The following is a 72,089-nucleotide window of genomic DNA, read 5'->3' on the forward strand; positions in this document are numbered from 1 at the left end:
TATTGTGGTTTGTTGATTGCCGGTTTCAGCAGTTGGATCTGGAACAACTCCTGCCATTTTGCTGAATTTTGCCAATTTTTGCTGATTATGAGATGTTTGCGGAAGCTTTCTTTTGGATCAGACCTTGCTCTGATACCATGTTAAGTTTAACACTTGAGATCAGAGAACTTTTTATATGATGAAATATTGTATATATTATGTTTTCTTTCTCTATGTACAAGGCTTATATAGCCAAAGCTATAACGGTAAAAAATCATAACAATACAGTCCCTAAAAAAGAAATAAATAAATTGAAACTCCTTATATGTGAGCTCTTTATTTTTTTTAAAAGTGCCTATGACGAAAATACCCTCACGGGTCTGAGGCCTTTATTTCTCAACATTTCTACTTTAAAAAAATACAATATAATCATCAAACAATGTCAAAAATCTTGTAATCAACTTTTCTTTGAGGTCTTAAAGTGTGATTAAAAAAAGATGAAAAATAAAAAGTCCCGAGTGGTTAAAGACGTCAAACTCAAGTTTTGATCATCGTGAGAGGGTGTCGCTTCAAATAGTTTTTTATTCTTTCTTTCTTTCTTTTTTTTGAAAGAAAGATGGAGGTCAAGTTTATAAATTTGATACTATGTTATTACAACAAAGAATTTTGCCTATCTGGATTTTAAAATCAAACAGTTTTATATTTTTATATGAAAAAGAAGACGAAAAGCAAAAAATATCCACTAGCAACACATAATTCATCAAAAGAAATTAATCAAAAAAAATCTAAATAAAAATGGCTAGCAAAAAATATCTCCTCAAACTTAGAAAAAAGTAGAAGAAGATATTATTTCTTCACTTTCGGTAGTAAACTAGAATGAGTCTCGGTCTAGTCTCCAGAAGGGCGAAAGAGAACGAGGTAGATTTAGAAAGGTATATCAACAATGAACTACAATATTAATTACAAAATATTGGTTTGTTATTTCTTTGTAATTATACTATTTCAGCAATGTAATGGGCTTTTATTATCTCTTAAAAAAAAAAATCAGAGAGAGCAGGGGGTGATTTTAGTCCTTTAGTAACAGGAGCCTCAGTCTATTCTTTGCCAGAACCACGTACGATGAAAGCATGTAATCTCAACCGTTCAATGTGGGTCCTACATTTTCCTCCTTTAGTATTTTTATTTATATCTGGTTTGATTTACTTTCACATCTAATAATACTAGATAACGCAATATCTATTTATAAAAACTTGACACTATTAAAAATTTTGGTTCATGAGTATTATCTTAATAAATTGTCTCAAATTTATCATTTTCTTTGTAATATTTAAAATAGTTGTAGCTAATTAATATTTGATAGGATTTAAAGAACTAGCATTTTTATCTAGTGACAAAAGTACAAGGTCTCCATATGAAAAGTCATGAGTTTGAAATTTGGATAAAAAAAATCATTTGTTGTAATAACAAAGGAATGAAATTTGAATACTTGATATTCATCTTTCTTTGAAAAAAAAAATATTTGATAGGGTTTAGAATTTTGAGTTTATGAAAATATTTGATATGAAAAATTGCACGAATTAGCACCTAGATTATGTTATTTTAAAAGAAAAATGATATTGCACGATTTTTTTGAAGGTGCTTCTTCTAATTATTGAGAAGAATTATTTTTTACTCTAATTTAATTTCCATGTGATGCAAAATTTGTTGTATAAACCGAAAAGGGATTTTCATAAGTACCGACTTTCACTTCCACCAAAAATTTTATCTGTAACATAAAAAAAAAAAAATTCAAAACCTACATCAAATTTTAGAAATCATTCCAAATAATTATAATACCGGGCCTGTTGGATAATTTAGTGGGCCACATCTGATTTGACTCGTTAATTATCCAACAAATAATGACTAAAAGTCGAATATACGAAATAAAAGTTTGTCACAACATAACAATTAAATAATGAATAATTATAAGGAATCCCCCACTCTCATCCCCCATTTTTCTAAAAATTTTCTTTTATCCCCGCATTAAATTAGACTGTCATTTAATACCAATCCCCGCATTAATTATGCATTCCTCTAATAACAATTCTCGCATTAATTATTCATTTAAAAACAATCTCTACATTAATTATACTGTTATCTAATAACAATTCCAGTTAATAAATGTTTATCTGTTAATTGATGTTCAAAAAAGTATTTATCATTATTTCTGAGAAGTATTTACTCTTGTAACATAGAGTATTTATCATTATGTCTGAGAGTATTTATCATTGATGTTTTACTGTAAGTTGCAATTATATCTGAGAAGTATTTATCTATGTAATACAAAGTATTTATCCATGTAACATAAAGTATTTATCATTATGCATGAGAGTATTTATCATTTATGTTTTACTGAAAGTTGCAAGTATGCATGAGAAGTATTTATCCATATAATGTAAAGTATTTATCCATGTAACATAAAGTATTTATCATTATGTCTCAGAGTATTTATCATTGGGTGAGGGGATTATTTATTTAATGGTCTCCAGTTGTGCGGGGACGATTCAAAAAAAAAGAAAATTTTGTCCGGGGACAATTAATGGATTGATTTATTCTTTCATAAATAAAGATCACTGCAGAGGATTTAATACCTGACAAATTCAAGGTAAATACTTTGATGTTTCAAGTTAAATACCCGTAATTTTTTAAACGCTCATTAATGATTGAGTGGTCCCCCCATGTTTTTTTTGGCAATATCTGCAGGGATAAATGCAGGGATAGACCTGCGGGAATTGTTATCATGATCCTTAAATAATAGTTTCAATAAACATAACAATTAACAACTAAATAACAGTCTTGAAAGACATAACAACTAACTAAATAACAAGCAAAATATCTCCAATTAATGTTTCGGTGATGCATATGACACCCTCTCTTATTAAACATTCATACATCAATAAATTATGTGGACCCGGATTAAGATTAACACAGTATTATTATTTATTAATAAACAAATAAAAACTACGTACCAAAAAGTTTAACTAAACTTACAAAACATGCACTTAATTATAAGTTATAATTAATAGCAAAGTGCAAACTCTTTAAAAACAAAAAACAAAACACTACAGACTCTATTGGAATAAAATGATTCACCTTAATTTCCAATGGAAAAATAAAAAGACCACAACATACTCCATTATATTACTTCCTAATTATAAGCAAATATGAAACGCTTTATGCCTTGAGTCTAGAGCCGTTCATTAACAGCATTCTGTGCCATGTCAGCCAAATCAAAATGACTCAAGAGTCAAGAGCAGCTTGACCATTTGGCACCTCACTGATCGGAGTCAGGTCCTTTTGGTGAGCCCGCTTATGCCCGCCAAGCTGCTGCCCCGTAGTATAACTCTTATTGCAAATCTCACACACGTGGGACCCGCTTTCGCTTTTCACCTTCCTCTTCCTCTTCCTCCTGGGACTCTTCTGTACTTCACCAATCTTTTTGTGACTGGAGTGATGCTCGACTAAAGCCTGGTCCGAAGGGAAGTTCCTGTTGTAATTTTCACAGGCATTCTTCTTCTCATCCAATGGATAGGATTCCATTGTCTTTGAGCGTGACATTTCCATCAAAATAAGAGCGGCCGTGACTGCTTTCGGGCAGTTCTTGTCTATCACTTGTTTCCATACACGTTTTCTTTTCATGCTGCCCCAACTATTAGAGGGGACGCAATCAGCATAGGATTTAAAATCAGCTGTTGTATCGAGCCTTTTATTAGTACCCTTCAAGCCTCTGTCCCCGTGAATTCTCTTGTGGCCATGCATGGCCTTGATAGTTTTGAAACCCTTGCCACAAAAGGGACACTTAGATTTCAATTCAGAATTCAGTTGGTACAATTCTGGTATGGGTTCATGATCTCTGCTTGAGATAGAAGGAGACCCATGGAGGCAAGGCACTGGAGCAGACGATGGTCGAGATTGAGCTTGGTCCGGTACGTCAAAGAGAGGTGTGAGACGTGGGAGGTCAAGCTCCTCCTTCAGTTCTATAGCAAACAATGGTTGATTTCTAACACCATCAAAGTTGGGTTTCTCTGATAGCTCCATTTGTCAAAGATTGCACGGGTTCCTGCTCGAGAACAGAGAATTGAATTTAGATTAAGAAAATTCTTAAAAAAATAATAATAAATAACTCCTTACTCAAAATTTAACTTTAAAAAGGAGACGGAAACAAGATTAAAAATAGATTTTAAAACTAGATTAATATTTTTAATACTCTAAAATTGATGTTCAATTTAACATTGTAGTTTCTATGTTTAAAAAATACAATATAATCATTAATTAAATTAAACAATGAAAAATCCCGAAGATCTATGAAAAGAGAAGATGAAAAACAAAAGTCACAAATGATTTAAGAATTAAGACGCTAAAGTTCTTATCGTCGTGAAAGATCACTGATATATATATATTAACATATATATATAGAGAGAGAGATGAAAACGAAGACGAAGCCTTCAAATTTTATACTGTATGTTATTACAATAAAAGGTTTCATCATTCGGATTTGGAACTCACGGTCAGCGCCCTAGCCCCAAATTCCAAAAGGGACTCAAAAAAATAAAATAAAAATTTATATATGTTGAAAACGCAAAATGCAGAAAGAATAGAACTGTTGGATAGATTATAGAAGAGTAAATAACTTAGTTTAACGGACAGCTCAAAAATGTATTCGTTTCTTTAATCTTCGCCCAAAATTAAGAAAGGTTTGAATAACTTAACGGACAGCTGACAGGCGACAGCCGACAATCATTTCATTATTTCCTCTCTTTTTTCATTTCTTCGTTTCTTCACCCAAAATATTTCTTGTTTTGAATAACTTACCAAATCAAAAACAACGCAACAGCTGACAGCAAAATATTTAAGAAGAAAAATCAATTCTTGAAAACATAGTTCTGGTCTGCCGTAGAAGAAAAACAATTAAAAATCTAGTTCCATCATTCTTCTCTGTAAATTAATAAACGAGGGAAAAAGAAATTAAGACAGCAACGGCAGCAACTAGACTGGGTGAGGCAAGGCGGCGGACCGCGGCCTCTAAATTGGACTGCCTCCGCTTAATTACCTACATTATATCATTCTATTACTTTGTGTTATTTTTAATTTAAAACAATACTTCCTATAAAATAGGCATCAGGTAGCGGAAAAAGAAACAAAAAAAGAGAGAAGAAAAAATAAAACCCCAAAAAGGTTCTATTAAAAAACTTTGGAAGAATATTAAACCACATAATGAGTCTTTGAAAAACCAAATTGAAAGTGAGGTGCACGAAGAAACAAGAAATGCATCTGAAAACCAAAATCAAAATGAGATAAATGAAGATGAGGTAAATCAAGAAACAACAAATGTGTCTGAAAATGATAATAAGGTAAATGAAGAAATAACAAATGTGTTTGAAAATGAGACTAGTGAAAAAAAATTAATCATGTGTCTGAGTGCTTAGATTCTTCGTTATCTATAAATATATATGATTCTAGAGTGTGTGATATATGGTTTAACTTCTAAACTGAGAGATTTGTTTGTTGAGAATGGTCCTATTAGAGATTCTAATATTAATTTTTCTAAGGATAATTACAATAGAGAGTTCTTCACGTATTATTTTGATCAAAAATTAAGAAATGAAGAACTTATTGATAAAAAATGATTGATTTACTCAAAAGATTTAAATAAAGTGTTTGATTTTATGTTCCTCCTATTTTGTATGATCTATTGACATATTAATAAAAAAAATATTTATATTAAGATCTCAAAATTTTCTCTCGCCCCGGGCCCTGAAATGTTCAGGACCGGCCCTGCTCACGGTCTTTCATCAGAGACAAGATAGTTTTATATTCTTATATGAAAAAATATATATATGCATGCACTAACGACACATAATTCACAAAAAAAAAATATTAAGAAAATTCTAAACAAAGATAGCAAGTAAGAAATACCGCTAGTAATTAACTTGAAGAAGTAGAAGAAGATGAAAGAAAGTTGAACAAGAGATTGTTTCTTCACTTTTGGTAGTAATCTGGAACGAGTCTCAGTCAATTCTCCTGATGGGTTAAAAAGAGAGATTCAGAAAGGTGTATCGAAGGAAATAGATATTAACACCTGATAAGAAATTCTTGGGCTGTTATTAAAAAGAGAGAGAGAGTAGGGGAGAGAGAGATGAGTCCGCATGCGTCTGTATTAACTCAAAAGAGAATCTTTTCAGTTAATGCAGAGGATACGAATTCGACTATTCGAGAGAGATGGAAGTTGATTTGAGTCTGCTTTAACGTACGATTAAATCACGATGTAATCTCAACCGTTCAACGTGATCCAACATTTTCCTCTTTTAATTTAATTCTATTTATATTTCATTTGATTTTCTTTCACATCTAATACTAGATAACGCAATAACTATTTATAACAATCTTGACACTGTTAAAAGTTCCGTTCATGAGTATTTTCTAAAAAAAAGTATTTTACATTTTCGTTTTTTTATTTTTCTCAAAGCTCTGGCAATAGCTATTTGTTCATTTTTTGTTTCGAAAAAATTTAATTTATCTTATTCAACTCTCAACTCTTAGAATATTTTCTTATTTTAATCTCATGTAATTAGTTTCTTGTTTAATGTAATTATTAAAAATCTTAATTTATGTCTGATTAAGAATTATAAGTGAAAACTAACCTTGATTGTCTTCTATCTTCCGACTAACTTTGTATTTCTTTTTTTTTTTCTTTTATGTTTTACTTAACGGCAGATGGTGCATCGAATAGTATGAAATTTTGAATTGTTCCTGTTCACTTTGATTTTTGAGCCAGAAAAATTGTGGACTCATACGGTCATACCAAACATAAAAACACAAAAAATTTAACAATACAAGATTTATCAAAAAAAATATTGAAATTCAGTGTATATACATCAGGTTAAGACGTAGAATTAATTAGACGTCCATATTAAATTACACAGTCAATGCTAAAATTTCCTTTACTAATGATGGGTGCACGTCCGATTTTCAGTTGAGAAGGAATCAATGATCATAAGATATAATTTTACAGTTGAGCTTCAAGGGTAATTTTGACTTTATAATTTTTAATCGGAGGTAAATTAACTAAGGTTTTTTAATAATTTAACTAGAGTTAACGTAAGACTAATCATATGAGAAATAAGTAAGAACAAGTTGTAGAACCGCTGGCTTAGTCAAGTGGTACGAGTTTAGGGGTGGACCCAGCATGTAACGAGGACGGGGTGGGGGGGTGGCGCCTTGAGTTTTAATGGTAATCTATCGGTACTGATCAACTTTGCTTTCTTTGGATGTTTGATTTGTAATTCGGATTAAATTTAGTGTTACAATTAAAATATATTTCTTGAATTATGATTAGCCTACGGGCTTTCAACCGAACGAGGAGGGGTGGGGGAGAGCGGGGCGCGGCGGGGAGGGGGGGGGGGGGGGGGGGGGGGGGGGGCTTGAGTTTTAATGGTAATCTATCGGTACTAATCGACTTTGCTTCCTTTGGATGTTTGATTTGTAATTCGGATTAAATTTAGTGTTACAATCAAAATATATTTCTTGAATTATGATTAGCAATTATAATTAAGTTAAAGCATCAGAAATTGCAAGTCAGGACATTGCAAAATATAAGTCAAGGCATTGTTTTTTTTTATCGAGTACCCAATTAGTTAATGGGTTTAAATCCTATTAACTATTTAAACCCGATTCGATATTTTTTTGCCCTCCCCTAACGAAAATCCTGGATCCACCCCTGCACGAGTCCTGATCATCTTTCTCTTCGAAGAGACACATGTTCAATTTTCGAGAATAACATCTAAAAGATACTGCATAGCTCTCCCACAGGAGAGCAGGGGCTCGATCCCTGCAGTGGGGCAGGATTGAGATATGGGGTGTGTGTGAGTACCTAAGGGCTGTGATCAAAAAAAAAAAACATCTAAAAGATACTGAGATGTACCGGAGCTCTTTAATATAAATAAATAAAAACATATTGCAAGAATAGGTGATAAATATGATAAAATTAAGTCTGTGAAAAAATATAAAATTACATAGATAATTAAAGATACATAAAAAATATTCATTTAATTTCTCATGCTTCAAATCATTTAAATTCTTAATTTCTTAATTAACTTATGGGTTCACGTCATTTTGATTCAGGGGGGCTGGGTTTCGACTTTCAAATCTGGTCAGAATTGAATTAAGACCGAATTGGCCATTTTAGTGATGAGTGTCTCGGATTCTTAGTTACCGGATCGAGTTCGGTTCATTCCTCAGATTTTGGGATCAAGCTATACGTTGTATGAAATAATATTGGTATATGAACAACATTCTTATTATGTTATTCATATCTTTATTCGATAGGAAGCAGCTAACAGTCCTCCAACTCCAGTTTCTCAAAAATTTCCGGAAATTTTCAACTAATTCTGTAAATATCAATACTAAATCGTGTAAACATCAATACTAAATCCTGTAAATTAATTCAACAAATCCTGTAAACATAAAAACGTGTGAAAGCTGTTAAAAACACGTGAAAGCTGTTAAAAACGCTTGACAGCTGTTGGGAACCACCTTCTGTGAACATACACATAATATCCTGTAAACATACACATATTATCCTATAAACATGCACATATAATTATGTAAACATACATAGTGTATTTGAAATTATAGCAGTTGAAATTATGACTAATATCCTATAAACATACACATATTATCCTATAAATATACACATATAATTATGCAAATATACATAGTGTACTTGAAATTATAGCAGTTGAAATTATGGCAGTTGTGGCAGTTAAAAACGCGTCAGAACTAAACTAAAAAGGGAAGACTTTTATATACGGGGATTTTTGAAAGACTGTAGTCCGAGGGACATTACATTTTTTCTATTTAATAAGCTAAGAAAAAGATGATCTTTATTCATACTCAATAAATTAATAAAAATATATAATTATATCTACCTTATGAAATACAGTGCGAGTCAAGTGAAAGATTAAAAGAGTATATTTGACACCACTAGTCCGTCCAAGTAACTAATAAAAACATTTCAATCAAATACCGTTCCTATATTAGAGCAGGAGAAATATGGGATTTGGTGACTAAAACCAATTCAGAATAAATGTTCACAGTTAACTCTATTATAAGTTTCTTGAGAAGTAATATTAAGAGGCAAGTTTTCTTCCAATTATTTCTTCTCATTTGCTTTCAATAAAATAACAAAATTTGCAATAATTAAGCAATGATGTGTGGACATGCATATATATACAGTACCAAACCTCCTAAAATCAGTAGGATTACATTAAAAAATGAAACTAAAGGAGGGGTTGAAAATATAAGCACCAAACAACATTTCGGGTAGCAATAGCCAATAGTGCCCCGGATCATTTCAACACAAATTTTGATTGTAAACCAAAAATATATAACACCCAGGATTAGAAAATTATTAATAGTGCTTCTCCGCTTCGCATAATAATAAATAACACTCAGGATTAGAAAATTGTTTAAGACAATTAGAAATCACTTGATTTAAATATTCTGGACTATCCGAAAGTAGTGATTTTTCTATCTAAAATAAATAGTAAAAAAAATTCAAAAAATATAAAAATTGGTCTCCAAGTATAATTTCATATGGTAATAATGTTGAGCAGCTCAGATCGATTATTTAAACTTTGAAGACGAAGATATGAATTCAATGCACAGAACGATCCGCGCATTGCAAAGTACCATAGCCTCACTCCTAATGAGTATTTTTTAGATTTTCTGTAGAGTATTTTTTTTATTCATATAATATGACCCTCTTTTTATGCAATAATTCAATTGTCATAATGCTAGTGCCAAAGTATATTCTCGGGTTTTATGTACAGTATTTCATGGATAAATCTGCAAATGTCTACTGTCGTCGTAGAAAAATAATAATAGAATGATAATAAGGAATGCTTAATATGAAAAAAAAAATATTGTTAAATTTTTGCATATCAATTTTGCATAAATGGATGAAATCATTAAAGCCACAAAAATTCGCCTCTCTCATTTTTCGCATGAGTAAAAGTAAACGAAACAAGCCATTTATATCTTTAATGCATTACATGATTTCTTTAAAAATAGAACAATCAATATTAAAATAAAAGAATAAAGTATTTATTAATAGTAAGATTGAAACAAATAAAAGAAAATTTCTCACGGCACTGAAAAATAGAATTTGTGATCTCAAATTAGTTCCACCCTTCAAATAATAGATTGTTAGAGCATTATTGCTCAGAAATCTAACTTGCGCGTTAAAATACTAAATGAAAAAAAAATGCTAGACGCCTTGAATATGTAATAATGCACCTTAATTCCAACCGAAGCTGTCAAATGCTTAATTCTAAATTTGTTTCAGTTTTACTTGATTGCAAACTATATATAATTACAATTTTTTTTCAGATTAGTACAAAATCACTCTTTTTTATGGTCTAAAATCTTCTGAAAAAATTGATTTTATATATATTTAAAATATAGTAGAAAAATTTTTTAAAAAAAAATATATATATATATAAAATTTGGTCGCTAAATACATTTTAATATGAAAATTATGTTGAACGATTTGAATCAATTGTTTGAACTTTAAAAACAAAAATAAAGATGAAGAACATGATTGAGACTCTAAACCAATGAAGCATTCCTATATGAGAGGTCATGAATTTAAAACTCGGATGAAAAAAATTATTTCTTATAATAATTAAGGTATTAAATAGTTTAGTGACTTAACTTTTAACTTTTAGTAAAAAAAATATCAACGAAGTATTCGAAGACTTGCATCGGCGAAAATAGTTATAGAGAATGGGTGTCCATGCCCTTCAATTTTTAATTTAATCATAGTTGTACGTATGATATTTTAGGTTCTATATATGTACATTTCTTAAAAATATTATATATGACCACATAATTATGTGAGAATTGATCCATTTTGACTCCCATTGTTACAATTTATATATATTTTTATGTGATCGTTATACTGACAACAACATATATATATATGCAATGGGAGTTGAATTTCATTCAAAAAATTTATGGCTCCTCCCACGTTGAGTGAACTTAGAGGCGAAATTGACATGACGAAATGGCGAAAATTTAATATTCGCAAAACAAAATACTTCAACATTTCTTTCTTATTAACCATAGACAACAATATTATCATAATTAGAGCGGTCACCAATCCGACGAGAACATGGATTACCGATTCATCGGTCAACGGACCCCTAGATTAATTATATTAACATAAGATATAAACATTAAATAATAAAAATATAAGAGGGAGGCTAGTGCAAATTGGTCCGTACTATGAATTAATAATTTTATTTTCAAACATTCAAACATTCAATTTACGATTAAATGTTGATATTTATATAAAAAAGTTATTTGTTGATCAAATTTTACATTTTTTTAGAATTATTTTATTATGCTTTAACATAGAAAATTTACTTGATCTAAAGATTATGTGTTATTTTTTTACTTTTCTAAAAAATAGTTCAAAAAATTCAAAAAAATATAAAAAATGTATATAGAGATCATGTTAAACGATTCAGATTATAAAAAAAAAAATATTAATTCATAGTACGAATCAGTATTGTAAATAACAGTATGTGCTCATTGGACGAACAGAGTACTGCCAAGCAATTAAACGAAAATAATCAGAAATAATCAACTGATTAGAAAAAAAAAATTTATAACGATTTAATCACCGTTAACGATTAATAAATCGATTTTTACTACGCTAGTACGAACCAATCTTCTAATGCATGGTACCATGTCTCACTAAGAATCGGAGTATGAAAGTAGGAAACCCTGATAACTTTTTCAAAAGTATAAATTAAAGTATTTAGTTGTAAATTGTTGTGAAGCAAACTAGAATGAGATACAGCTTCCTTTGCTTTTTCGGCTCTTCAGAATTTCGAATTTAATTCGAAATCTTTTGATGTCTTTTAAATTAGCTATGATTTTCTTCTTAATATGATGTCTATTTAAGTAATTTCCCATACGAGGAGGATATGTAGTGGAGACAAAACTAACTAGCAGTTGCATCAGGTCAACCGACTAAAAATCACAAAAACAACAACAATCCGAATTTATTTTGGGTTTATCCAGAAGGTTTTGAAATGAACCGGCCTGTTTTTCATTAATTTATTCCGGGTCTTACTTATCTGGTATATTTTAGCTAAACTGAATCGAGTTGGATCCGGTTTTTCTCGGTCCGGTTTTATATGGGTTTTAAGTAAATTCATTTCACATAATATAAGCGTTTTGGCGCATTCCCCTATTATTTGACGCGCCTATCTAAGGTCGCTGCTTCTCTTCCCTCTTCTCTCTCTCTTCGTCTCCGATCCGCTTCTAATCCAAAAAAGAGGAAGAGAATCTGGAAGGAATCAAAAGTATCGAAAAAGTAGAGAGAAAAGTCTGATCCGCTGGATTTTTTTCCTCAATGGCAGAGTCAAACATGTCGTCATACGTCAAGCTGACGAAGGATCAGGACGCGCCGGCCGAGGAGATCCGCCCCGGCGAACTCAACCAGCCCATGCGTGTCCCTGAGGTATTGATCCGAACTAATTCTCAATTTTTACATAAAAATGAGAGCATTGTCAATGTATTGGTACGGTTTGTTCAAGTCATTTTGTTTAATTCGGGAGATCTGTGTGTGGGTAACTGTTTTCGTGAGTGATTGTATTAATTTCATTTCCTGTACTTTATATGTGCTGAATGAGTAATGTGTGTGCATTTTTCACTATAATCTCTACTTTGTGATATTTACTTAGAATTAGGAAATTTGACTGGAACTAGAGAATTAGTGGTAATTAGATGGAGTTCTTCAATTTTATGCCTAATATTTAGGTGATTCAATGTGATCTACTTGTATGTGACATTAACCGCCAAACTCAGATCAAGTAATCATTGCATATGAACTTCTCTTTTCTTTGTTATGTTTCTTACATAATGCAAATTAATCAGTACACCTCAATTTTTAATATGTAAATAATATTACACAGCTTTCATGTGCTCCTGATAGCTGAGGAAAGTACTGTGTAACTGTGTAAGTATCATTGTTAAATGGATCACTGAAATATACCTTAATTTTGTAGCATAATAAAGCACTTCTGCATATGAGATGAAAAAAAGAAAAATACATTACAACTAAAATGGCTAGCTGGACAGAAAGGTTTATTGAATAGAAAAGGAACCCTGTAGTTTCATGTTATTCTTTTTTTTTTTTTTACGGGATTGGAAATGCCTATTACAACATGGTATAAATCTTGGGATCTTTTTGGTTTCAGTTGGAGGTGAGGAAATGTGCGGAGTGTGGCCAGGTGCTGCCTGATAGCTACGAGCCCCCATCAGATGAGCCTTGGACCACCGGTATCTTTAGTTGTGCTGAGGATCCTGAAAGCTGTAAGTTTATCTGCTATTCAGTAAAACAAATTTCTCCTTTTGATTGTTTTAGGGGTATCCTGCTTGAGGTTGTGTTGAAAAATTGAAATCATGAATTTGCAAAATTCGGAAAGTGTGTTTCCTCTTTATTAGAATATGGTGACCAGCCTGGCAGAAATTTCCTTTGCAAGCCTGTATGTAGGTATAGTACAAAACAATGCTTACTGTTTTGCTGCCCCTTTATACACAGCTTGCCTCATGTGTCTCTGTATGCGTGTTTTTTTTTTGCTTCATTCTTGTGGCATTTGGGGGGAGGGGGGTAGGAAACTTCTCCTAGGGAAAGGGGAGGGAAGTCTGGGAAATCGGGAGTCTTGTTTACCCTGTTACATACCAAATTAAGGGGTGCATGAAACTTGGAAAACAAATAGAAGAATTTTCCCCCATTTTCCACCATCAGACCCCTCAAATTTAAATTTGGAAGCAAGGTTAAGTGAGATATTTATCTCCATTTCCATCCTTGGGCCTCTTTTGACCCCCTTTAACTCAATTGGGCATTGGGGCACATCCTAGTGATTTTGTCGCTTTGCAAGCTGATTTTGATCTAAACCGAAGTGAAATTTTTTTACAGATCCCAAAAGGCTGGTTATTTTTCAGAAAGTTCCATTTATTGTGGGATATTTAAACATCCTCCCATTGCTTGTTTCGAAAGAGATTTTCAGAGATCACGTTTCTTGCTCTATAATTAGATCCACACATCCATTGTAATTTCTATTAGTTCGGCTTGGCAGGCTGGACTGGACTGTTTTGCCCCTGTGTCCTTTTTGGGCGCAACATTGAGGCACTTAATGAGGATGTCCACTGGAAACAGCCATGCTTGTGCCATGCAATATGCGTTGAGGGTGGGATTGCTTTGGCTGTTGCAACAGCTGCTTTTCATGGCATCGATCCAAGAACTTCTTTCTTGATTGGAGAAGGTTTGCTTTTTGGGTGGTGGATGTGTGGCATCTACACTGGCCTCCATCGTCAGTCTCTCCAGAAGAAATACCACCTCAAGGTTGGTGCAACTGTAAATGTTTACCACTATTAATAAGTTGTTAAAGTGAGTCTTACATGAGTGTGGTGGTGGTTATGGATAATAGGGATATTGTTGGAAACAGAAAACTGTGGGTTCAATTATTAAAAAATGGATAAATATGTGAATACTTTCTTTTAATATATTTTTTCATTCTTTCAGTTGCTTTCTATAGCATATTGATTTTGAGCTTAACTTTGCAACCTTGTATCTGGTGATGCTATCTGCTTATGATATCTCTTCTGTTTTTGTTGACCAAATTATTAGTTTGAGATTATGCTATATTAGTACTTCACAATAATGAGTTAATACTAGGTTTCCTATAACATCGTTAAATGTAAGATTAAACAAGTTGATTACAAGTACTAAAACTAAAATGGGAAGTTGCATGCAGTCTTCTTTTGACTGAAAAGTTAAAAAAATTCATGCAGTGTTTGCAACAGGTGTTCCTTCTCTTTTGTTATTATTTGTCCTCATCTTTCTTGTAAACTAACCACCTTATTTTATTTGTAGAATTCACCATGTGACCCTTGTGCAGTGCACTGTTGTATGCACTGGTGCGCCATATGCCAGGAGCACAGAGAAATGAAAAGTCGTCTCTCCGACAACACCATTATGCCAATGACTGTTATCAACCCACCAGCTGTCCAAGAAATGAACGCAAACGAGAGCAAAGAGTCCACAACTAACGAAAGAAATGGTGATCATAACCATGACAGTGACTTGGAAATTGAACCTCTATAGGGGAATGAATCCTATATAATTTTTATTCAAAGGTTAGTTGTTAATTTTTTTTGGTACTGCCGTCTTTTGAATAGAGGATGAAATGTCTTTTGAGAGGAAGGTTGCACAACTTGCACTGCATTATAATTAAATTGCTGACTTGAGCAATTCCTTTTGGAATGATATTTACTCCTGTTATTAGCTGGATCTTAATTGATGTTATCATTTTACTTCAATCTTCGCTGCCAATAGGAGAAGATACAATACCCATGCCAAAGATAAAATAATAGTTGGTAATTATCAGTCTACTTGCTTACTTCCAAAGCACATTAATTTAAAAACAGTAGAGATAAATTGGTTCGGTTATTTCAATTCAGATCATATTTGTCATTTGGTTGGGGTAGCTTTATGTATTGATAAGTGTACAAATGATGCTCAGACTAATTTATGGGGGGGACCTAAAAATACCTCATTTCTTAGTAAAAGATCAACTTTAAACAACTAAAAGGTAATCAATCACTAGTCACTACAGTTAATGGTAGTGCAGGTTTCCATCTTTCTTTGTTCATTGATTATTACTGCAGCTGGCAGCTTCTTGATTTATCTTGTGCTGTGATGCTGATGCAGGGTTAAACTTGATGCAAGCAAAGGCCAGTTGAAATAATTGTTTGTTATTTGATAGAAAGGTAGTTTGTTTTCTGAAAAATCGATATGAATATATATTCATACTACATATTGGGAGTTGTAAATTGAGAAAGCCTGTGATTTGGCCAAGTTAGTTGACGTTGGTTTTATATTTTTTGTTATCTCGAGGAGACTTAAACATAGTTGCTCCTTTTATTTCGTATCACTTTGTGGTTCGTGTTTTTTGTAAGAGATTTAGCTAGATTATTTGCAAGGATTTGGATGGAATATTATAAAATTACCGATTACAGATTACATTTTTGGGATATAACTTATTGGTTCCAGACTTGTGGCAAGTTGGATTTGGTTTTCCTGTTGGGGCGAACCCTGCCTAAACATTGCCTGACAGGCTGACACAACTATGACTCTTTGAAGGTTTTCTCTGCTCGTTCCAATCGTATCATATGGTCTTACCTCTGGCAAAATTTCAAAAAAAATATAGCAAATCTGTATCATCCAATAGTTTCAAGTTTCAACATAAATCATGGTTTTTTTTTTTTCTTTTTCTTGCGGAAGTTGACTTCATAAATAAGAATGCATCGTATTAATTAAAGATGCTACAATAATAAAAAGACCGAAATTGTTGGTAAAATGAAAACACAATGCTAAACAAGTTATATAAGAATTAATATACTTTGAAGTAGTAAGAAGGGGAAAAATTTATGAAAAGAACATCGAAAATAGCCAATCAACACAAAACTACGAGACATGATTGTGAAATCTACTATTTTACTACATACAGACAATCTATTTCAGTACCAACTGATGTTTTATATGCTTTTGAAATGTTTATACGCCTAAAGAAAAATAAGCAACTAAAAAGTTCAATAAAAAAAACAAAATATATGAAAATTTTATTATAAAAAAAAAATTCTACTTGTATGATATGCTTTATGGTATTCCATAAATATCTAACAAAGATACTAGTTTATTATCTTTTAAAACAGGTCCAACATAGTGAAGAATATTAAAATATTGAATGATTAAGAACTGAACCGATTCGAACCAACCGATTCAAAGTTTCCACACCAGGTCGTACTATGGCTCCATATTTTTATTTTCAAAATTTAAACAACGATTCGAACCACTCAATATAATTTATGTATTAAAATATACTTGGAGACCAAATTTTATATTTTTTTTAAAAAAAAATACTATTTTCTAAATTTTTTGAACCATTGGAAATATATTTATGTTTATGTTTATGTTTATGTTTATGTTTATGTTTATGTTTATGTTTAGGGCACACAGTGCTAGGAGCACTAGATTCCGACTTGATTTCTATCCGATATTGTATTTTGACTTTGAGTTTATTTTGCATGTTGGCATAATAGATTAATTGCATCATGGCATAAATTTAAAAGTATTATAAATTATATTAGATGTTGATAGATTCACACTTGTGCATATTTTAAATTATATTCATAATTATGGGTCACATACTGGGCGATTAGTCGCTCACTCACAAGTTGTTTCGTGGGTTTTAGGTACAGGGTTTGGCGATCCGCGGCAGGAGATGCCAGGAGCTGTCCCTGAGGGCCATGCCACTTGATTAGCTGGGTTAGGTTTTGTTTAGGTTTACGAGTCCCGTATTTCTTGTATTATATATACGGACTCGATAGATCATGTATCTCCTTTCATTAGTTAATGTTATTTTGGATCCGAGATGGATAGTATTGTCTGTATGATATACATGTTTATTATTGGTTATGTGACTGATGCTGGATACGTTTATTTTTTATGCTTCCGCTGTGGTTTGATTTATTATTATGTTGTTTTATGATTAGCCTTGTGTGTTTAATGATTAATTAAGCACGAGGCGAGATTGATCACACCTTAAATCCAGAATTCCTGGTTTGGAGTGTGACAAAATCAAATGAAAATATAACAAAAGAGAGGCTTTTTTTTCTTTGTGAAATTGATTTGAGAGAAGCAAAGATAGAGAATATATTTAGGATTAATTTTAAAATTCATTTGTTTCTTTCTTGTATGCCAGACCTTAAAATTTCTTAATTCATACAATTTACTTAAAGTGTGTACTCCATGTGAGCTGGTGCTTTTGTGAACTGGATCCGTTCTCATTTTGACAGAACAAAATGCTTGTAATTTCACAATTTTAGGTATGTAATAGCATCAGCGTGGGTTTGAATGCAACAATTATGCGTGTTGTTGTTTACTCCTGGTTCAATTTAGTACAATTACATACTCGCATTAAAAAAAAAAGATCCAAATTAGTGACATGTTGCTTTAGAATGTGTACCAGTAGTCTGCGAACATGCCCAAATCACTTTTTTTTTTTTATAATAATTGCAAACTGGAGCACAAATTGTTTTCTTTTTGCACAAAAATTAAAAATTACATAACCTTATGTACAGTAAGTAATTAAATGAAGAATTTTAAAAATTGCAAAAAAAAATGGTAATTGCATGCAAAATCTGATATATTGGGCTTGATACAGGCTCAAAATTTACCACAAAGGAACATTACAAAGGAGATCATAATCATCTCATTTGATCAATACTTCTCCACTATTTTGGGTGAGCTTATGAGAGAGCTTATAAGTGAGCCTTGCCATATATTACCAATGCCAAGTGTAATATGGATGGTAAAGGAAAGAGAAATAGACAATGGAGTTAGATATTTCACCGATTATTTTTCAATATTTTGTCTTGTTAGTTGAAATTGGCTACTGTTAATATTAAGCATTTTTTTGTATTTTTTTTGTGCAACATTCTAAAATTTTGTCGATTTGACTGCTTTGATGCTTGGCATAATGTATGATGAAGAACTAAATACTGACCTAGTCAAACAAAAATGGTCCTCCAATAAGGTACTTAATTAGGAGCCTGGTATGATGGTAAAAAAAAATGGTCAGCTGTAACTCGTGACCAAATGATAAAGTTAAAATTGTTTAGAGTATATATTTGGAGACAAGATGATGCCTATTGTAACTGTTGATCATAATGACCCACTGTGAATCATTAATAAAGACAACTAATTTGATGAGATAAAGTTCTAACATAATTTTGTAAGAATACATTTCTCAGAAAAAAGTATACGAGAAAAAATCAGGAAATGCACCATTTAATATGAAATAAATCATACCTAATATGAAATAATGGTAATGCACCATTTAATGAAAAATTAATGAACTTTTTTTATGGTTGAAAATTCTAAAACTTAAATAAAAATTAACTTTATAAAATTGCATTGTCGTGAACAAATATTTTCATAAAACAAACAACTTTAAAATCAATAAGAATGCTAAAAATATAGAGGTTTACAAGTTACATTTATATTTTTTGATTCTCGAAATATGATAGTTTGCTTATCTGATCCAATTACAACATTGCTTATGAGAAGAATAAATTAAAGGAGTAAATTTTTAATAAGGAATAACACTTCTATGTTTTAGTTCTCAAAATATGACATATTTTTACTATTTTTAGTGAAATGGCATATTAAATTTGAAATTATTTTACTTCGCTCAATATCCACTCCAATCACGGTCCATTGCAGTCTATGAGAAGAATGTACATTTTGACAATATTTTCAACATTATTTGGTATAAACCAATAGGTCAGCATGCAAATAGAATGGTGTCCACAAGGATTGCAAAATAGAGTGCTATTGTCGTAATTATGCCGGAGGTACCTTGTTTTAAAGAATAATTTAGGGTAAATTTCGCTGTAGGTCACTAAATTTTGTTATTTGTCACGAATTGGTCACTCAAGTTTGATTTGTTCATTTTGAGTCACTCAACTTTGTTATTTGTCACAATTAAGTCCCTCTATACTTTTCCATCCAAAATTTTAACGGAATATTCCTATTCCGTCCAAAAAATTAACGGAATATACTAATTACATCCAAAATATTAACGGAATGAACATATTCCATCCAAAATACTAACGGAATTAGCATATTCCGTTAAAATTTTGGATGAAAAAGTATAGAGGAACTTGATTGTGACAAATAACAAAGTTGAGTGACTCAAAAGAGACAAATCAAACTTAAGTGATCAATTCGTGACAAATAACAAAGTATAGTGACCTACAGCGAAATTTACCCAATAATTTACATCTCAACTAAATATGGATATCTACATAATTTGGCTGACGACCCTCAAATTCAGGTCATTTCTTGCTTCTTTTTGTGTATTTGAAATTAAAAGGTAACCCATACCAGTATATAAATGCATGAATATTTATTGAACTTCTAGCATACTTGATAACACATATTAGCTTAGAATTTATAGTAATTGGCCCATTATTATGTTAAAATCATTGGTTTAATGTGTTTTCCAGGCTATGGATTTGAATTTACTGCAAACTATCTACTCTATGATTTGAATTTTGTTGTACCGGTTATAATTGCGCATATAATTTGTTATTTCTGTCTAAATAATCATACTTTTGTTAGATGAGCAATTTCCTATTTTTTTCTAGTTTTTCCCTAATTATTGTATGAAAATTTGGTATGTTGTAATTTGTATTGGTACCGGGTTTTTTACTTTGATCCATGTACAGTCCATAAATAGAAAAGTGGCACAAATTTTCTTTGATCCAGCTACTTGAACAAACGATCTATTCAACCTTTTTTTTTCTTTGAGAAAGTGACACCAAATTTCTTTAATGAAATAGGAATTGAATAAGTTTAATTTTAAAATGAAATTTCACTAATTTCTGATTATGATGTATCTTTTTGTTGCAAATTGTCATCGGAGGTTATAGTAGTAATCTTCATGCGCATTATTTTCTTCTCACAATAGATGTCATGAAATATTTATTTGAAAAAGAAGAAGAAAATATCTGGAAGGTTTACTTCAGTCGACAGCTACAAAATTTTCAACTCTCCATAATTGCACTTAAGCACCTTTGTTTAAGAAAATATTACAAAGGCATTTAACTTAACATATCATGCCCTTTAATTAAAAATATTTGCAAATTCATCCCTGTCAGTTCTAATAGTTTGTACGGAATCATTTCTTCACACTCCTAAAGAAATAATAAATCACACATGTGTTTCCTAGATAGTTTGTCCCAAGGATGTTTAGTCTCGGTGGCAGTGGCATTTTCTGTATTCACAACAAGCAAACTCGATTTAGCATACAATTTCAATGAATTATTTGAAATAATCAATTCACCACACAAAAATTCAAGGAATTCAGTAGCGCGTTTCAACATATCATATCATAATCAAAGAACTCCATTGCAGTCACAACACACAAGCATATAACAGTCACATTTCATAGCACTCTCCAGTCTCGCTCTTTCAAGAGCTTTTACTGTCTAATGATTTTTAAAGAACAATTATTTGAAATAAAAAAAATAGTAATATATCTGTAATGTCAGAACAACATCAAATTGGCTTGAACCCAAAAAAGGAAATTTTCAAATTCAAATATTCAATTTCCATAGAGGGAAAACTGGTTAGATATATATTACATTCCAGGTATTGTAAATGCAACTACTGAAACTGTTCATGGATTCATATCAAAATCAATAAAATGACAATATTAACCCTACTTCTTTTCTCATACTTCAACAGCTCAACTTCATTGTGTGTCCTGATTACATCTGCTACTTCATCACAATTCTTTCTAATTGGCTGATGTAATTGGTTGATGCTGGTACTTGGCTATTCTACATTTCAGTGGTGATGCACTGGATTGGTACAGGAGTAATATGGTCAATTTAGACTCAACCACATGGGATAAGTTAGGATTTGTCTTCTTGGGATAAGGAGAAAAAATAAATACAATGAAAGTAAAGACCAAATACAAAAATTTTAGACATCTACATATTGTTGAAGACAAGTGCTTCAGACCACTACGACAATTCGTGAAATTTTTTGATATTACTAGCAGCATCATTTTCCTATACACAATTGATAAGATTAATACAAATATAGTGGGGTGATAAAATATAATTTAACACTACATAATCGTTCTTCACGTACCGCTTGGAGAAGTTGACATCTTTGTCGATTATGGCCTAGCATACCGCTATGCCCACATTTGTTCTTCCTCCGTCAAGTGAAGACTTCATCCTCTCGTACTTCTTCTTTTTTGGTACGCCTTTCGTTACAACAGGTTTCGAGTTCCCGATCTTTTGGGGTGATTTCTTATCACTTGAAACAATACCATTTTCCACCTTAGGCTTCTCGATTCCTTAGGCAATTTCATTAAGCCGTCGTTGCTCTTCTTTTAACAATTCTTTTGTTTTCACAAATTATGCCCTCGACTTAGAAGCTTGGTAGCATATTTGTTTGCATAGCTCTGTCAGCTCATGGCACATTTGGACTTGCCCGGAAACCTGAAAATCTCCACCCTTTCTATTCGAAGAAAAACATCGACTTAGCAGTTTTGGTCCATCTTTCATCAATGCAACAATGAGGAATGAACGGGACATCCAAGTGTATCAATAAAGCAAACACATGACTACTACATGGTATTTTCTCACATTCCAATTTGTAACATGTACATGTAATTTTTTCTATATTTCCCTCAGACACAAAGCAGTCCACATTCACCCGACTCTCCAGTTTACCTTTTGGAGCAATGATGTACATTGAGGATGCATTGCTCTCATATTCTTGAATAACCACAAATTTGTTTGACTTTTCAATTTTCTCACGAACAATAGCAAAGACTTTTCATGTGTAGTTGTTTGCTGCAGATTTCTTGAGATTGTAGAAATGAGTTGTTAAAATTGGAAATGTCTAAGATGATCTGCAATCTAACTCTGCCTCTTTTGTGCGCATGCTCGTAACACACCGCTCAAGCTGCTGTACAGCCTTACACAAAAACAACCTACTATTCATGTACTTGTGGCTCTTAGAATTGAGGCTCTCGCTTCTCTGATTAGTGGACATTCCTAAGAACATCTTATTATTTACAAAAGCCCCGGCCCATAATTGTTTTAACGCATAAAACTTCAGCAACCACTTTCTACTTTTTGACCTTTTACTGACATTATCATCAAACTCCTGCCACTTGTTCTCAAATTCTTCAGGACTGTATGCCTTACTCATCAGCTTGTGGAACATTCGCATGACTTCTAAATCACAAATATACTTTTTCGCATTCTTCCCCATATGTCATGTGCATATCCGGTGTGTTGTGCCTGGTAATACTGATTTAATGGCCTTGTGCATAGCAAGGTCACCATCCGTAATTACAGCCTCAGGTCATACTTGATACATGGCCTCCATAAAAGTATCAAGAAGTCATTCGTATGATTTCTTATTCTCACGAGAAAAGCATGCAAAAATAATTGTGCTTCAATGATGATTGATGCCTAGAAAAGGAACGACTATCATTTTATACCGGTTCAGCTGGTATGTGCTATCAAAGACAACTATATCTCTGAAGCTAGAATAATTGAGCACTGACTGAGCATCAGCCCAAAAGGGACTTGTCAAATGACCTTCTTCCGTGTCATATTTGAAAAAGAAATCTGCATATGCTTTTGTCCTCTCCTTGAAGTACTTTATCACTGAATCCGCATCATCTGCAAGCATATCAGCCCGCTCGTGCATAGAGGTAAAGTTATACAAATTCTTCAATAAATAACCACGGTGCTCATATCCACTACTCCTTCAATCTGTGTAATCTAATAGTTGACAGTTGCGGATACCTGAGCTTCCAAGAGTGACTGTCTCGGCCTTCTCAGCTTCATTAATAGAACAGTGAGATCGAAGGAAAGGAGTAGTATCAGTAGATGCTAAACTGTGATTGTGAACATCTACATAGTTTGTCACCCACCATCTATCAATTTTCGGATCAAGTTTGATACAGAGCACAACGGGGGCAGCCACAATGAGAGAGCGCCGAGGCTGCTCTTTTTCGATCGGGCTTATCCAAAATTTTCTTATCTCGAAAACCAGATTTGCTGCAGCAAAACCAACATAATGTAATGGTGTCATTCTGTGGGTGTCTTCTAATTATGCTATTCCTTATGCTAAACCCCTTTTTTTGCATAATAGTTGTAAAATTCATAAGCTTCTTCTTGGCTTGAAAATGTCATAGTAACAATCCTTTTATACTCTCTCAATGATGCTACATCGACTTCATTAGTTTACAAAAATTGGTGGAATGAAACCATAATAAGTAAAAATAATTTTCAACATTTCGTGGATATTTCAATGTATGGTATTATCCCCTCCATAAATAATCTAGGGTATAATCAAAATTAAACTAGATTATTTGGTAAATAAACTTATTGATACTGCCATGTGAATAGTTTTTATGTCTTATTATTTTGGTGTCATTATGCCAACTTGCTTTCGGGTCAAGTAAAAGCAATCGTGGTTTTTATATTATTAGGTACCAAGATTAAAACTTACACTCTCAAGATTACAAAATTCCACTTGTGGTCCGTGATAGGTTATACAAAATCTTAATTTATAAAACAAGTACGAGACTGCACTATCACTGATCGCTACAACCATTAATAGTTGGTAGGTAAGTGCATTTATGATATATTAGTGTTTTTCTAACAAGCAGTTTGGAATAGTAAGATATGAAAATTCAGTTGAAAACGAACCATGAGATCTTCTTCAGCAGTAGACTACCGAGGCGAAGGGCGCATCACCTGTCGGCTCTCCTCTATAAACACTGTCATAATAAGAGAGAATGACAAAATCTTAACAAAAAGAATTAATGACACACCATAAGACATCATACGTGTCTAATTGAACTTGAAATTAAGCACTAAAATTATTTAGGGTTCCTATGCGTTGAAATTAATCTTAAGTTATGAATTACTCTGATTAAACTAGCAATAGTGATGTTTAATCAGGTTCAAATTTTAATCGGGTTGGAAAGATAAAAAATGTATTTGGAGAGACTGAGAGAGAGAGCTCCGTTAATCAAGTAATCAAAACGATTGATGTAATCGAACATGCTCATCGGACCGTGTTTGGTCCAAAGGGCATCGGACCAAACCTCCTCCCTTTTACATCACGGGAACGTCGGGAACAAACTGTAGAATCTCTTTTTATTTCAACAACTGGAGAGGGTCAAGCTTTCTTCCCGCTCTAAAACCTTATCCCCTTCTCGCTCACCGTAGTGTTCTCTCTCGCCATGGCTTTTTACCACCCTTTCCCCTTCACCGGAGCCACCATTACCTCACCTCGCCAAGCTATTCTCTCCCGTCCTTTTTTCTCAACCTTTAGACAAGCGTACGCCGTTCGCCGGAGAATTGCCAGAGCTGCGGGAGACGGCGGTGGCGCCGCCTCTCCCTCTTCATCCTCCGTCGAAGCCTCGGGAATCTCACCCCAGGCGAAGCTCTTAGAAGGACATGGAGAGGGTTCTTCTGCTCTGACATTTCAACAAGCAATCCAGCGTCTCCAGGTTAGCTGAATAGAGGATTGACTAGAAAGTGCCGTTTATTTCTGGAATTATTCTGAAATAAGACCTGGACTTCTACTTCACGTCTTTCGTATGAGGTTCATATGATACCATCGAAGTAATATGTCCGATGTCTTGTTGAACTAGAATGCTGCATTGAAGTAAAATTTGAAAAGTAAATAAAATAAATGAGGGAAAGGAAACAGTTACCTTGGAAAAAAAAATGCAAGGAAGCTTGAGGGAGTTAATAAATAAATTGGAATACTACCGGCTGACAAAGTACTCAGGAAGGGAACTAAGGTTGTTGTTCTAGTTTCTGCATATTTGTTTGGTCACTAATAAATTGAAATCGAGGGCTTATATAAATATAAACAAAATCCAAAATAGTAAACCAATTTTAATAAAATTAAATTAACAATTGCCAAAATTTTCAGGAATACTGGGCTTCGGTAGGATGTGCCATAATGCAGTGCAGCAACACGGAAGTAATTATGTTTCTTATTTCTATTGTCTCAATGTCTCGTAGTAATCTATATGATCTTAATTTTGGCATGATATAGATATGCTACAATCGTAAATCATAAATTTCATTTTCGTGTATCCGGCCTATGATTAATTAGGTTGGAGCTGGCACGATGAATCCTTTAACATTCTTGAGAGTACTGGGTCCTGAACCATGGAATGTCGCGTAAGTACACGTTGTTGGCTTAATTTTTTTCATTGTTACACAAATTATAATCGAAGATCTGTTCAGTAATAAAGGTTAAATTTGTTTTATTTTAGCAAATACGAGAATTACTAGGATTAAAAGGTCTAGGATGAAGCGGGGTGAATGAATGATTCATTTCACCAATAGCACTTTACTGACTGATATTGTGAACTAAAAACAAATTGTTTGAAGCAAGCTGCAGTACATGTGTCCTATCACCCAGTAGACATAGATTCTCACACTTCATATAATGCTTTTTTTGACTTGAAGGTACGTAGAGCCTAGTATAAGGCCTGATGACAGTCGGTATGGTGATAACCCTAATAGGCTTCAACGGCACACTCAGTTTCAGGTTTTATTAAGTTAAATTTGTCAATATCTATAACAGAAACAGCTTCCGGTCATAATTGTTGATTTTTTTTTTTTTTAATTAGGTCATCTTAAAGCCTGATCCTGGGAATTCACAAGATCTCTTTCTTCACAGCCTCTCCGCCCTCGGTTAGTTTGATCCTTTTTTTTTAATCATATATGTTTATTTTACTCGGTTTCCTTATAAGTATGACTCATCTTTCTGTTTCTGCATCTTATATCATTTCTATATTTATCTCAGGAATAAATATTATTGAGCATGATATTCGCTTTGTGGAAGATAATTGGGAAAGCCCGGTAAAAGATCTTCTGTATTTTGTGCTTGCATGATCCCTTCTATTTGTATCACTTCTTCATAAACCATGAGTGAAAAGATGTTTAATGTTTTTACATAAATTGACATGAATTTAGCATAGCAGGATGATAGGTATGGTTGATAGCAATATGAACTGGAGTGCCTCTTTGAAATTTCTAATCCAAAAGGTTTATTTACTCATTGAATCTCCCAAAAATGCATTGCAAGTAATTAAAATAAAGTGGCTAAGAACTATTTCTCTGCTCCAACTGACCCAATGGTACCATTATCCAAGATTTTGGTATCTAAGTTTCTTACTTATCTGTTATTCATTTATTTATCTTTAACACAAAAATGACAGGTTCTTGGTGCTTGGGGTTTAGGATGGGAGGTATGGATGGATGGCATGGAAATAACTCAATTCACATATTTCCAACAGGTTTTGCATGTTTTTCATTGATTTTGTTTTACTTTGTTGTTTTTTGATTTTTTTTTGTTTTCAGATGAATATCTAGTGTAAAGGTGATTGTGCAAGTTGTTTTCCTTTCTATAACCTAATAGTAGATCCTGCTTTAGGCAGGAAGTCTTCAACTGGCACCAATATCTGTTGAGATAACATATGGGCTGGAACGAATTCTCATGCTACTTCAGGTATTATTGGTTTCTTTTCTTTTAGTACTTGAATAATTGAATTAAATTTTTATGAAGTCTATTTGTAAGAGCTGACTTTACTTTGAATTAGGTTTGGTTCATAGGGGGTGAATCATTTCAAAAAGATACTATATTCTGATGGAATCACATATGGCGAACTATTCTTGGAAAATGAGTAAGTTTATGTTGCACATACAATCTCTTGAATTTGAAATTGCGACAAATTAATTAGGGAAAACAAGAGAATAATGAGAGCTTTGTGTCCCAAGGAATTCCAAAAGGTGGAGTTTTTGTTATATCACTTGTACAACTTGTCAGAAGAAATAGATTTTGTAAATCAGTCATCATTTTTTTTCATATTGCAGCCCTTTAATGTAGATGATATATAAATTGATTTCCTGATCTGTTTACTTTTCAGGAAGGAGATGAGTGCATATTATCTTGAGCATGCCAATGTTGATGACATACAAAAGCATTTTGATAACTTTGAGAAAGAGGCTCTTTCATTGCTCTCACTTGGACTTCCAATACCAGCGTAGGGTTCCAAATCATTTTAATATGTTTCCCTGAAGTTTTTGACGTCTGTAAAATTATAATTTTGTTTCATTTTTAGGTATGATCAAGTTCTGAAGGCTTCTCATGTATTTAATATTTTAGACTCCAGAGGCTTCGTTGGTGTCACTGAACGTGCTAGATATTTTGGCCGTATGCGTAGGTAATGTTCTTATTATTTTCCTAAAAATAACAATGTAATATATTTGTGTGGAGCATGTTGTCATTTTCTTTGAATCGAGGTGGTTGGTTTCATTGTTCTGAGGTTCAATGGACTTGTTGCTCTCTGTACCGTTTGGAATACCTCTGTTTCCATGCAAGTAATGTTAATAAATTGTGTTTAATTGATATATCTGTATGTTTCTCATTTTGTAACAGTCTGGCTCGGCAGTGTGCTCAGCTTTGGGTTATGACACGTACGAATCTAGGTCATCCCTTAGGCACTGTGTGTTTTGATTTAAATGGTCATATTGTCTCTGGTTTAGGTGACACCAATCTCAGCAAGGTAGCAATTAATTAGACAGAATTTTCAAGTATACAGAAGTAATTATTATAATTCTATAATTTCCTTTGGAAAATATATTTTCAACTTCGATAGGTGATGGATCAACCCCGACTATTTGTTCTGGAAATTGGAACAGAAGAACTGCCCCCTAATGATGTTGTAGAAGCAAGCAAGCAAGTATGTTTAATTGAAAATTTAAAATGCTATTCTTTCATATCTTTTAGGTAATACATTCTTGTCTGTCCTTTCTGCCTTTATATTGATTATAATCTATATCAGCTTAAGGCATCTATATTGGAAATGTTGAAGAAAAGGATATTATACCATGGGGAAGTTCATGCTTATGGTACACCACGCCGGCTAGTGGTATAACTTTCATTCAAATTATTCTAAATATAATCATATCCTTCTTAGGAGTAGTAGGAGGTTTTGCAAGTATATACTGTTCTTTTTACTTTATAATGAGACTGTACTATATACCTATTTTGTGAACTTTTCATTCAGTAATACAATTTGTCAGTGGGCATTTTGCCCGCTGACCTTCAAAAAAAAAAAAAAATCATATTGTTCTAAGAAAAATATTATTTGCCCTGTATTTTTTGTTGCTTTTTTTTCACCCCTATTATGTTGTTTGTAATCTTTTTCTTCAGCTCACTGTTATTTGTTAATACCTTCACTATTCCAATTACTAAATGAATCATTGTATCTTCAACCTTAGCTTTTTCTCAGAAATAGTTTTAATTGCAGATTTGTGTTGACAACCTTGATCCCAAACAAACAGAGGTAGAGATTGAAGTGCGTGGACCCCCTGTATCAAAGGCTTTTGACTCAGAAGGGAAGCCTACTAAGGTCAATAATTTGTAAGATCTCCTAGATAGAAATTTTAAGATGATTTAATTATCTTCATTGGCTTATGATCTCTTTATACTATGTATCAGGCTGCTGAGGGATTTTGTCGTAAGAATAACATCTCCATTAAATCTCTGTTTAAGAAAACAGAAGGTGCGTAACGTCATACTTCCATTTTTCGACAATTGAGAACTTAACAAAAATTATATTTTTAAAATCTATGTTTGTAATATTCCATTATCATACAGGTAAAACAGAATATATCTATGCTCAAGTCAAACAGTCTGCACGGTCAGCCATAGAGGTTTTGGCCGAGGACCTACCAAACATAATTTCTGGCTTATCTTTTCCCAAGTCGATGCGCTGGAATTCTCAGGTAATGTTTTACTCAACGGATAGGTTCTTGACAGACAACTTATATTACAACCGTGACAACCAGCATGATGCTTATCAAACTCAATATTAAACTTCAGCTATGTTCTCGGTGATTTAGATAGGACATGTATCAAATTTGGGGCAACTTGAATGTTAGTTGTCCGTCAAACATAAAAAATTAACAGTTTAGCTGTATCAACATTATGATCAGTGACCTATCTGATTGCACAAACATTGATACAGTCTATCTAAATGATAAACATCACATGTATAATTTTACTTTTCGATTTCAAATTTTTTTGACATTAGTTGTCATGGCTGTCAAAGTTAATTGTCCATATAACATTACCCTTTACTTAACCGGGGGCATTTCATTCATGGCTCTCTGTAGTTTAGAATATTGTGTGCATCTTATTCATAAGATAAACTATCATCTACTCCGCTGCAAGTAAGAGTTTCATATTTCTCTGTATAGAACATGCATTATATCCCTCTTCTTTTTTCTTCAAAATGCAAGTACCTGTTTTTTTGGTTTCGGTCGTGTAAGGAGAAACAATGAGAAAGTTGAGGTAGTTTTGGCATGTTTTGAAGATTAGGCAAAGACAATGTAGTTATTTCCACAGTTTTTAGGGAGGGGGGTTGATCTATTTTTTGATTTTTTGTGTTCGTGCTTGCAGTCTTTTCCTTTATTTTTAATTTTGCTTCTCAGGGAAAACTTCTATATTTGGAGATTGCAAGGTTACACATGAAACTGCTGCCTGATTTTGAAGCACTTCTGCGGTTGCATTACATGTTATATTGTTATGCCAATTGCAGATTTTATTCAGCAGACCAGTTCGTTGGATTTTGGCATTGCATGGCGACTTAGTTGTTCCATTTTCTTTTGCTGGAGTTTCTAGGTATACTTTACAAATGTAAATATATTTTATTTAATTAACTTCTACTAGCACTTGTCTCTCGTGGTTCTGTCTTAGCAACTCATATAATGTTTGAATACTGTCTATAGTACATAAAGAGAGATATCTCAAGGTATGTTAGTGTGGGTTCAGATCTGGTCGGGTACCGAATGGGGTAGAATGATATCTGAACTGATCTTTTTAATCTGGCACGAATATTAAAGTGGACCCCCCCCCCCCTCCCCATATAATCCAAAAGGTTTGAATTTCCAATTGCTCATTCTATCCCCTGCGGTATCGCAGGGGATATGCACCCTGTTAGTGTTAATGTGGCATATCAATATTTACCTTCGAGAGATATACTTGTATGTGCATCTGTCTGTATCTTGAGGGTTATTTTGGTAAAATTCCTTAAAAGTTCAATATTCTATCTGGTGACAATGGTTCATGCACTTCTTCCAGTGGGAAGCAGTCTTGTGGTCTTCGTAACTCTTCTTTGGCTACTTTCCAGGTATGTTGTTTTCCTTTTCTTTTTCTGTATGTATGCATGCTTTGTGTGAATTAAATTACTGAGTTCAGGAAATAATAAGTAAGTTCAATAACTATTCAGGTGGAAGCTGCAGAGAACTATCTGGATGGCATTAAAAATACTGGAATCTTGATTGATATACAGGTATATTAGGGATATTAATGTTTTTGTTTCCTTTTGTCTTAAGAGACCTTTTTTCGTACTATTTTTTTTATCTTTTCACTTTTCTGACTTTAATTAATTACATATCACAGAAACGAAAAGAAAAGATATTACAACAGTCTACTTCTTTGGCTGAAAGTGTTGGAGGGGTCCTTAACATAGCAGATAGCTTAATTCAAGAGGTACAGGTCCCTTTTTTTCAAATCCTCAATATTTAGAAATATTGAATGCAATATCATTCTTTGTAAACTCTGCTGCATTTAATTATAGGTTGTTAATCTTGTGGAGGCCCCTCTTCCCATTCTTGGAACATTTGATAATTCCTTTTTGGAGCTCCCAAAAGAAATACTAACCACTGTATGTCAGATTTTATCTCAATGTTAGTGCTATTATTCCTGTTATGGTCTGTACCAGTATGATACTGGACAATGATGAAGATGAATGTGTAATCTAGGTTATGCACAAGCACCAAAAATATTTTCCTCTGACATGCGCATCTAGTGGGAATCTACTGCCATTTTTCATTGCTGTAAGACTTTCCTGATTTTCCTAATTATTAAGTATATGCTTTTAGTATTTTTCCCTATAGTTTCTTACCTCTTATGTTATCCTTTTTAGGTGGCTAACGGGGCTGTTAAGGAAGAAATTGTTCGCAAAGGGAATGAAGCAGTGCTGAGGTCTGACTTAGTACCTTATTGTATTTGTAAAATTTAACTAATTGAATTCATCTGCAATTACATTATAGTAATTGTAATCTAATTCCTTTTTTTTTTCTCCTGCCATTGACAGAGCGCGTTATGAAGATGCGAGATTTTTCTATAAGATGGATACACAAAAGAAGTTCTCTGAATTTCGGCCTCATCTAAATGGAATCCTTTTTCATGTAAGTGGTGATCAAGTCGACCATAGTATGTATGTTACATAACTAGAATTTGATGTGAGCATTAGAGTATCAGATCTTGATACCTTAGCAATCAGGTTGATTCCGATACCTAACTCTATTCTTAAATTGTTTTAATTATTGTTCTGGTTTATAAGTAAGGCTTGATTGTTAAGTTTTCCTCAAATTAATGTGTTTTGAAATGCATTCTATTGATGCAAAACTCAACAGGAGAAGCTGGGAACCATGCTTGACAAAACAATGAGAATTGAGAAAACAGTTCATGGTTTAGCCAAAGCGCTACAAATAGAACAAAACAAAATGCCAATTCTTGAAAAGTCGGCTTCTTATGTAATGTCAGATCTTTCAAGTGCGGTTGTAACAGAATTCACTTCTCTTGCTGGGATCATGGCTCGACATTACGCTTTAAGAGATGGCCTCACAGAAGAGGTGCTCTTCTGTCTCTATTGTATGACAATAGTATTACATATTTCAAAGGTCTTCTGTCGGTTTTTCTCAGCAATTTGGAGCTTTAATTTAGGGCATAGTCTTTATAGTGCATCCTTAAATGAATAATTAGAAGATATACAGGAGACCTTATTCTGCCTTGGTTGTTATGGTTCTGGTAAAAAAGATGGCATGTGTAGACAACGATGTTCTTAGTTGGTACTGAAATGTCTAAAGCTATCTTGGAGACTTGACAAGTCTCTAGTTATAGGTTCAGATCTTGGTTTTTTCTCTGTTCTTTTCTTGTCTTTCAAGAAAATTACTGAGGTAAAAAATGATTTCTCTTTTATTTTTTTTTTGTAAAATAAGTTTGGTTAACTGACTAACATTTACAGGTTGCAGAGGCTTTATTTGAGATTAATCTGCCGAGGTTCTCGGGAGACATTCTTCCCAAGTCTGATGTTGGTATACTTTTGGCTGTTGCTGACAGGTTTAAGTTTCATCCCGTTTCTTTATTTTTGTAGTCATTGGCAATTTCCTGCACATCATGGATTGTGGTCCCAAAACTACCCTCCTTACTTTTTTAAGTCCACATAAGATTTTCAAATGATTACCTATAGCTTGAGCAATCAAATTCGTCTGATTGCATGTTGTTGGGTGGATGCGTGTCCGCAATTCATATTTCCTATGTTTTTGTTGGGGTGCATAAGATATTTCACATCTTGTAAGGCTATTTCCAGTTATGTTATCTTACTAGAATCTTTTTCCTTGCTGATAAAAAATTTGTTCTTTTTAAAATAGACTGGATAGCCTTGTTGGTTTATTTGGAGCTGGGTGTGAACCGAGCTCCACAAGTGATCCATTTGGATTAAGAAGAATCTCCTATGGACTTGTTAGTAATTTTCACATACTCTAATCATTCAAAAAAAATTTAAGGTCTTTTGATATGTTATTTTTATACTTCCCCCGTTTTATCTATCTTTTAGGTCCAGATTCTGGTGGAAAACAATAAAAGATTGGATCTAAGAAATGCTTTACAAATAGTCGCAGATGTGCAACCAATAGAAATTGATGATAGTGTCATAGATAATGTAAGCATGTATCTGCAGAAATCATATTATTTTAATATGGTTCAGGAAAATTACTGAATTCATTATCTTTTCTGTGACCAGGTTCTGCAATTTGTTGCACGGAGGCTAGAACAACTTTTGGTATGTATTGTCTTAGGAACAGATTATATTGATGACAAACTTCTTTGCCAACTACAAAACTGACACAACACTTGTCAAAATAAAAAATGAAAATTTGAAATTGTAAATAGTTTCTCTATGATTTAAATGGCCATGCAGATTTTGTTGCATTTTGAACACTGATTGGAAAATTCACAGTTCAGTTTGATTCCGATTTGATAGATGACTGAACAATTCTTATATTGTTGTGAATTTAAGTGGGTTGCTCTTCAGGTTGAGTGAGGCCAAATTTGATACATGGTCTAAATGAATGATGTACATGTGTGAGCAATTTAAATTTTGGATTCTAATCAACTTTTGATGTCAGTTGATATGGTTGTCGATATATGGTGGTCAATGTATCCCTTCCCTTGTCCTAGATGTTTTAATTTAGGGAATGTGATTCTTAGTTAACTTTGTTGCCGACCAATGTTTTATTTTATTTTTTATATATTTTCAATTAAACTTATTACTGGCTTTAACCTTATTTTTCATCTTATGATAGGTGGACAAGGGCATTACTTCTGAGATTGTCAGATCAGTTCTTCTAGAACGTTCTAATTGTCCTTTTCTTGCATCGCAGTCAGCCACCGAAGTACGTTTTAAATTCATTCAGCGTTACAATTTTATTTAGAACTATTGTTTATGTATATTTTCTCTTTTTATTCAGATGGATGCCTTGTCTAGAAAAGAGAACTTTGCCAAAGTAGTGGAAGCATACTCCAGGCCAACTCGAATCATCCGGGGAAAGGATGTCGGTGCAGATCTTGAGGTACTTACAAAATACTGATCGTACGAGTGAAGTTCTAAATTAGCTTTTAATTATTTTGGAGTGAGGATTTTAGTACACATGCACCTGGCCTGCTCTAAACTGTGAGTCATAGGTCAATGAAGCTTTGTTTGAGAAAAGCGAAGAGAGAGCTTTATGGAGTGCTTATTTGGAAGTAGCTGCTAAAATCCATCCTGGTACTCTCTCTCTCTCTCTCTCTCTCTCAGCACGCTCATTCAGTCACTCTCTTTGTCCCTCCCTCTGCTGATGGTTGACCCTTTTTGTCTGTTTTGTAGGAGTTGATATTGGAACTTTTGTCCAAGAGTCCTTGTTATTGCTAAAACCCCTAGAAGATTTCTTTGAAAATGTATTTGTGATGGCGGTATGCCTCTCTCTCATTTATTCTTTTTAATTTGCAGCTAAATAGGTGATTTATTAAAATTGTAGTTTTTTCACCATCAATTAATGCATTAGTTGTGCGTGTTTTTTATATTTTTCAGGAGGATGAAAAGATCAGAAATAATAGGCTGACACTTCTAAAGAAAATCGCTGGTCTACCAAAAGGCGTAGCCGACCTCTCAGTCTTGCCTGGTTTTTAACTGTTCAGTCTTTATATCATTTTATTAACATTTCTTTATCATAACAGTGTATTCACATATACTGAGCTTGAGAAGCTCCCATTTTAGTAGGGGAGATGCTTAGCAATTCTTGGACTAGATTGCAATAACCTCTTGTCATTTAGCCAGGCAGAGAAGAACATGTAAATGTCATTGGTCTGTATTTTATGTATCAAGGTATTCTTTTTTTTATCCCAACACCCCGAGCAAAAGTTTTCTTCATAGTTTCTGATACTTGTAAAGATATATGCACTAAGCATTGATGTATTAAACGATGAACTTGGCATGGAAAGGTACAAAGAATTGTACACACTGCTTGATTATCTGCTTTTGCTGTGCCTTGCCTAACTTTGGTTTCATGTACATTCCAGAAGATCAATATATCATGCGTCGATTCAAAATAATAAATTAATAAGTAAATAGCCCTCTACTCCATAATAACAGACTATTGAATTGTGCTAATCTAGTCATCGTACTAAAGTTCTGGTTTCATGCTTGGTAAAAAGAAAAAATTATATGTTCCCTGGTAAAAGATGAAATTCACTTTCGGGCCAGGTGAATACTCAATCCCGAAGAAGCTGGTCTACAAGTGGGGCGGGCGCTTTTCCCCCTGGAAAAATATTTTTTTCAATTATATTTTTTAAACTATACTTCAACTATGAAGTTGTGTTTCATTGTATCAAAAAATTGTAAAATATTCTTCTTTAATTTTTGTTCATAAAAAATTATGCAAATATACTAAATTTATAAAATTATGCTCCATACTAAATTTTTGTTCCTCACTGTTCCGCGTCATGTCTCCGCCCGTGCTTCATAAATGAATAGTTGGAAACTATCTATGAGTAATTGAGTATTTTTTTTTTAAAATAGTGGTATTACCACCGATTTCATAGAAATCAAGCATATTTGATATGGTACCTAAAATAGGTATCAAAATCAAATATGAAAAGTCATACATCAAATCACCATCATAAAACATAAAAACATACACGTAGAGATAGTACAGAGCAAAGCTAAATTTGGAAATAAAATGAATACTAAGCAAAAGAACAAGTCTCAAAAAACAATCATATCATAGGAGACTAGTAATCCAATAAATCCTCATCCGACATCTCTTCTCCAGACATAGGATCTGGGGGGTTGCCGGCTCCAGGAGCTTGAGAGGGGTCCCCTTCCGCCTCCAGGAGCTTGAGAGGGGTCCCCTTCCGCCTCCAGGAGCTGATCTGGAAGGTCCTTAACATCACATGGAAGCATTATACTTAATTTTAAGTATGAATTGTTTGAACTAGACTTACACCAAAAAGTAGCTAACGAGATTATCTTAAACCCTAATGATTTAGCTGAGATGGGAGTAGTATTAGCATTAAAAATAACTCGATTTCGTTCTAACCATACATTTCATAAGATAGCTCATCTTAACAATTCTACAAGTAGTCTATCTTTTAAGGAGATAGAAGCATCAAGTAACCATAAATCATTTAAAGAATTACATGTAAAAGGGAATGAATTGTATATTGCAATCCAATTCCATATCAAGCGTATATATGAACAATGTATAAATAAATGGTCAGCACTCTCATGTTGGTCACAAAATGCACAAGTAAGATCTCCTGACCATCCTTTTTTTGCCAAGTTAATCTTAGTAAGAATTTTATCACGTCGGACAAGCCAAAGAAATATTTTGACTTTTAAAGGGATGAGTAATTGAGTATTAAGTATGAACACGCGAAGACAAATTAAAAAGGTTCGCACAGTGGACGAAAACGGAAGTTGTAGCGGTAGAATGGATAAATAAGGTAGAGTGAGTCTATGGTACTATGCATATTACGATTTGTTACTGTGCTACGGCTCTATATTTGAGTTTTCAAATACTAACGGTCGATCCGAACCGTTCATCTTGTTCTCCATATTAATATGTGTTTGGAGACCAAATTTTATATTTTTTGAAATCTTTTTACTATTTTTTTAGATTTATTGAAAATCACTATTTTTGGATGGTCCAGAATTTTTAGATCAAGTGATTTTCTAAATATCTAAAAAAATAGTAAAAAATTTTCAAAAAATGTAAAATTTGGTCTCCAAATACATATTAATATGGAGAACAAGATGAATGGTTTGGATCGACCGTTAGAATTTGAAAACTCGAATATAGAGCCGTAACACGGTAACAACCCGTGTGATATGCATAGTACCATAGACTCACTCAATAAGGTATATTACTTTCGAAACAGGAATAGAACAAAATATGGGGTCTGTCAGTGTAGGGGTGAAAACGGAGGTGTCGATTTTAACAGATCCCTTTTTAATCGGCGCAAAAAAATGGACTATATTATCCTTTCGTCAAAAGAAAACAATGTAATCCAAATCTTATCAAATCTTTTATAGTAATTGTCAGATCAGCTCCGTAGAGCGATGAAAGCCTTTTCAAATTCAGTGCCATTTCAACTTTGAGAGAAACTATCTTTGTAGGATCGCCAACACTTATTAAAAAAAATGTATTCCAAATAAATAAAGTAATAGTATTGTTTAAGTAATAATAATTACATAATGTACTCCAAAAAGCTAGATTGAGAAATAAAAAAAAAATCAATTGTATAATTGTATTTATAAAGACAAAAAATTTGCGTGTACCATTATGAAATAAAAAAATTGTGTTTTTCAATATTCTCCAGATAACTTGGTTTTTTTTTTTTGTGACATTGTCAATTCGTAAATAATTTGAATTATTGTCAATTCCAATAGCCGTTAATAGAAAGTTTTGAAAATTTGGATGTAAAAATAATATTTCATATAAATAGATTGAAACAATAAATATTACCTTTGTTATGTAACCGAGTGTATTTTTTTTTTATAAAGTGATTGAAGTTCCAATCAATTTTGATCAAATTTTGTTTCAGTCAAAGAATAACTAACTTGTTTCAGATAGATAGAAAAATATTGTACTCCTCTTTGGAATCAAAGTCTTTTCGACAATTCATCATCAAGTTCTTTTTTATATGCCACATAAAAAGAAAATGTGTAGTAGCTGGAAATATCACATTTACATAATTTATAAATGTTTGTTGCCTATCTGACGTTATAACCGAAGGTTGAGTCTATTTTGAAAGAACTTTATTAAACATGCTTAGTGTCCATATGAAATCTTCTTCTCGTTCATTCTTTAAAAATGCACAACTAGCATAAATGAGGTGTTAAAGTATGAGACCCCAACAAGAAGTCAAATCTTATACTTATTTATTTTGTAGGTACAATCCATGACGAAAACACTCAAGAAATTCTTAACCAGAATAATTGACATGAGATGTATAAAGAAAAGATGTGTAAGAGCATCACATTCATTTTGTAAAATATCATACTTAAACTCACCTTCTTCTGTTTCTTCAAATAAAGCTTGAATCATTGCTCTACGAATTTTTGTCTTCACATTATACATTGCTGTAGAAACAGCTTTAAGCTTTGGATTCTTTTGGTGTAAAGAAGAGAGAATATGTCTAGGTGGTATTCCAGATCGAGTCATGTGATCAACACTCTCGATATTTGCTTGTGATAGTTGTTGAAGAGAATGATAGTTGGAGATATCGGTTGATACTTCATGGTTGTGCGATAAGTTAGGTATTTCAACTATCCAAACTCTTTCATCTGTCTTTTTACTCTTAATTTAAAAAGGACAATTGATTTGATATGTTCCCGTTGTCTTTTCACTTTCATCAAAAGGCATATCATGTATATCACGATATCGACCACCTCTATCACATTGTATAACCACATATTTTTCTGACTTTAAACTACAAATAGATAATGTGTATCATTTAGCTGATTTAAACACTGTAATACCATTAAATATATCATCACGAGTTTCGTACTTGAAATTGAGTAACTCAAGTTTTTTTTTTCTCATGTTCAAATGTAATTGTCGACTATAATCAAAAGAATATATAAATTAGTTTTTTTTTATTATTTGAATCAATCCAGTACACAATTAATAAAAAAAGCAATAATTTGAAATTGTTTGAAGAAGTAATTAAATAGTCTGCCTTACCTTTGTTGAGATAGAACTTGAAAATTAATTTGATAATCTAATTGTTTCTGGATGAAGTGAAAATAGAGCATGAAAGAAGAAAACAAAAGTTCTGATTCAGCCCGCATTAAAGCAAAGAGATAACAAAAGTTATGTCCAAGTAATAAATGTTGATGGATTCACGAAAATAACTTCTCTAATTAATAATTATTATGAAAGATTTGAAATACTGTTCTTTTATTTTTCAACTGGATCACGATAATTTTTTTATTCAGATTCATAGCATTTTTTTTAGTAACACGCTAAAAAATAGATTATTTTTTTTTACATTCGAGAAAAACCCTGTATGAAAAATATTTCGGAGTCCTTTTAATACATCTATATTATATTTGTATTTGATGTTCATTCTAACATATTCAAATTATTAATTGTTCTTTATATTTTTGAAAATCATTAAAGAAAGTAATTAAAACAACAAAAGTTTATGTTTTTTTTTTTTTTTTGCAAGGCCGCAACGAAAAATGACGGCCCCAGTCTTGGAGAGACACTATTTATTGTTACAGCCTGGATAGTTTTTGAATTCTCCAAAATTAGAGGGTTTTTTTGTTTATTTTTTTAGAAGGGTATTAATAAAAATTTCGGCTGATACTGACACTAAAAATATTGTTATCAACCCAATACAATTTAAAAGATCTAACTAATAGTACCTCCATCAATCTTCCCTAGTTCGATTTATTTTGCTTCTTTAATTAGCAAGTCTATTTGAGAATATTTAAAAGAAGAAACAGGTCGTAAGAAAATACAAATTTGTCCGCATTTGTATATAAGACATAAATGCAAACTTATTTATGTTTCGTTTTAGCTTGTTCTCCCATGAAGTTAGTTATATAAACCTAAATCAACAACTACAGTAGAAATTAAAGATTGTTTTATTAATTTCCTTGAAATTAAATGAAAGAAAATTTTAAACAGAATATTTTGTTATTTGATTATGAAAAAACTTTTGTTTTACAGATGGCTTAATTTGTTTCTTTTAGCTTAATTTAATTAGTGGATTGTCTTGTTCTGGAAAAACTTTTAATATATGCTTAGTGCATTGTTTTGATGTTTGTGTTATACTAAATGCACCGCTAATCGCTTAAAATTAAAAAATATTTGCGATTAAAAATAAATAGATGAGTTTAGAAAAATTTGACACGCGAAATGATAATGGAGTTTAGCAAAACAAAGGCCTACATTTCCGGGGCGTCGTAACCTCTTCTAGGTGCGCTTTTCTATACCCAACGAGAAAGAATTACAACTTGTGAACCAGTGATCCCTTACAATCAACGGGAAGTCACACGGCCAACTCAAGGCGAAAACAAAGTCTCAAAGTTTAAATCCTCAAGAAGAATACTCAAGATCTCACTCTAACTTAATCGAACTTAAGATTAGTGAAGTAGATTTGAGATTGTTTGAGAGATATTGAAGTTTTAAGCTCAATGAACAATGGTGAAACTCAAGCTCAAAAAAAAACGCTTTTGAAAAAATTAGGGTTGGTTAGGTTAAGTGGGGAAGAAATCCCACAGGTCTATTTATAGAGACCTCCAGAATGAGCATTTTGGCTTAAAACATTACCAACGTTTTAGTTTAAAATTTGAATTTATGTTTTTTTTTCTACGAGATTGATCAAAACGTTACCAACGATTTCACTCTGTGAAAACTTGATCAAAAACAAGAATTTTGAAAGTTTGAAATTTAATTAAAACATTACAAAAGTTTTAAAACGTTATGGTAACGTTTTCAATTCTTTTGTATTTGATTAAGCTGTTCCTTAGTGTTTTCTTATAGGTTAAATAGTTATAATATTTTACAAACGTTACCAACATTTGTATTCTGTTGAAACAACATCAAACACACTTTACCAAATTTAAAATATTACAAATTAAATCTTTGATAAATGTATTCATAATTTCTTTAGTTCAAGCAATCTACATTGCAATTCCAATTGATTTGAATCTGCATAATTCTAAAATAAAAGAAATCATAAAATTCAATAATTATATATTTTGCAAATTAGTCAAATAGACAAAAAAAAAATTATTGCTAGAAACAACAGTTTGTAATTATCATATATAATGAATTTGTAAATAAAAAAACGTGTTCATCATGATATAAAAAAGAAGCTTGATATACTTTAAATTTCCAATAAAATAACAGAAAGTAAAAAAGATATACTAATTGCTTCTCATCTAAACTCAAATAGTTATGGAAATATTTGTCCCTATTAAAAAAATTAACTTATCTACTACTTACACGGGATGGTTTATACCATCCATTTTTTTTTCACTTAATTAGCGATGTGAATGTGATATTTTTTAGTTAATTATCGATGTGAGTGTGATTATAATTACAAATTAACTAGACGGTAATATTTAATTTTTTTTTAAAATCGTTATTTTATAGAAATCCAACTCTTTTATCGCTTTATTAGATCTCTGGTAGTATTTACTATTTAGGAAACTAAGAACTAAAATAAATGACTAATTTCATCAAAAAATAACTAAATAAATGACTCGGATTCCAATTTATTTAGGCCGTCAGGTGTGGTCCGAAACCGGACGGCCTGAAACTAAATTCAAATGGTGTGTTAATGCAAAGGAAGTAGACTCCGGATTCCATTCTTTTTTTTTAGAAAAAGAAATATGTGACACGTGGTGATGTGATACGATAAATACGTTATGATTTATTTATGTAATGTAACGTGGCGTGATTAATTTTTTTTTTTACATGATACAACATGACGTGATCAAAATAGTGAGAGACAGTCAGGTCATGTGTAGTCACGCCATAATGTGATATGACGTAAATCAGTCGTGTCAAACTCTTTTTTACATCGTTGAAAGTTTAGAAAAAAAATATAAAAAATATGAATAATTCAAAATTAAGTAAATAATATTGCAAAAAATATTTTTAAAAAAAATCCATTAAACATCTAACATTACATTAAAAATTCAAATTATAAATATTCATTAAACTAAAGCAAGAAAATAAAAATTAGTACTATGAGAAATAATACAGTACTATGAACACTCAAAAAATATGAATATTTATTTAAAAATATGAATATTTATTTAAAAATATGAGTACTAATACCATTGAACACTCAAAAAATATGAATATTTATTTAAAAAAAATGAATTATTTATATTTCATGACGTAATGTGACGTACTAATTTGTATAATGTGACATGATGCCTAATTTTCACTTCAATACAGTCATGTCACGTCGCACGTTAATCACATCACTTAAATTTAACGACGTGACGTGCCTTTTCCGTGGCGTGACAGATCAGTACTAATTTCCTTGTCTCTTTCTTTCCACCTTGCGTTTTCCCGCCTCTTCGAATCCCCAATAAATTCTCAAATCTAACCCTACAAAACTACAAACCCATTTACATTTCCTCCTCCGATTTTACCTGTCCAAACAAGAAAGGTGCGAACAAAAAGAATACCCAGCTGCATTGGCTTCTCTTTGTTACCTTTTTTTTGTTAGGAGGTTGATCGGGCATTTTCATCTGGAAGCCAATTCGTCTACCGTGGTGTTGCGACTTGCGAGAGCGTCCTAGCATAGAGAGGTCTGCGAAAGACGACTAAATTGAGGTTTTTAAGGTCTGATTTCGCCTTATCTTCTTAATTAATATTTGGGGTATTTTCTAAGTCAGTTTCGGACTTCTAATTATATCACCTTGGGCTATTTTTTTTTGTTTTTTTAGTGTCTCGAAGTAGAAGTATTAGTATTGATTCAGCCAATATCTTCATTCAATCATTATTGTAGGAAAACTTTTAGTGCGATTTCTAAGAGTTGTTCTGGATTCTAGGAATTCAACTGAAAGAATGGTGCTTTTCTCCATTAAAAACTGATCTTACCTTCTTCCCTCTATTATCTGATTTTTTTTTTTTTGTACTTTTATGGTGTTTTCTCACACAAGAATTTTGCAACTACATCCTCAGAACCTTTTTTCTGGGGATGATTTATCCATAAATAGCCAAATTTTTGGCAAAGTCTCACTTCGGTGGATGTACAAGGATGGTCCCACAATCCTAGAGAAAGGCGTCGCTTTGCTCTGTCAAAGGCCAAAGCTATAAAATGATAAGACTCAAGAGTTCATGTTCCTTTCTAATGATAGGACTCAAGTATCAGCCTGAAGTGCTATATGATGACATAGTGCATTAATTACCATCTAGGCTTGTAAACACCTTGATTTTTTTTTTTTTATTGTTGCTATGGAAATCACTGTTTGCATGTATACATATGAGCACAAATTTAGTTAAACCTCATAAATAATCCCAAAAAGAAGCTGAACAAGAGGGCTAATTAATAGGTTTAAGTTTTGCTTGGAAAGTTTAACGAAGTTTGTTGGGATTTATGTATGTTTATCGTTTATTGTATTATAATAGTTTTGGGGGGTTTATTGGTAAATAGGCCATTATGAAATAGTCTAGGGGTTATTTGTAATAGTGCTTTGTAAGGCTCTATATAAGTCCAATTCATTAATCAATAAAGTAACTTTTGGCTGAAATCTTCATGGTATCAAAGCCTTAAAAAAAACTTAAACCTAACTCTAGCTGCTACAGTAATCGAGTCGTTACAGTACTGTCTCGCTCCTATCTTCTCTTCTTCTAGAGTTGGTCGGCCACCAAAGGTAATCTCTTTGTGTTGATTGGCCGGCGTGGGGGGCCTCTACCCCACGATACTCGAGAAGCGGGTTTGGATCGAGGTTTGATTGGGTTTTTTAAACTCAAATCTTGATGAGATAGATCAAGATCGGGTCAAGAAGAAGAAGAAGAGGGGGAGATAAGGAGATGAGGTGGATCCAGGTCTTGAGGGAGCACGATCGGGTCTTTACGAGAGATACGAGTGATCGGATCAAGAAAGGAAAGGAATCGCGTGTGATCTGTCTCGACCAATACCTTGGCACCTCATGATGATGTCATTGCTGAGATGATGCAGGAGGAGAGTCGCATGAGGATGCATGCTGAGCCAAGTGGACCTCCAGGTGCGCGATCAGCTTTGGCTGCTTCGAGATCAGGTATGACAGGTGCCCAGGGGGAGACTCGCAGGTGTTACAACTGCGGGGAAACAGATCATCTGATCAAGGTTTGCCCTAAGTCACCAAATGAGAGATGCAGGTGGTAGGGGGCAGTCTGGGAACTGTGAACTCGGCCGTGAGGGCCGAAGAAGTGGAACAGGAGGCAACCGGGCAAATCTGATGGTTGTAAAGGAAGAGAAAGAAGCTATTGTGGGATTATCTGAGGAGGATCTGATCATGGAGATAGTCAGGAGGAGGCAGAAAGGAGCAAGTAAGGGGAAGAGTATGGTCGCTGACACACTTACTCTTGCCTCTAAATTCACTACTAGATCACTAGATTGGATAGTAGACTTCAGACAGCCGATGGTACTGTCCAGTCCGTGGTTGGTAAGGGTACTGTGAGATGTACCGATTCAGTGACTCTGACCAATGTGTTGCATGTTCCTTCATTTCTCGTAAACTTGGTGTCCATTAGTGTTATTATTCGTGAGCAGAAATGCATTGTAACCTTTGATATTCCGAAGATGGTCTTTCAGGAGAAGGGGACAGGTCGAATACTTGGAACTGGTACATGGCGTGATGGGTTATGGTACATGGATAGAAAAGGTATGGACACAGCACTGGCATCTATGGTCGATAGAGTGGAGGCAGGAGGATCTGGAGTGAGTGTGGAGGATGAGTTGCTTTTTATTCATCAGCGGATGGGACACTCTTCCTTCAGCCTATTGGAACGTTTATTTCCATCAAAGTATGAGAAAGCTGACAAACAGAAACTTGTGTGTGATGGATGTGAGTTTGGAAAGTATGCAAGGAGTTCGTATGTAAGCTCAGGAAGTAGGAGTTCTCATGCCTTTGATCTGGTACACTCGGATGTATGAGGGTCTTGCTCAACAACTTCGATGAATGGGTATAGATTTTTTGTGACTTTCATTGATTGTTATTCTCATGTCACATGGTTGTACTTGATGAAGAACAAGAATGATGTACTTGCTTGCTTCAATGATTTTCATAAGGCGGTTCAGACTCAGTTTGGTGCTGTGGTGAAGGCACTGAGATCTGATAACGGAATCGAATATACAAACAAGGCATTCAATGAGTATTTGTCAGTTTATGGGATACATCATCAGACCACGTGCCCTTACACACCAGCACAAAATGGAGTGGCAGAGAGGAAGAATAGACACTTGTTGGAGGTAGCCCGGTGCATGATGATCTCAATGAATGTTCCGAAACATTTGTGGAGACAAGTAGTAATGATAGCCGCACAATTGATCAATAGAATGCTATCTAGAGTGTTATACTGGCAGACTCCGTGTGTGATGTTGAAAAGAGATAATGGGGGTATTCTTTCTCCAAAGATATTTGGCTGTGTGTGCTTTGTGAAAGACAACAGACCAATAGTAGGAAAGTTGGATCCCAGAGCGGTTAAATGCATCTTTATGGGTTATTCTGGTACTCAAAAGAGTTATGTGTGCTGGAGTCCAGTAGAGAGGATATTGTTTGTGAGTATGGATGTTACATTTCGTGAGCTCGAACCTTACTGCTCCTCAGAAACTACATCACCCTTTGGAGACTCGCTCGATACAGGAGGTATGACGCGAGAGGGGGAGAGTAGTAGTGATGGTGAGAGGAGGATGGTGAGTGTGAGTGGTATTCCTTGCCCACTGATGGATTCGACTAGGATTGAGCCGAAAAATGAGGATTCGGTTAGGATTGAGCCGGAAAAGGAGGATTCGGCCAGGGTTGAGCTGCAAAAGGAGGATTCGGCTGTGGATGAGCCGGAAGTTGAGAGAAATAGGCCCGAAGGTGGTAGAACTCAGGCTCAAGGGGAGTCGAGATATCGTGAGGTGTATGTGAGAAGAAATAAACAGAGTGAGGGAGCCGTGCCTACAGTGCCACCTGTGCCAAGTCCCTTGTCCCTGTCTAATCTGACTCCTGAGACACACCATCCATCTCAGACTCAGAATACACAGGTGCTATGATTCCTCTTTTTACTCCTCCCACTCCTCTTTCAGTAAGGACTCGCGAGAATGCAGGCATTCCTCCTGACTGATATGGTTTTTCGCATGAGATTGCTCAATTTGTCTCTTATTCACACATATCACCAGTATATAGAGCATTCATTGTATCATTAGACACTGTCTCTATCCCTAAATGTTGGCAGGTTGCTAAAGGAGATTTGAAGTGGAAAGCAATCATGCTAGAAGAGCTCAGTGCCATTTGCAAGAACAAAATCTTGGAACTTGTGTCACTACCACCAGGCAAGAAGGCTGTTGGATGCAAGTGGGTCTTCACAGTAAAGCAGAATTCAGAGGGTCTGGTTGAGCGCTACAAGGCTCGGCTGGTAGCGAAGGGGTACAGTCAGACCTATGGCATTAACTATGATGAGACTTTTGCACCCGCGGCGAAGATGAGCACAATGAGGACACTAGTTTCCATGACAATGAATGAGGGATGGCAGTTACACCAACTCGATGTGAAGAATACATTTCTTCATGGTGATTTGTTGGAGGAGGTGTACATAGAGGTTCCACCAGGGTTTGGCACAAACCAGACAGTGGGTAAAGTGTGCAGGCTCAAGAAGTCGCTCTATGAGTTGAAGCAATCTCCTCGGGCCTGATTTGATAGGTTTAGGAAGGCTATGGTAGGCATGGGCTATCAGCAAATCAATGCTGACCACACGGTGTTTTCTCGACAACATGATGGTCACATTACTATGCTGGCTATGTATGTTGATGATATGATCATTACCGGGGATGATGAGGGGGAAATTGCACAGTTGAAAGCAAAATTGGAAAATGAATTCGAGGTGAAGGATTTGAGACAGCTTAGGTACTTCCTTGGGATTGAGGTGGCTCGCGAAGTAGAGGGGATTGTTCTATCCCAAAGGAAGTATGTCCTAGACTTGCTTACAGAGACAATCATCTTGGGGTACAAGCATGCAGTTTCTCTAATTTATGTGAAGGCCAAGATAAGTGCAGAGGCAGGAGAACAGGTTGATCGTGAGAGATACCAGAGACTGGTAGGCAGATTGATCTATTTGACACATACTCGTTCCGATATCTCATTTGCAGTGAGCGTAGTGAGCCGCTACATGCATGACCCTAGGAAGGGCCATATGGACGCAGTGTATCACATTCTGAGGTACCTGAAGAGTGCACCGGGGAAGGGCTTGATTTTCAGGCAGAATAGGCACATGAACATTGAGGGCTATTGTGACTCTGACTGGGCCAGTTGCCAAGATGACAGGAGGTCCACAGCTGGTTATTGCATGTTCGTAGGGGGCAACTTGGTTTCTTGGAAGAGCAAGAAGCAGCCAGTTGTTGCGAGATCGATAGCAAAAGCCGAGTACAGGGCTATGGTATTGGGAGTTGCGGAGATGGTGTGGCTGAAGAGGTTGTTGGAAGAGCTCAAGGTGAATCATGGAGCTAAAATGAAATTGTGGTGTGATAGCAAGTCAGCGATCAGCATTGTCAACAATCCTATGCAGCATGACAGAACTAAGCATGTGGAGATCGATAGGTTCTTTATAAAGGAAAAACTAGAAAGTGAACTATTGGAGCTGAGTCATGTAGTTACTGGAGATCAAGTAACTGATTGCCTCACCAAAGGACTTAGTTTAATAAATCTAAATAGGTTTTGTGACAAGATGGGCTTGATGGATATCTTTTGCCCATCTTGAGAGGGAGTGTTGAGATTTATGTATGTTTATCGTTTATTGTATTAAAATAGTTTTGGGGGGTCTATCGGTAAATAGGTCATTATGAAATAGTCTAGGGGTTATTTGTAATAGTGCTTTGTAAGGCTCTATATAAGCCTAATTCATTAATTAATAAAGTAACTTTTGGCTGAAATCTTCAAAGTTTATATTTTTTATTTGTTTATAGATGGAGAAGAGAAAGTTAATTAAAGGAAAGGATTCTTTAATGTGTCACCAGTGCCAAAGAAACGACAAAGGAAGAGTGGTGCACTGCACTGTTTGTAAAACTAAACGATTCTGTGTCCCTTGCATGACGCGCTGGTATTTCATCATTGCAAATTTGTAGTTCATCAATTCAATTTTACATAAGTTTTTGTTTAACATTACAGATGTCTTGTTATGCTAAAGTGCCAAAGGGGAATTTCAATACCAATTTTAACTGAATATTTTGACCAGGTACCACCTCTTGTCAGAACAAGAAATTGCTGAGAAGTGCCCGGTTTGTCGCGGAAATTGTAACTGCAAAGGTTGCCTTAGAAAAATAAATCTGGTACTGTAAAGATTCTTCCTTCTTGCTAGTACTTAGTTGAAATGTAGATCCTGTTGTCCTATTAGTTTTAATCGTTTTTCCCTTTGTCCTTCTCATTTCAGAATTGCGAGAAGAAAGGAACTCCTGAGACAAAGTTATCAAGAGAAGATGAAGTTACGTATGCAAGGCGGATTGTGAAATATTTATACCCTTGGTTAAAGGAATTTCATGATGAGCAAATTGGAGAGAAAGAAATTGAGGCCAGAATCAAAGGTAGTTAAACCTTTTGCCTTTGCATTTGTAATGCTATGTGGTAATATTTATACTTCTTGCTATGTTTTTTCTCATCCACTTTTACTCTGCCAACTTTGAAGGTCTTGACGCAAAAGAGCTTGAGCTACCACTAGCTAAATGTGATATGGATGAGCGGATGTACTGGTATGATCTTCTTTCCTGATTTGTGTTTCTTTTTGCAAATTCATGTGTGTTCTAACACTTATTAAATGTTTCTTGTGTAGTAATAGATGCCAAACCTCCATTGTTGATTTTCACCGGACCTGTCATAACTGTGCTTATGATCTCTGTCTAGCCTGCTGTCGAGAGTTGCGGGAAAATCATCGACCCACAGCTGATGAAGCTGTGTCCCGTTGCCAAGAGGCTGTGCTGCATAGTGATGTAATGCCAGGTGCTAAAGTGGAAGTGCAGAATGGCCTAGAGACAGCAACCAATGGCAAATTAGCATTGCCAGGTGAAGTGCCTGTGCTAGGTGGTGAAGAAGCAATTCTAAATGATAAAGTGGCATGTCTGTTTGGCAAAGAGGCATTGCCGGTAGGTGAAGCGGCAGTTTGTGGTGGTGCAGAGGTGCCAGGTGGGAAAGAGGTGTTGTCTTCTATAAGACTTCATGCGTGGACCCCACGAGCCAATGGTCAAATACCATGTCCACCAGAGAAACTTGGTGGTTGTGGTAGCTCAATTTTAGAATTGAAATCAGTTGTTGGAGAAAAAATTGTCTCTCAGTTGTTTCAAAAGATCACTGAAATGGCCAGTGCAAACCCAAACTTTGAAGAAAATGGGTTTATTAGTAAATGTGACTGCTCAACAAAACATGGGAAACTTAATTCTAGGAAAGCTGCTAACAGAAAGGATACAGAGGATAATTATGTGTATTGTCCTCTGGGAAGGGAGGGAGAGGGGGAATTGGGTCATTTCCAGAAGCACTGGATGAAGGGTGAACCCGTAATTGTACGGGACGTCCTTGAGCTGACATCAGGTCTGAGTTGGGAGCCAATGGTGATGTGGCGTGCCCTAAGAGACACTAAGATTAAGGATCAAGTGGGGAGACTGGCTGTAATGGCCCTTGACTTTCGGGACTTGAGTTTTGTATGTATCAGTGTTACTTTGAAATACCTTCAACAGTCAAGTTCAGTACACAGCCATTATGTACTGACTGGTGTGAAACAATGCCAGTACATTCTGGAACTTAATCGGACTCTATATAATAAGTTCATCCTTAAAATTTGTAAAATGCTCCTTGCTGTAGGCTTCTTGACAGTTTGTTTTCCTGGCATTTAGAGTCAATGCAAATTGGTAAAATGCAAGAACTTTTATAGGACGCAAAGTTAGACACATGATAACAGTGTTTCCTTTTGTATTTGACTTGTTTGTTAAGCCTTTGTACAATATATCCACAATGAGAATGACATTACAACACTCCTGATTTTGTAATCTTTTATCTTGCAATTAGTCATTTTTTTAAATTATATCTATAAATAGTTTTCTTCCTAATTTTGGCAGATAGAGGTAAATATACACCAGTTCTTTACTGGCTATGAAAAGGGGCTTTCCCATGAGGACGGTTGGCCCCAGCTGCTAAAGTTAAAAGACTGGCCGCCTGAAAGCTCATTTGATGAGAGGTTGCCGCGTCATGGAGTCGAATTTGTTGCTGCACTGCCTTTCAAAGAGTACACTGATCCCAGATGTGGACCCCTCAATCTGGCTGTGAAGCTGCCAGCAAAAATGCTAAAGCCTGACTTGGGCCCAAAGACTTACATTGCATATGGAATTAGAGAGGAGCTGGTGGAGGGTGATTCTGTAACTAAACTTCACTGCAACATGTCCGATGCGGTAACTTTGGATTGTTTTGCCCTTGTTTTTATTATGGCCATGATTAACTTATGTCCGTGTTTAGCTCCCTTGGGGTGAAGATTGAAATTTGCTTGTTTGAATTAGACCATAATGGCTTTCCTGGTGTGTTCACAAGGTGCCTCCAAACATACCAATCCCTGCAGTTCAGCAGATCATGTTACCTGGGGGCTGGGGCACATTGGTATCAAAATTGTTTTTCCACTTCGAGTTCCAAATAATAGATAATGTTTGTACATCTAAATTTTGTATGTAGGTAAATTCTAAAACAACTAGTATCTCTTGTTTTACCAGGTGAACATTTTGACACATACTTCTGGAGTAAAGCTCACTGATGACCAGCGCAAGGCCATAGAAAGAAAACATAGAAAATCTAAAGTTGTGGACAAGGAGAGAAATAAAAATATAGAATCTGATGATTCAGAAATTGATGACTATGGGGGTGCTCTGTGGGATATTTGGCGAAGGGAAGATGTACCTAAATTGAAGGAATATCTCATGAAATATTCAAGGGAATTTACACATTATGAGAACAAGCCCGTGGAAAAGGTTGGCGCTCTTTTTTATACTGATTCTTAAAATTATCAGGATGGCCCTCCTTTGGATGAGTGATATGAGATTTTGTGGCACTATTGATAGGTTGACCACCCTATCCATGACCAATCTTTCTATTTGACTATGGATCATAAAAGGAGGCTGAAGGAGGAATCTGGTAGGTTAAAATTTCTTATTTTTGGCTCCCCTATTTGCTATTGGAAACTTTTGCATTGTTACTCTTGTGAGATACAAATCAAATAGCTTTTAGATGTGTTTTCATTTAAAAAAAATTGTATTCTTTCATTTTGCTCGTAGGTATTGAGGCATGGACATTTGAGCAAAAGCTTGGTGAGGCAGTGTTTATCCCAGCTGGCTGCCCTCGTCAAGTTAGAAACCTGAAGGTACTAAACCAAACTTTATATGTTCTGGTCTGATAGAATACTGATGTTAGTTTGTTACTTTTTATATGTTTTTGTTATGTATTGAACAGTCATGTATAAAGGTGGCACTCAGTTTTGTATCGCCTGAGAACTTTGGCCAATGTATTGAACTCTCCAATGAGTTTCGTCTCCTTCCTGAAGACCACATAACAAAGGAAGATAAACTTGAGGTTTGTTATAACTCTCATGCACTGAACTGCACACGCGGACAAAAAGTTTGTTACTCTAGGGTTTAATGTGCAACAGGTCAAGAAAATGGCAATTTATGCTCTGAAGAATGCCATTGATGACATCGAAGGTAAAAACAAGAAGAAAGCCACTGATGATGCTGCAGGTACAAGGCGTAAGGTTCAAAAAAAGATCATGTGCGGACGGTGAGCTAAAAATTGTCTCGTCTTACATGATTATTTTTCCACTATATGTACTGTAGCTAGGTTTTTGATGATTCATCTTGTAATTCTTTTGAAGGCTGTGTGTCTCATAAATTTGTTTGACTAACAAACAAGTACACTGTTATGTTTTGTTACAGACCTAAGAAAGTTAAACAAGATATAGAATCTGAAAGCATAGAAAGAACATCAGAAATAGAAAATCCAGCAAACAAGGTTAAGAAGGATATCAATGGTGGAGGACCCAAGGAAGCTGGTATGAAAAGGAAGCATGGAAGGTGAGCTCTCTGAACTGGTATGGTATTTGACCAGACTGTGCTTTGGGAAGGGGGTTGTTAATATGCTAGATGGCCTGAAATCTCAGAAATGAACACTAAGCCAGGAAGGGATCAAGATACCCTTATTTATACAGCTCTTTACTTCAGAATATGCATCAACTAAGGATAAACCAATTTTGTTGAAACATTAAATGCAATGTACTTAGAATAACATGGGAGTTTGATTGATTGATTGACTGGACCAAATTGTGTTACTTTTTTCAATATAGTAATGCCAATTAGACGCAAACTAACCCATTATGGTCTGAGTTTGCTGTTAATAAGGTAATGTTTCACTGTGGTGTCAGATTGATGTGTTCTTGCCTTCATTTGTTGTTCAAGTTATGAATGCACTTTTATTTAACAGACCTGAGAAAGGGAACAAAGATGTTGATGCTGAAATTGAACAAAAATTAATAGAAGAGCCTGTGAAAAAGAAGCGTGGCAGGTGGTATTTGTTTTCTCCTGCTTCATCCATTAACAATAAGTCAATAAATGATAAGGCATTTCGCCCCCTAACCTTAGAAAAAAAATGATAAGCACACAGCAAAGTGTTTCTCCATATCTATGCGTCTCTATATATATGCTTAAATTTCTACAACTCTTAAATTTGTATAGGCCACCAAAGATGAAGATGATAAAAAACTTGAGTTTCGCCACTCATTGTTCCACGGTGGATTAAACGAGCTTTGCTCTCTCTAAGAATGCACATCCAGTACGCATCTGCCACAATTTTAGTCTAATATATACCAAGTGTCAAAGAATTATGTACAGTATGCTATTGCTAGTTGATATCCCTGTCGCTGTATGGAATATGTTTTTTTGCTAGTATGATTTTGTCCTATCGATTAGAAGTGAATTTGTTTACAATATTTGATTTTTGACTGAATATTAAGACGTTTTTTTCTTTCTTTTTGTCGAATATACTTGCCCAAGATGTTAACAGTTATTAGTAACTGGAGCCAACAAACATTTTTGAGATACGTGAATAATGTATTTTTTTTTAAATCTCGTGATGCCTTAGGACTGGCAAAAAAAAAAATCGTGGCTCGTGCCCCGCTTGGTATTAGCTCGTGACTTGATCGGTAACAACTCATTCTTAGTGGACCGAGTTAATATAAAATTATCTCGCTTGTCACATACTTGAGTAAGAATTAATGAGTTTGAGTTTGGTCTGACTCGACACAAGCCAACTCAGTCAGTGGCGGAACCAAGAATGAAAACTAGGGGGGGCCTAACTAGTTTCTCTCACTCTCAGAATATCAATTTTAGTTTCATGTTGCACTATTAAATAATTTAAAAAAATTCAACAATTATCGATTGTCATAATTTTTTACTTTTAAAATAAAATATTTAACAAAAATAAATATTAAATTAAGTAACAAAGCACCTATTTGATAAATCGTTTCGCATATCTTGAAGTCAAAACAAAACATCAAAACAATCTACATAGAAAAAATTAAAGAAACAATCTTATAATGAATTCATATCTCACAATCATAATGATTTTAAATTTTCAATTAGAAAACGTACCACTAATTACTAATTATTTGAGAAAGTTGAATGAAATTGAGAAAATGAGTAAGGAGTGAAATTCAAGAATTCAAGCAATAATTTACCAAACCATTTCAATTCTACATGAATTATGCAAACATTAATTCAATTAATTAATTACAACTAGAAATTGAGATCTTACAAAAAAAAAAAAACGAAAGAAGAGGAGAAGGGGCTGCTGCGGTGCTGCCTACTGGTTCGCGACTTCGTGTGTTGAGTCGAAGGAATGAGGCACTTCTTTCTCAAGTGAAGAAGCGAACTTTCAGCTTTATTGTAGGTAGTGGTTTGCAACTCGCGGGTACGGGTACCCCGGGTATACCCGTCTCGAGTACGGGTACGTCTCGGGTACGGGTGTACTCGGGTACAAGGGTATTCGGGTACGGGTATGGCGGGTATAATTTTCAAAACTCATACCCTACCCGTCCTATACCCTTACCCGTGTACCCTTGACGGGTAAGGCGGGTACGGGTACGGGTAGGGCGGGTACGGGTTTTTTTTTTTTTTTTTTTTTTTGCTTTTTTTTTCTGGTTTTTTTGTTTTTGTTTTTTTTTTGGTTTTTTTCTGGTTTTTTTTGTTGGTTTGGGGGGGAAAAATCAGATTTTTTGAATTTTGAAATGGGATGAACAGTGGTCGGGTACGGGTACTCGGGTAGTCGGGTACGGGTAAACTCGGGTAGGGTATGGTCGGGTATTGGTCCAAAATAACGGGTCCGGTCCGGTTTTTGCCCGTACCCGTGTACCCGACCCATACCCGAGCTCGGGCACGGGTACCCCGGGCGGCGGGTACGGGCGGGTACGGGCGGGTACGGGCGGGTATACCCGACTGGGGTAAAATCAATCCACTAATTGTAGGCTCCCACCAGCTCAACCAAATGAAGAAACCTAATAGGCAAATAGCGAATGAGGGTTTTTTTTTTTGTTTTGCTCTCTGACCCCAGTGGAAACAACCAAATGAAATGAAGCCTTTTTTTTGTTTTACTCCTTTGTCCCAGCGGCTCAACAAAAGGAAAATATTTTTTTAGTCAAGTATTTCTTTAATTAGCCAAGATGGCAAGATGCGAACTGCAGAGATGCAGCAGCGAAAATTTTTATCTCCAACGCAACGGGCTGAGGGTGCCAAGGGCCCATAAATAATTTAGGGGGTGCCAAGGGCTCATAAGCAAACAAAATTTCTGTATATTTTCTGGGCCAAGGGGGGGCCAAGGGGGGGCCAGGGCCCAGGCCCTGGTTCCGCCCCTGAACTCAGTCATTAACGAGCTATTTAATACACATGGTTTAATAGTTTAATCGGATATGTTCGATTCATGTTGGAGATATTATGCTATGAATGTTATAGTTAGTGTTATGGTAATTGCACTTTGGACTGTACTCAAGTTGATTGGTAATTTTGTATGAAATATATGTGAATTAATTATAAGCAATTAAGTTAATTTGTATGAATTTGTTGAATTTGATATGAATGAATTTATTCTGTGAGTTATGTTTGTATCAATTTAGAGATTTGATATTTTTGTATGCATGAATTTAGCTGCAAATGTAACTTATGATAGTTGATTTACTTAATTGCACTTGAATTAAGAATATTTCTCAAACAAGTTATGAGTCAGTCTTGAGTAGCAGTTTTAGCTTGGGACCTAAAATCTAAACTCGCTTATTCAACTTAATCCACAAATAAGCTGATTACGAGTGAGACCTAGCTCGCTCTTTAGCAGCTTGTTGCTGATGCCCTCTCTTAAGATTTTCGCCAGAAATTACAAATGCCAGATTAGCATCAGCAAGCGTCGGAGCAGTTCTCTTACCCTGCCAATTAAAATCTTCAGTGCACGTAAATTGTTTAATAATGCCAATTAGTTCTAACTTCTAACATAGTTCAGCGGGATAAGTGCTCCAATTTTATCCTATTACCAATAATCTGCTCCCATGAATTCTGTACACTTCAAAAATAAAAAATTGCATTCCCTATAGAATTAAGTACTGCCAACTACTAATGACATTCTTTTATCCCGAAATTTTTTTATATACCATAATAATAATAAAAAAACCAAACACCCCGTTTCACCAGAATTCCATCTTTACCCATTTATTGACTAAGGCCATGTTTGGTTGTGGAGTAAGAGGTGGAGTAAACCCCTTACTCCACGCTTAAGGAGCCAAACGAGAAGTAACATAGGCGGTTTAAGATGGAGTAAGATTTGAGCTAAACCGGAGTAACTTACACCATCTAGAGAGGTGGTTTAGCTTACTCCACCAAACATGATTAACTTACTCCGGTTTAGGTTGGAGTAAGAAATTTAATCCAGTTTAACTTTACTCCACAACCAAACATGACCTAAATGACAAAAAAGATCATTTTCTGTCAAAAAAAATACAGACCACGCTGCAAAATCCAAAACTTCAATACATAATTCTTGATATATATCTCTTTGAATTTTAAAAAATATAATAATAATTATCTTGTAAAGGACATATATTGAAAAATCATAGATAATTTCAATGATCTTTGAATAATAAATGAAACCGCAATCCATTAAAAAAATAAGTAAATGTACACAATAAATAGTAAATGCATTGTAAAATTATTATATAGGTAATTATTGAATAATTTCTTAGACTTCTGAAAAAAAAAACTAATACCAGTTGTTGTATGTCTACCGTTGATAGAAAACTTAAACTGAATTTTTTGGGCACTAAAAGACGTTTTTTTGCAATTCTGATTTCATCGGGTGCCCAGGAGGGCAAGGTCCCGACTGTATCCGACTTTCCTAACCAAAGTTATGGTTGTTTAAAGTTAAAAAAAAAAGATGCTTCCGTGCAAAAACACCGATAACAAACCGATGCTTTATGCCCGGCTTAATGACAGCATAAGTGCATCGGTGTTTTGGTTTATTTATTTTTTTTGGAACATGGTATAAATAAAAAATTTGGCCCTTTTCTCTGTTTATCCGATTCGTATCATATATGAAAAGACGGATAAGAGTAAAAAATTTATTTCGTTAGCTTATCGGGTACGGTTACGAGTACGAGTAACGATTTTTGTCATTATCTTACCCGTTATCCTATAAAATAATTTTTAAAAATAAAATTATACATATAGATATATATATTTGTATAAAGATAATACATGATATAATAAAACTTTGTATTTTATTAAATTTTCATAATACAAATTAGTTGTATTCATTATTATTATTATTATATATATATATATATAGAGAGAGAGAGAGAGATGGGCTACGGTGAGTTGCGAAGTAAAGCGACTATTTTACTTCACGCTCATATTTTGTGATTTTTAAGTTCAAAACGTTGATCCGAACCGTTCATCTTGTTCTCCATATTGAAATGTGCCTGGAGACCAAATTTTACATTTTTTGAAATTTGTTTACTATTTATTAAGCAATTTTGAAAGTCGTTGATCTGATGATCCAGAAAATTTTACTGTTTTTACTGTTTACAGCAAAACAGCAATTTTAAAAAATGCTTAATAAATAGTAAAGAAATTCCAAAAAATGTAAAATTTGGTCTCCAAGCACATTTCAATATGGATTAAACATCTAACGGTTCGGATCGGTCGTTTGGACTTTCAAAATAAAAATACGGCGTGAAGTAGAAACACGTTTTACTTCGCAACTCACCGTAGCCCACCTCATATATATATATATATATATATATATATATATATATATTTAAATATATTTTATCGAAATCACAAATTGAGATATGAATGGCAATTTTTTATTCGTTTATCTATTTTTATTATATTAAAAAAAACAGAGTAATTTTTTTTTCATAATCTTGACGGTTACTATTGTAGAATTCACATCCTCTCCAATACCTAATAAGGGAATCTTTTACAATTACTAGATCTGAACCGTTCTTTTTAACTTGGCACGAATCTCAAAGTTTAAAAATACTGCCCCCTATTGCGAGCCGAATCTCAAACTGATTGAGATTGCAATGCCGGAGAGGATACAGATTCACTGTGGTACCCGTTGACACCCGTACTACCAAGGCAACACGAAACACACATGATTCCGTAATTTATATTATGAAATGCACGACAATAATTTATTGATTCCGTGATTCGAAGATACGTTTATTTTCAAAGCGGTCGGATTGAATTGTTATGATTCATACAGTGATACAGGATTAGTTGCGCATCAACCCGTGTAGGATCCTGTCCTCTCTGTTGTTACGCAATCTAAACAAAGCGACTCGTGCCATCATGAACTTTTATAGCTAGAAGCATGATTCTGAAGTGCCTATTCTCTTTTTTAAGTTAAGAATGTACTATCATATGAATTCGCATCGTCTCATATATATCAAACTTTGCGTGACTTTATGGAAAATTCTAACCGTTTAAATACATTCTGCAAGAATCTCAAAGCACAAATAATACAGGCCCCCGCGCTATCACCGAATAGGCACCAGACATGTCGGTGACGCAAAAGATGAGATATCTCAGAGGATACGCACTCCTATCATATAAGATCATGTCTTGTGAATTCACATCCTCTTCATTACCTGAAAAGATTTTTTTTTACAATTAGTGGATCCGGACCATTCTTTCAAATTTGGCACAAATTTCAAAGCTCAGTAACACTGCCCCTCTACACTAGTCCGAATCTCAAACCAGCTGAGATTTAATCTCAACCGTAAAGTGAGGTGAATCGTCTACATTACCTGAATCGTAAAGTTTAGGTCTCAGTTAAGCCGTCAAACGTAATTTAATTGAGCTGGACTAAAATGACATAAACCAATGTTTATACCGGCCTAAAATATTTGGTTGTGTATTAAATTGCTTACTTCAAGTTAAGATAGATTAAATTAATCAAGTTTAGTTGTAACCTGGTGAAGTTAATTTTGGTGAACAGGTTAATGAAGAGAGAAAATTATATGTTGGATGTTACTCTAACCGCGAAACTCACACGTGCAGTAAACTAGTCTATCTAAAGAGGTAGAGTAACTTACTTCATCTTTATCCTTCAAATTTACTTCTCGTTTGGCTGCTTAAAGGTGGAGTAAATCACGAGTAAATTATTTACTCCACCACTTACTCCACAACCAAACACGAGCCACCTACCAAAGTGGTTTAACGTTTATTCTACGCCTGTGGCTTAACATTGCAAATATGAAATATAATATAATTCAAATATCTACATACCGTCTATCGAACTTGTTAATTATACAATTCTTGAATTATGAAAAATTTATATGTTTATTTAAATAAGGAACTCGTCCCTAATTTTAATTTTGTAGAAGAATAATTTTATTAAGCAATTCAGCTTAACCGTTTGAATTTCAAATCTAATAAAATTGTACTTTGACACTAAGTATATTTTATTATTTTAGTAATATTTCACATTAAATGTGATATAATATCATGTCGATTGATTCAGATTTTTTTCTAAAATTAGCTAATTTATTAATGCACATTTTCTGAATTTTTACCGATCACTACATATGTATACATATATACATCAATTGATAACATATAAAGGGGGATTAATACGTATTAAGCACCGAACAAGACGACTAACAGTAATTAACGAATAAATTTATAACATATACAATTTAATCCAATAATATAAAATAAATATATACATTATATACATCACATGCCTAATATCATAACATATAGAAAATTATTACTTTATCTCATTTATAATTTTTAATCTCCCTTTATCCCGTTTATAATTTTTAAGATGATAAAATATTGTATAGCCTGATTTTGTCAAAAATTACTAATTAAAATAAATCTACATAAAATGTTACATAAATTACTAAATAAAAAAATTATATAAAATGTAAGGTGAATAAATTTGATCGGCCGTAACTTAAACCACGAACTCTAACAAAAAAAAAAAAACTTAAGCTATGAGTTAACTTTAAACCTCTGATCAAACACAAATAATTTTAGCCGGTTTAAATTAGAATAATCAATTTAAACCTCACTAATCTTAAGCCACAACTAAACACCACCGTAGAAATTAAATTTATTTTGTCAGTATAATTGGACTGGCTGAGTTCTTTTCATCGATTTACATTGGATATCAAGTAATTAAAAAAAAAATAGCAGTAAAATGGCTAAAGCGGGTCATAATAGTAACACTAAAATTTGTTTATTAACACGACTTTTTCAACAAAATTTAAATGTATAAATTGTTTTGACTCTTTTTAAATAGAGAGATGCTATACTGAAAGTATTTATTTTAATTTTGAGAGCTAACATAATTTTTTTCTTCTAAATATCAATTTTTTTCCAGCCATTTTTTTTCTCTGACCAATTAATACAAGCAATTAATTAAAAAACTAATAAAAAATGACGGTTTCCTTCCGACAGAAAAACCAGACCCCAACAAATCCGAATTCAAGTCCTCTTAGCACGATAATTTTATCAATTTTAAGTTTAGAGCAGACAATTCATTTCTCTTAGCACGAGAGATGATAGATATATAATCTGTATTGTAATGTAAGGTGGCACTATCATTTTTATGTTTATAAATCGTAAGTTGATGCCATGATCATTCATGATATAGTTTACATTCAGTGTACTTTTTTCTAATCAACTCACGTTCAATTTTTAAAGTATTTGTGTAATTTTCTATAGTGGTTGTCAGTATAATTTGTGGAGACGGATAGATTAAACCAACAAACAATGTTGATAGATATTTTGTAATACAATAAAAGATTTAATTTTTGTAAAATCTGTAAAAATTTCAGAGATGCAACGATATACAAATAAGGAATACCACATAATATTGACTTATTTCACCAACCTAACTTTAAAGAAATAAAATTATGAGAAAATGTTTTTGTCCACAGCCTTCTGTCCACCATTTGTCCATAGCGCTATCCACCCCGTGTTTAACTAATTTTAACGGACACCAGTCCCCACTTCTAACCACTTACTCCGCCTATTTAACTTCCTTCCGTGCCTCTATTCCCTTTTGTGAATCTCATTTTCAAAATATTTCTTCTCCGATCAACTTGTTCTCTTTCTGAGGCGATTTCTTTCCGATATTACTTTTTTGCTTTACGGAGATAAAAATTTCTGAATCTAAAAATCGATCGATATATGAAAAATGATTTCTTCTCCGATATCTTAAATTTCTGAAGCGATTTCTTCTCCGATATATTAAATTTTGATTTTTCAATTTGTCGCTTTCTTCAATCGGTAACTTTTTTCTCCGATCTCTTATTCTTTACTCAAAAAAGGATTGGACCGATTGATTTATTCGACCGATGCTTTATTGTTCATGTAGCAGTGGAAGAGTCAGTCCCCTGTTATGAAGTCTGAGAGAGATCGAATCGTAGTCAAAGTGAGATCAGCTGCTCGCTCTTCCTCCTAAGAAGTTCTTCTTGACTTTAAGTTTCAAGAAATCGATTTGGATGGGTGGAGAAAACTAATATTTGCTCCGATTTTTCAATTTGTCCGCTTTCTTCAATTTGTAACTTTTTTCTTTTTCCTATAATAATCTGTAACTTTTTTATTTATTTTTTCTTATATAATCTGCTTATGACATTTTTCATCTTTGATCAGATCGGATTGGAAAAATAATTTGGATTGGCCGCGACGGCAACGAAATCGTAATTGTTGTTTTTTTGTATTTACCTTTTCTTATTCATTTTTCCTTTGCAATGTCGATTTTAATTGAGATTACTGACTCGATCTCGTTTTTTATACATGATCGCAATGGAACCTTCAATCGTGGAGCGCGATCGAATAGAAGGTGTTTTTGTTGAAGAGCACGGCAAAATTCAAATCTAGTAAGTTATTTCTGTTGAATTTGTTGTTTTCATTGTATGCAGTAACAGATCTAGCATTTCAAATTAAATATGGAGGAAAGAGACGATAGAGATGAGATATGGAGTATTGATCTGTTAATTTTACTGTATCACCCCGTTAATTTTACAGTATTTCATCTTGTCATTTTATAGTATTCATCTTGTGGAAATCTGGAGGAAATAGATGATAGAGAGGCGATATGGAGTATTAATCTGTTAATTTTACAGTATTGCCTTGTTAAATTTACAGTATTCATCTTGTCATTTTACAGTATTCATCTTGTAGAAATCTGGAAGAAAGAGATGATAGAGAGGCGATATGGAGTATTGATCTATTAATTTTATAGTATTGCCTCGTTAATTTTACAGTATTCATCTTGTCATTTTACAATATTCATCTTGTGAAAATCTGGAGAAAAGAGATGATAGAAAGGCGATATGGAGTATTGATTTGTTAATTTTACAGTATTTATCTTGTAATTTTACAGTATTCATCTTGTAATTTTACAGTTTTCATCTTGTGAAAATCTGAAGGAAAGAGATGATAAAGAGGCTTCTTACTCATCCGAACAATAAACACAAGAGATTTTTAATGTAAAAGTTATTTGTCCATAGTTTTTTTGTTGCTATTATGCTATTCTGAATGTTGCGGTGAATATTTTTATCTTGTGTTGAACAAATGTTGTTTGTGGTGAACATATGTTGTTTTGTGGTGAACAGATTTTTTGTGTGATGATGGATGTATGTATAGATTTAGCCATTTTAGAGTATACATGGTATTATTTTATGGTTTATATTTTGCAATTTTACAGTATACACGATTCTTTGTAGGTTGTAGTTTAAACTGAAATGTAGCATTTGTTACATTTTATCTTACAGTATAGATGGTATTATTTTATGGTTTAGTTTTAGAAATTTTACAGTATAGAAGATTCAATTGAAAATTTACAGTATTATGTGAAAATTTTACAGTATACAAGATTCAATTGAAAATTTACAGTATTATTTGAAAATTTTACAGTATACAAGATTCAATTTTACAGTATACAAGATTCAATTGAAAATTCTATTGTATACAAGATTTAATTTTACAGTTCTGCTGATTCAATTTTACAGTATACAAGATTCAATTGAAAATTCTATGGTATACAAGATTTAATTTTACAGTTCTGCTGATTCAATTTTACAGTATACAAGATTCAATTGTAAATTTTACTGTGTAGAAGATCCAATTTTACAGTATACAAGATTCAATTGGAAATTTTACTGTATACAAGATTCAATTTTACAGTATACAAGATTCAATTTTACAGCATACAAGATTCAATTTTACAGTATACAAGATTCAACCCAGTGCGGACGGTAATAATTAACTCTAACTGCCAATAACCGCTAATAACTAACTCTAACTGCCAATAACTTCCTATAACTGAAATTTCTGAAAGTACAGTTTGAAAGTACATTTATTTTGTGATGTTGTGCAAGTTGCAATCTTTTTCTAACTATCATGGGACCACTTCAAATAGTTGTTGAATGTTTTGTGATTAACTGATATATTTTATGTGATATATTGTATAATTATATAGCATGTATAAGTACTTTTACAGTATTCGCGTAAGTCAAAGCTGTGGACAAATGGTGAACAAAAAACTGTGGACAATTAGACGCTTCCTAAAATTATATAATAATGTACGAGAGAGAACAACTTTAGACGTGATTATTTATTTTATAAACAATTTTTTTAAGGAAAAAAAATAACATTATACAGAGAAAAGTGGTGTTGAAAAGAAAAAAAATATTGATGAATGAAACGGTTCATAAATTTTAATTATTTTATCACGTTGCGCTGATAAAAAGACTGATTGGTGTTAATAGCTCAACGAGTACGGTAAAAATCATGTGAAATATTTTTTGGCCCATACTCGTTATAAATTGTTCTTAGTTGTACTCTTTTTACCGGCTATGAATTATCTTACCTGTATCCTATCCAGAAACTTATAACGCATATCAGGTGGTACAAATTGTTCCTAGATTCGTGTTTAGTGGTCCACATTCCCACTGAAATTCCCGTATTGCTATAATCCAATGCACGTGTTCTATCCAATGTTATCAGAACCGGACCGGACATCGACCCGTAAAAGCCCCGGGTCAGCGGTTCATCGGTCGGACCGCTGGATCAATCGGTTCAACCGCTGATTTTTTTAAAACAATTGTAATATTAATATATATAGAGTACATATATACATATAAAGTCAAATAAAAAATGTACAATTATACTATCCCATCACATAAAATACCCTAGAAATTGTTAAAAACATAAAATACAAAAACTTCCCTTAAAATTAAAAAAAAAACATACATAAAATAGAAAATTAAAAAACCTGATATGCGCTCTCTTGAGCGCTCTTCCCAAAATATACACAAAGAAAAAATTAGAAAAACCAAGAATTAGCATTTTTCAAGTGTACGCAATTTCACATATATCTATAGCATGTATGCTAAAGACCAACGGGATAATACCAGTATTTTTTTTTTTTGAAGGAAAAGCCCTTAGACATTTGTATTAATCAAAGCTAGAGTACCATGCTACAGGAATTTTCTAGCAAAGAAAAAAAAAGAAAACAGCTACCTAAAGAAAAAGAAAAAACAGTAACTTTCACTGAATAAGCTACTTGCCAGTAAAATCCCTTGTTAAAGAAGAAAAAAATTACAGAGATTAAAACCTAACACTCATTTTACCAGCATGCTAGAAAAAGGCACTAGACGTCCTTTTCTGCTTTTTTTGCACTTTTTGCACTTTAGCCGCTCAATCTCGAAAATAAAGAACTCATTCCTAAGTCTATGGGTTGGGTTTTTGACGATTCAAACCCGTTGATTTAGCTTAAGATGCAGAAAGAGTAAAACAAAAATTTTTACATCTACCTTAAGCATATTTACAGATCTACTCCATAATTGATTTTCTAAAGCTTTAAATCTATTTATCAATTAAATAGATTAATATGACATGTTTATACCTTGTTTCCAAATCACAGTTGGAATGCAGACCGAGCGAGAAGAGCTACACCAGGAAAGGAATCGACTCGGAGTATCACACGTGTCATACCTCTATCGGTTATCCACCAGGACTAACCGGAGAGCAGTTTATTTCTTCTGCCAGAAATACCGTAAACCGCGGAATTCTGCAGAAACACTATTCACCGAAAAGGGACAGATTAAATATATTTAAGACTCCAAGTTATTCCGTTTCACTTAAAAGCAAAACAAGAAATACTGCAGAGTTTGCAAAAATATTTTTTTTCGAATCTCGTAATAAACGAAACTGGGGAAGAGAGAAAAACCGATTAACGAAGTAATCAGATTAACACGTGAATTAGTAAGTTTTCTCTCTACCCTCACCCCTCTATTTATAGTGTTTTGAGGAGGTTCGCAAAAGACCGAAATACCCCTCAAAACAAATATATTTACCAAAATACCTTGACACCTCATGCTTTAATATGTGAAATGACCAAAATACCCCTTCCACACTCTTCTCCATGCTTCTACACCCTAAGGTGTCATGCAAGGTGGCATAGGTGTGAAATGACCATTTTGCCCTTGGCCCATTAAGGCATGAATAGTAAAAGGCTTTGATTTTGGGCTTTTAATTTTAATTAAGGCTTTGATTATTTTTGGGCTTTTAAACCCATAATTCAAATCCATAATTAACAAATTAAAATCCAAATCAAATATATATAATTGTCATATACAATTATATTTCTTTTCGGTAACTTTTATACAACGTAACGTGTACCTTTATAAATTAACCGTTGTTTCTGCTTGTAATTCTAAATGACATTTATAATTTAATTATATCACGTATAATTAATTATAACCATCTTAATATTAATTATAATCAATTTATAATTAATCAGTAAGATTCTCCAAGTAGCTCCTATATGGTGTGACCCAATAGGATCTGTATTATGTTGGTAAACAGAGTTAAAACTGTTTTAACTTCTATAATCATGAGTGGTATCTGGCAACACATCATGACCATCCAATTACACAGATGATGCTGTACTGTACAATATCACGATCCAGTAAACTATTTACTTGTGTCTGTTCTTCTGTCTCATAGCTATCAGATCAGTTTCAAGGTAGATGTGTGTCATCCTTGCTAACTGAATCTTTTCTTGATCTTGAGTAGATTATCAAATATAATTACTCTTGTAATTATACCGCATGCAGATAATCTAACTCTACCAAGGGCCCAGTGATGCTATAGCTCGTATAGAGATACGAGGGACAAATAGTACTTTTGGTAGACTGTCACTTCCTCAGCTAAGCTATACATATGGGAATGCTACCGTTATGACTGCTTTTTACGGACAGCGGTAGATAGCAATCACACATACATATTTCTCAGTGGGAACGATAAATACCTCATACTTTAGAACGTGACACTGAATGAAAACATAAATGACACGAACACAATTCTATTTAATGTCTCATTCGAGGTCTGTCAAATACCATGTTCTTAGAACATGTATCTATGTGATTAAAATGACATCTCGTGTCAAGTGGTTTGTAAAACTTAACCATCTTTTAATCCACATACTAACCTTATAGCGGTAATTAGTGTTCCTGCTAATTACCTTGGTCAGTGACCTTTTAAGAGTATATATCATCTATATTATGGAGTTTCACAATTTCAGTCATGAACTCGAAATGATCCATAAATGCAATAATACTCAAGGCAACAAAATGATATAAACATTCAATTAATGAACAAAGCTTTATGATAATTTATCGTATTATTGACTTCTAGATTATTACAAACTAACACTATGCACAATATCTATGCCCAATGTGACACTGTATTGGTGTTCCTTGTTCCGATTTTCCTGATTTCCTCACCCAATTTGCTAACTCATGGGGCAAACTAACAGCTTCTCTTTGATGAAACTCACCTGAATTTTTTCTAAATGCATTTGTTTGAGATTTATGCATTCTTTTGCTAACTTATGGGGATAATATCAGTATTAGCCAATGGTTTAAATAGCGTTTATCGCGAAATAGCGTACGGGTTAAAAAAATCGCGCTATGCTCAAATAGCAGCGCTATAGCGCGGAATAGCGCGCTATAGCGGCGCTATTTGGGCATAGCGCCATAGCTTTTTTGGTCGGAAAACGCTATAGCGCCGCTATTTAAAACACTGGTATTAGCATACCAGTATCTTTGAACTTGCAGTGGATATGAGTAGCATTTTCTTAACATGTACATGCAGTAACTATCCATAATCATCAAGCATAAATAGTGGATATGTAAAAAAGAGGATAAACAACAATAAGATAAAAGTTCAACATTTTATTATTCTACCACAAGTAACCTCACAACTAAACAGTCTCATACTTCAATTTGCAAGAGTTTTATGTTCTCTAACACACTCAGATTATTTGAAAATATGCACATCAAAATCTCAATTAATTTTTTAAACAGTGGTTGGCACAAAGCAGTAAGATCTCAAAAAATAATATTCTTTTTCCATTTGGGCATTTCATCAAACACTTGAAAGACATGCATCAATGCAATAAAATTAACTCAAAAATTAATGCCTTACACGTATTACTCTCCTAAAGCAACTGAAGGCATAGTTTGATTTTGATTCGAAAATTTGGTCCAAGCAATGAGCAAATAAAAAAAGGGGCAATGAAATCCACGTTTTACTTCCTAGTCAAACTTGAATTTAGTGATTAAATAAACTTACAATACTTTGAGTTGCCGCTGCTTCTTTTCAAAGCTATAATCCTTGAGAATGCCGTGAAATACAGACCCATACAAATTGAGAATTGAGAGGTCGTAGGAAGAAGGAGATCCCAATTCTCAGTGCTTCCATCTTAGTGATTTGAGAAATAGCAAGAAATTTAGAAGATCGTCGAAGAGAGACGCTATTTCTGCAAGATACGTGAAATCAGTTTTGAACCGGGGTTTTTACATGGTTAGTTCAGCGACTTTATAAAAACCCGACCGATTAAATCGATTTTTGCCGTTTCGACTGAACAAGCGATCTTTTAAATGAATCGAACCGTATAGGGGTCCGGTTCTGGTTTTTTTCGGTTCAACCGGCGGTCCGGTCCGGTTCTGATAACACTGGTTCTATCATGAACTTTTTTATCGTTCGAAGCATGAGTCTCAAATGCTTGTTCCTTTTCGAGTTGAAAAGGTACTGACATTTGAAGCAAATAATAAAAAGAAGGTACATGTAAAGATTTAATTCTTTTTGTCCGCATGATTGGAAGTGGCTGAGATTTTTTCCTCGAAAATTCTTACAGAATTTATAATAATTTACATTGAGCGTGAAGTTCAATTAAAAAAAAAAAAGAGTGAGTATATGGTACTATGGATATCACGGGTTGGTCCGTAATACGACTCAATATTCGACTTTTCAAAATCCTAACGGTCGATCCGAACTGTTTATCTTGTTATCCATATTAATATGTGTTTGGAGACCAAATTTTACATTTTTTGAAATTTTTTTACTATTTTTTTAGATATTTAGAAAATCACTTGATCTGAAAATTCTGGACCATCCAAAAACAGTGATTTTCAATAAATATAAAAAAATAGTAAAAAACTTTCAAAAAAATGTAAAATTTGGTCTCCAAACACATATTAATATGGAGAACAAGATAAATGGTTCGGATCAACCGTTAGGATTTTGAAAAGTTAAATATTGAGCCGTATTACGGACCAAATCGTAATATGCATAGTACTATAGACACTAAAAAAAAATAGTAAAATGGCTAAAGGCGGGTCCATGCAGCTGCTGTATATTTTCACAGCGTAATTAATGCCATGACCATTTATTACTTATTTAATTGCCATAATTACTAGATGTTATTTCCTCTTTTCTCTTGATTTTGCATAAAATATATATCTTTACAAAGGACACATAATAATCCAAAAACCCATTGAAAAAAATAAAATTAACGAGTTATCATCGACTTGGAGGATTTTTATTCAAAACGACATTGAGAAAGATTCTGAATTTTTTTATCAATTTTAAGTTTAGAGCGGATAATTTATTATGCTAGCATGGTAGATGATAGCTGATAGATGTATAATTTGTATTGTCATGTATGGTGGCGCTATCATTTTTATTTCAGAAGCTGATGTCGAGATTATTCATGATACAAATATATAATTTACATTTAGTATACGTACTGTGTTATAATCAACTCACGTTCAATTTTTATAAGTATTTATGGAATTTTCTTTAGTGACTGTCAATATAATTTGTGGAGACGGATAAATTAACCAGTAAACAATGTCGATATATAGATATTTTGTAATACAATAAAATATGTCATATTTGTAATATATTTAAAATTTTTAGAGATGTAACGAGATAAAAATAAGGAATACGACACAATATGGATTTATTCTACTAACCTTAACTTTAAAGAAAGAAATTTATATAGTAATATATGATAGAGAGACAACTTTAGACACAATTATTTATTTTATAAACAAAATTTTAAGGAGAGAAAATTTGAATAATCTTATGTAGAGAGAAGTGGTGTTTAAAGTAAAGAATATTGATGAATAAAACGGTTCATACATTTTAATTTTTTTGACCACGTTGTGCTAATTTTTGAAAAAATGGCTGCAAGGCCCGCTTCATTATGAAACTGATTAAAATTATATACTATTGTTCAGAATTCCACATAATATCAGGGAAACAATCCTCTGGAACAGACAAAATAGAGACAATCATACAAACACAACATTAACAATCCACACAAAAGAGTTCAGTAAATCTAGTCCAAAGCAAAACAAGCAATTTGGATCCATCATCGGAAGAGGAAGGCAGCTGGAGAGCTGAGTTTGATGGGACAGCTTGAATAGGGATAAGATTTGTATCTTGGGGCATCCATTTGTTCAGTTCAGAAGAGTCTTCATCTAATCCTGTCCAATAAAGCATCGTAGACAATATGATTGTTTTATTGTTTATGCCTCTTGTATTCTGCACTACAAATCGCCGTGGGAGGGAGCCCTCTTGTCAACACTTGGTAAGATTTCAACAACAATGGACACGTTGTGCTAATAAAAATATGAGGAGGATTCAAATGCTTTCATTTTTTGTGCCTCTACCATGCCTCCATTTTTTAAAACATTAATAATTTAAAATTTAAAACTTAAAAGTCAAAATAAAACCGTTGGATATGATCTATATCATTCTATCTATGCATATGTAAAAAATTATGACATTTCAATTTTATTTGAGTTGTCATCAAGATCTTGTTAAAAAACTTACTAATATGAATCATTTATAGACGTTGATTTTTGAACTTATTGATTCATATAAAAACAAAATTGAAATGTCATAAATTTTTATGAGCACATATAGAAAATAACATAGATCACGTCTAATAGTTTTATTTTAACTTTTAAGTTTTAAATTTTGAGTTATTAATGTTTTAAAAAATAGAGACATGATGGAGACAAAAAAAGTAGAGGTATTTGAACCCTCCTCAACATTGATTGGTATTAATATAATCGATCCTACAAGGAAGGCGAACTAGTTACTTCATATTAGCTGTACTAAATTACAATCGCCACCTTCATGCATCTTCGGCAGTTATCAAGCGGAAACAAGCAAGTCATGAAGGCCGAAGGCTCACCAGTAATTAGTAAATTGCCATAATTATTATTTTACCGAGGTTTTTTCTGCAAAAAGGCCGAAGGGTCACTAGTAAGTTACCATAATTAGTATTTTACCGAGGTTTTTCCCGCAAAAGATAGTAAGAGAACAGTACAATAAGTATGGCAAGTACAAGCCATGAAACCAGCGAAAGCCGCCGGTTTAACCCCTATCTCGTTCAAAATCTAAGCGGGATTTTCTTCCTGTTCCTATCGGGCTATCACCACACTAAATTTTCACAATCGTGTACGTTTTACTCTGGAGTCTGGTAGTGAACTAAAGTAAATTACTAATTATTATTAAATAAAAAAAAGCCCGACTAATGTTAATATGTTATTACCATTTATACTCCACACGTGTTATGAGTGTAAAGTCGTAAACTATCGGCAGTAGCAATATATCTTTTTCTAACCCCGTCGGATCGATGAATTATTATCTCTGAGATAACTCAAATTTTGAGTTAGGTCAAGACCGTTCGATTTAAATACACGCGAATATTGAAGCCCCCCGTGCATTGTAGTCATGGGTCGGATTGGTCCAAATTCTGATCGGACGGTGATAAACAAATTTAAATGGTGCGTTAATGCAGAGGAAGCAAACTCCGGATTCCATCCCTCTCTTCCACAATACGCGTTCCCGCCTCTTCGAATCCCCAATAAATAGTCAAATCTAACCCTACAAAATTACAAACCCATTTACATTTCCTCCTCCGATTTTACCTGTCCAAACAAGACAGGTGCGAGCAAAAAGAATACCCAGCTGCATTGGCTCCTCTCTGTTACTTTTTTTTTTAAGCAATTTTCTTTGCGATAAAAGATGAGAAGGAAGAAGGTGGTCGATCGGGCATTTTCTTCTCCTGGAGTGAAAGCCCATTCGTCTACTGTGGGGTTGCGAGAGCATCCTAGGAGAGAGGGAAGGTCTACGAAAGTGGTGGACTACATTGAGTTTTTTAAGGTCTGATCTAGCTTTTTCTTCTTAATTGACTTTTGGGGGTATTTTCTTAAGTCAGTTGTTTAGGACTTTTCTGATTATACATCCTTGTTATGTTTATTTTTAGTGTCTCGAAGTAGAAGTATTAGTATTGCTTCAGCCAATATCTTCATTTAATCATTATTTTAGGCAAACTATTAGTGTGATATCTAAGAGTTGTTCTGGATTCTAGGTATTCAACTGAAAGAATGGAGCTTTTCTCCATTAAAAAATTGATCTTACCTTCTTCCCTCTATTATCTGCCTTTTGTTTTCACTTTTCTGGTGTTTCCTCACACAAGAATTTTGCAACTACATCCTCAGAACCTTTTTTACTGGGAATGATTTATCCATAAATAGCCAAAATTTCTGCAAAATCTCACTCAGGTGGATGTGCAAAGTATCGAATGACTTGTATGGAGGGTTAAAGCTGTTAAAGGATTTTCACTGTAATGCCATTTATTCTTTCAATACAAGATAAATTGAAGTTAGTTCATAACTATTAACTTTTCTATTATTTACCTCCGAAAAAAAGAAAACAACTTTCATATACAAATACTTTTGTTGTCTTTCTGTCACATTTAGATTGATTCTGAAGATGAAGAGACTGGGAATAAGAGAAAGAGAAAGAGAGCAGAGAAATCTGCCACAAGAAAATCTCCAGAAACTCCTTGCAAGGTACATTTTTTATTACAAAAAGATCCAGCAGAAGTGTATTCATTGTTCTTTTATTTTATTTTAACTCTCTCTCATTATGTACGGTTCAAGGATGGGAATGGCAAGGCTACAGCTAATGGGATAAAGCAAAGTTCAGGCAATTCTGATGAGGTAGGGCTAATATTATGTTGCATGGATAGTCGGGTCTTGATGAGAATATTGTTTGGGATTTTATACATATACTGTTTATA

General features: G+C 33.8%; 4 protein-coding genes across 6 annotated transcripts in view; all 4 read left to right on the forward strand.

Moving 5' to 3' along the window:
- The first annotated feature begins 12,248 nt into the window (after nucleotides 1–12,248).
- On the forward strand, nucleotides 12,249–16,146 carry LOC144556891 (cell number regulator 6-like). 2 transcript variants are annotated; one of them, XM_078305382.1, is made up of 5 exons: nucleotides 12,249–12,550; nucleotides 13,290–13,404; nucleotides 14,172–14,437; nucleotides 14,969–15,231; nucleotides 15,806–16,146. In XM_078305382.1, the coding sequence occupies exons 1-4, from the start codon at nucleotides 12,443–12,445 to the stop codon at nucleotides 15,197–15,199; spliced, it is 720 nt and encodes a 239-aa protein (XP_078161508.1). In that variant the 5' UTR covers nucleotides 12,249–12,442; the 3' UTR covers nucleotides 15,200–15,231; nucleotides 15,806–16,146. The 2 variants fall into 2 exon arrangements, with proteins under 2 accessions (XP_078161508.1, XP_078161509.1); XM_078305383.1 differs by having other exon boundaries at nucleotides 12,261–12,550; nucleotides 15,763–16,146.
- An 8,694-nt stretch (nucleotides 16,147–24,840) lies between these two features.
- On the forward strand, nucleotides 24,841–35,364 carry EDD1 (glycine-tRNA ligase). 2 transcript variants are annotated; one of them, XM_078305095.1, is made up of 35 exons: nucleotides 24,841–25,217; nucleotides 25,649–25,699; nucleotides 25,835–25,902; nucleotides 26,194–26,275; nucleotides 26,358–26,421; nucleotides 26,534–26,589; nucleotides 26,949–27,026; nucleotides 27,164–27,238; nucleotides 27,343–27,413; nucleotides 27,657–27,773; nucleotides 27,852–27,953; nucleotides 28,169–28,295; nucleotides 28,389–28,472; nucleotides 28,575–28,661; nucleotides 29,043–29,144; nucleotides 29,234–29,297; nucleotides 29,393–29,520; nucleotides 30,336–30,418; nucleotides 30,878–30,926; nucleotides 31,026–31,088; nucleotides 31,199–31,288; nucleotides 31,377–31,463; nucleotides 31,561–31,635; nucleotides 31,725–31,783; nucleotides 31,896–31,989; nucleotides 32,218–32,436; nucleotides 32,829–32,923; nucleotides 33,235–33,325; nucleotides 33,420–33,524; nucleotides 33,606–33,644; nucleotides 34,168–34,257; nucleotides 34,333–34,434; nucleotides 34,547–34,628; nucleotides 34,728–34,813; nucleotides 34,932–35,364. In XM_078305095.1, exons 1-35 carry the CDS (start codon nucleotides 24,948–24,950, stop codon nucleotides 35,028–35,030), a joined length of 3,234 nt encoding a protein of 1,077 aa, XP_078161221.1. In that variant the 5' UTR covers nucleotides 24,841–24,947; the 3' UTR covers nucleotides 35,031–35,364. The 2 variants fall into 2 exon arrangements, with proteins under 2 accessions (XP_078161221.1, XP_078161222.1); XM_078305096.1 differs by having other exon boundaries at nucleotides 24,932–25,217; nucleotides 27,168–27,238.
- A 7,234-nt stretch (nucleotides 35,365–42,598) lies between these two features.
- On the forward strand, nucleotides 42,599–52,153 carry LOC144556701 (lysine-specific demethylase JMJ29-like). The gene is made up of 13 exons (XM_078305098.1): nucleotides 42,599–42,717; nucleotides 48,026–48,159; nucleotides 48,295–48,388; nucleotides 48,490–48,640; nucleotides 48,742–48,805; nucleotides 48,886–49,747; nucleotides 50,162–50,491; nucleotides 50,804–51,058; nucleotides 51,149–51,221; nucleotides 51,362–51,447; nucleotides 51,537–51,656; nucleotides 51,785–51,860; nucleotides 52,016–52,153. The coding sequence occupies exons 2-13, from the start codon at nucleotides 48,026–48,028 to the stop codon at nucleotides 52,039–52,041; spliced, it is 2,271 nt and encodes a 756-aa protein (XP_078161224.1). The 5' UTR covers nucleotides 42,599–42,717; the 3' UTR covers nucleotides 52,042–52,153.
- An 18,781-nt stretch (nucleotides 52,154–70,934) lies between these two features.
- The window catches only part of LOC144556700 (uncharacterized), an 11,226-nt gene continuing 10,071 nt past the window's right edge, over nucleotides 70,935–72,089 (forward strand). The window contains exons 1-3 of the mRNA XM_078305097.1: nucleotides 70,935–71,167; nucleotides 71,767–71,859; nucleotides 71,950–72,009. Of these exons, the coding sequence (XP_078161223.1) occupies nucleotides 71,030–71,167; nucleotides 71,767–71,859; nucleotides 71,950–72,009 (291 nt within the window). The 5' untranslated portion in view covers nucleotides 70,935–71,029. The remainder of the gene's footprint in view (nucleotides 71,168–71,766; nucleotides 71,860–71,949; nucleotides 72,010–72,089) is intronic.

Source organism: Carex rostrata, chromosome 7 (genome assembly GCF_964058835.1).
Source record: "Carex rostrata chromosome 7, lpCarRost1.2, whole genome shotgun sequence".
Taxonomy (NCBI): Eukaryota; Viridiplantae; Streptophyta; class Magnoliopsida; order Poales; family Cyperaceae; genus Carex; species Carex rostrata.

Excerpts from the sequence above, each read along its gene's own strand:
- LOC144556891 (XM_078305382.1), top strand. The coding sequence starts at position 12,443 with ATGGCAGAGTCAAACATGTCGTCATACGTCAAGCTGACGAAGGATCAG. Across the intron at positions 13,405-14,171 it reads TGCTGAGGATCCTGAAAGCT|GCTGGACTGGACTGTTTTGC; the intron begins GTAAGTTTATCT and ends TCGGCTTGGCAG. Across the intron at positions 14,438-14,968 it reads AGAAGAAATACCACCTCAAG|AATTCACCATGTGACCCTTG; the intron begins GTTGGTGCAACT and ends TTTTATTTGTAG.
- EDD1 (XM_078305095.1), top strand. The coding sequence starts at position 24,948 with ATGGCTTTTTACCACCCTTTCCCCTTCACCGGAGCCACCATTACCTCA. Across the intron at positions 27,774-27,851 it reads CTTGGACTTCCAATACCAGC|GTATGATCAAGTTCTGAAGG; the intron begins GTAGGGTTCCAA and ends TTTCATTTTTAG. Across the intron at positions 30,927-31,025 it reads CTTCTTTGGCTACTTTCCAG|GTGGAAGCTGCAGAGAACTA; the intron begins GTATGTTGTTTT and ends ATAACTATTCAG.
- LOC144556701 (XM_078305098.1), top strand. The coding sequence starts at position 48,026 with ATGGAGAAGAGAAAGTTAATTAAAGGAAAGGATTCTTTAATGTGTCAC. Across the intron at positions 48,160-48,294 it reads GTCCCTTGCATGACGCGCTG|GTACCACCTCTTGTCAGAAC; the intron begins GTATTTCATCAT and ends TATTTTGACCAG. Across the intron at positions 50,492-50,803 it reads ACTGCAACATGTCCGATGCG|GTGAACATTTTGACACATAC; the intron begins GTAACTTTGGAT and ends TTGTTTTACCAG.